Here is a 72089-nt window from a genome sequence, read left to right on the forward strand (position 1 = left end):
TATAAAATAAAAGCAGCAGAGGACAGGAGGATACAGTGGACTGGAGTCCACTGACAATAGTCAAGTACTGGACAATACTACACATATATACTTGTTACTACACTATCACAACACCAGAGTCAAGTACTGGACAATACTACACATATATACTTGTTACTACACTATCACAACACCAGAGTCAAGTACTGGACAATACTACACATATATACTTGTTACTAAACTATCACAACACCAGAGTCAAGTACTGGACAATAGTACACATATATACTTGTTACTACACTATCACAACACCAGAGTCAAGTACTGGAAAATACTACACATATATACTTGTTACTACACTACCACAACACCAGAGTCAAGTACTGGACAATAGTACACATATATACTTGTTACTACACTATCACAACACCAGAGTCAAGTACTGGACAATACTACACATATATACTTGTTACTACACTATCACAACACCAGAGTCAAGTACTGGACAATACTACACATATATAGTTGTTACTACACTATCACAACATCAGAGTCAAGTACTGGACAATACTACACATATGTACTTGTTACTACACTATCACAACACCAGAGTCAAGTACTGGACAATACTAGACATTATTATTATTATTATTATTATTATATATCCTTGATATGGTTGACGCTGTATCGCGATATGTATTGTTTTCTGAATTTTCTTTTCTCCTTTTCAAATTATATTTTACTTGTCATTATGGTTCTTTTATGGTTATATTGTCTATTATATTATTAATTGTGTAAACTATGAAATGATACAATTTTCTAATTTACAATTAAAGTGAATATATGATCAGCATTTGTTCATTTTTGTGGCCTCTAGATGGCAGCAATCATTACATCCAGGAAGAATAAGATCCCGGCCATGACTGAGGACGAGAGGATACAGTGAGTCCAGCAGCTTTTAAAGCTGATGTTTGGACATATTTTGGTTTGAAAACAAATGAAAGTAGTTACGACTTCGTCGAGAGTCATGTGGTCTGTAAATACTACAACAATACTAAACACATATTTTTGTATCGCGATACATATGGTAACACCAGACTCTCGCTGATACACACTATTGAATGATGAGTTTATTTGAGTTAAACAGTGTTTAATACTAATTAAATAACTAATACTCAGCTCTTACCTTCTTTATCAATAAATGTCTCCCGACATTTGTATCTCGGCACAGATGGTTGTTTTATGTTTATCTCAGCAGTGACTCAGAGATTCTCTGGTTCAGAAGAAAAGGTCAGTTCAAGGTTCACATGTTTGAAGAAAGTCTCATGAACCCCTCGTTGGACAAGATCAACTTTTATTTGGTGACTCTCAGTTCAGAACTGTCACGATTTCTCACATGAGGATGAATCTCTACCGTTAACAGAAGCTTCAGTTTATTATTGTTTATTCATTCACTTTTCAAACCAGATATCAAATCCAAGTCCAGGTCCTGGATTTCAAAGAAAGAACGTGAAAAAACATTTTAAAAAAAGGTTGAAATTTAATAAAATGACACTGTGAGACATTTAAAAACATTTTTTTTGGGAAAGAATGTTGGATTATTTTACAAAAATGTTTCCACACACACACCCGCACACACACACTCCTCAGACTCCTCAGGTTCCTCAGGCTCCTCAGTCTCCTCAGGGCTCCTCAGGCTCCTCAGACTCCTCAGACCCCTCAGGCTCCTCAGACTCCTCAGGTTCCTCAGGTTCCTCAGGCTCCTCAGACTCCTCAGACTCCTCAGACTCCTCAGGCTCCTCAGACTCCTCAGACTCCTCAGACTCCTCAGACTCCTCAGACCCCTCAGGCTCCTCAGGCTCCTCAGGCTCCTCAGGCTCCTCAGGCTCCTCAGACTCCTCAGACTCCTCAGACTCCTCAGGGCTCCTCAGACTCTTCAGACTCCTCAGGGCTCCTCAGACTCTTCAGACTCTTCAGACTCCTCAGACTCCTCAGACTCCTCAGGCTCCTCAGAGTCCTCAGGGCTCCTCAGACTCTTCCGACTCCTCAGGCTCCTCAGGCTCCCCAGACTCCTCAGACCCCTCAGAGGCCTCAGGCTCCTCAGACTCCTCAGGCTCCTCAGGCTCCTCAGGCTCCTCAGACCCCTCAGACCCCTCAGGCTCCTCAGACCCCTCAGACTCCTCAGACCCCTCAGAAGCCCTCAGGCTCCTCAGACTCCTCAGGGGTCTCTCCTCACAGAGAGTCGTCTCCATGCTGGTTGCTGAACTCCTGGAAGTCTTCAGGGATGGTGTCTGTGGAGAGAATGATTGACAGGTCGGGAGAGAAGCAGGTATTTCGGGAAGTTTTTAACAAAGTGCAAGAGTTCACCGTGAGAGTCTCGAGAACTTCAAGCCCAGTTTGTGTCAAACATCAAACATGGTATTGTGTCATGTGTCGTCATTTGACGTCAGTTTAAAAATATCAGGAGTGTAGTAACAGCAATGAACACTAGGGAGAAGCATTTAACAATAAATTCTATAAAAACAAATTTTTTTTGACAGAGGGAATATAAACAGGGACTCAGTTATTTTAGAATACTTTAAAAAAAACCATCATTATTCAAAACCGATTATTAATAAAGGCATAATTTAAAAATATGCTTCATACACGTCTAAAATCAACATAAAACTCTCTTTTACAAAATGGAATCCAAGACATTTTAAGGCCAGTTAAGTCCTTATTATTAGATGTATTTCGAGATATTTTAAGGATCTGCAGGACGCCTGTGTAGAAAACAAAATTAATATGTTTAACGTCAAAAGCAACAGGTTATTTCTGTGCTAAAATAAAGAGACAATATTGTGAACTAATGTCAGTTAATTCGTGCTAAAGATGCTAAACTAGACAAACATGTTTTTTTCATATCGTTTTCAAGTTTATCTTCGAGAAATGATGCCTTTTATCGCCGACACACTTCATGCCATGCAAACCAAATATGGTGTGGGTTGGTTCTGTTAATAACATCCATCCAGCCATCCATCCATCCATCCATCCATCCATCCATCCATCCATCCATCCATCCATCCATCCATCCATCCATCCATCCATCCATCCATCCATCCATCCATCCATCCATCCATCCATCCATCCATAATAATAATAATAATCTCTATTTATATAGCGCCTTTCTAGACCATCCATCCATCCATCCATCCATCCATCCATCCATCCATAGATCTCTTCATCCATGCATCCATTTATCTATCCATAGATCTATCAATCCATCCATCCATAATAATAATAATAATAATAATAATCTCTATTTATATAGCGCCTTTCTAGACCATCCATCCATCCATCCATCCATCCATCCATCCATCCATAATAATAATAATAATCTCTATTTATATAGCGCCTTTCTAGACCATCCATCCATCCATCCATCCATCCATCCATCCATCCATAGATCTCTTCATCCATGCATCCATTTATCTATCCATAGATCTATCAATCCATCCATCCATAATAATAATAATAATAATAATAATCTCTATTTATATAGCGCCTTTCTAGACCATCCATCCATCCATCCATCCATCCATCCATCCATCCATAATAATAATAATAATAATAATAATCTCTATTTATATAGCGCCTTTCTAGACCATCCATCCATCCATCCATCCATCCATCCATCCATGGAAACTATCAACTAGAAAATGTCAGACTATTGTGACGTAACCTTGTCAATGTTCAGTGCTAACATCTCCTCTCAAACGGTACTTACCATTGCAGCGATATCTTAAATTGGACCAGATAATGTTTTCTTGTGAGAAACAGAAGACGCCAAGTCGTCCTCCCCTCATGGTCGTGTCAATGGTGACTCCGGAGTCGGCCACCAGGTCCGTTCCTTCATAAAACCGGGCTCTGGAGCGAAGCAGGAAGGACATCATCAGCCTCTGACAGAAGAAACCAACGTTGTTGGTCACGTACCTGATGTATCCGACCTGTGGCCGATGCTGGAGGTACCAGCGGTAGGACACCTTGTCCTTCCATCCCACGTTCCTGGGGTCCTTCCACAGCAGACGGACTTGGTCCTGGGTGTCTCCGGTGTGCCACAGGGAGTTCCTTAAATGCTCGCCCGGACCAGACCTGGATTTCACCGCCTGGAGGAGTCAAAATGAAAATCAATCTTCAAGCTTCCTTAAACTCAAGGTTCATCCAAAATTCAAATAAAATGTTCTACTTCAGTTAAATCAATTCCTTTTTAGAGTCAATATACTATATAGACTCATACAATAGTGTCGACACTGGGAGCTCATGCAAGATGTTCCTGTCTCTGTAGCATGTTAGCATTTTAGCTTCTGCTACAAACAAACTTAAAATAAAGACTTATTCCATTTTTTTTCAGTACAATTTCTCATGTCGAGGCTTCGATACAAGAGTGACGTTACAGACGAGCAGTCTGGAGGTATTTGGATGTTTTTTTTTGGGACAAAGATGAAGACGAAGACAACTGTGCTCCAGTTGCTACATTACAATGAACAGAACATTTTGTCTATAACTCAAAAAACATGGGTAGAAAATGAGTGATTTTGGGTGTAATATCACTTTAAATAACATTTTCAAACATCTCTGAAGTGTAGACACGTGATAATAATGGAGGTATTTGGATGTTTTTGAGTGGATGAATGGATGTCTGATTGGACGAGGAGGACAAAAGAAATGAGGGCTATTCGTGGCCTTCTTACGTACATACTTTTCTTCACTCAAATAAGGCACTAATACCTCCGTAACGTCTCGTCTCTACTATAGTGTAGACAGTAGACACTGGGAGCTCATGCAAGATTTGCCTGTAAAGTTTCCTGTCTGTGTAGCATGTTAGCATTTTAGCTTCTGCTACAAACAAACTTAAAATATAGACTTTTCAAAAGAAAATTCGGAACAATTCAATTTCTCATGTCCAGGCTTCAATAAAAGAGGGACCTTACGGCCGAGCAGTATGAAGGTATTTGGATGTTTTTAAGTGTCTTTTTGGATGAAGATAAAGACGAGGGAAATGTAGCTCCAGTCGCTACATTAAAATGAACAAAACTTCTAAAACCGTGGTTAGAAAATGAGTGAATTCTGGGTGTAATATCACTTTAAATCTAATTTTCAAACGTCAGTATGGAGGTATTTGGATGTTTTTAAGTGTCTTTTTGGACGAAGATGAAGAGGAGGAAAAACGTAGCTCCAGTCGCTACATCAAAATAAACAAACATTTTTGTCTATAACTCTAAAAACGTGGTCAGAAATAAGTGATTTTGGGTGTAATATCACTTTAAATCACATTTTCAAGTGTCTCTTAAGTGTGACGGGGATAATGATGGAGGTATTTGGATGTTTTTAAGTGTATTTTTGGACGAAGATGAAGACGAAGACAACTGAGCTCCAGTCGCTACATTAAAATGAACAAAACTTCTAAAAACGGGGTAGAAAATGAGTGAACTTTGGGTGTCATCTCACTTTAAATCAAATTTTCAAATGTCTCTAAAGTGTGAACACATAATAATAATAATGGAGGTATTTGATGTTCTTAAGTGTCTTCTTGGACAAAGATGAAGACGAAAACAACTGAGCTCCAGTCGCTACATTAAAATGAACAAAATCTCTTAAAATGTGGGTAGAAAATGAGTGAATTCCAGGTGTAATATCGCTTTAAATCTAATTTTTAAAACGTCAGTATGGAGGTATTTGGATGTTTTTAAGCGTCTTTTTGGACAAAGATGAAAACGAGGAAAACGTAGCTCGTCGTTACATTAAAATGAACAACAATTTTTGTCTATAACTGTAAAAACGTGGGTAGAAAATAAGTGATTTGGGGTGTAATATCACTTTAAATCACATTTTCAAGTGTCTCTTAAGTGTGACGGGGATAATGATGGAGGTATTTGGATGTTTTTAAGTGTATTTTTGGACGAAGATGAAGACGAAGACAACTGAGCTCCAGTCGCTACATTAAAATGAACAAAACTTCTAAAAACGGGGTAGAAAATGAGTGAACTTTGGGTGTCATCTCACTTTAAATCAAATTTTCAAATGTCTCTAAAGTGTGAACACATAATAATAATAATGGAGGTATTTGATGTTCTTAAGTGTCTTCTTGGACAAAGATGAAGACGAAAACAACTGAGCTCCAGTCGCTACATTAAAATGAACAAAATCTCTTAAAATGTGGGTAGAAAATGAGTGAATTCCAGGTGTAATATCGCTTTAAATCTAATTTTTAAAACGTCAGTATGGAGGTATTTGGATGTTTTTAAGCGTCTTTTTGGACAAAGATGAAAACGAGGAAAACGTAGCTCGTCGTTACATTAAAATGAACAACAATTTTTGTCTATAACTGTAAAAACGTGGGTAGAAAATAAGTGATTTGGGGTGTAATATCACTTTAAATCACATTTTCAAGTGTCTCTTAAGTGTGACGGGGATAATGATGGAGGTATTTGGATGTTTTTAAGTGTATTTTTGGACGAAGATGAAGACGAAGACAACTGAGCTCCAGTCGCTACATTAAAATGAACAAAACTTCTAAAAACGGGGTAGAAAATGAGTGAACTTTGGGTGTAATCTCACTTTAAATCAAATTTTCAAATGTCTCTAAAGTGTGAACACATAATAATAATAATGGAGGTATTTGATGTTCTTAAGTGTCTTCTTGCACAAAGATGAAGACGAAAACAACTGAGCTCCAGTCGCTACATTAAAATGAACAAAACCTCTTAAAATGTGGGTAGAAAATGAGTGAATTCCAGGTGTAATATCGCTTTAAATCTAATTTTTAAAACGTCAGTATGGAGGTATTTGGATGTTTGAAAAGATGAAAACGAGGAAAAACGTAGCTCGTCGTTACATTAAAATGAACAACAATTTTTGTCTATAACTGTAAAAACGTGGGTAGAAAATAAGTGATTTGGGGTGTAATATCACTTTAAATCACATTTTCAAGTGTCTCTTAAGTGTGACGGGGATAATGATGGAGGTATTTGGATGTTTTTAAGTGTATTTTTGGACGAAGATGAAGACGAAGACCACTGAGCTCCAGTCGCTACATTAAAATGAACAAAACTTCTAAAAACGGGGTAGAAAATGAGTGAACTTTGGGTGTAATATCACTTTAAATCAAATTTTCAAATGTCTCTAAAGTGTGAACACATAATAATAATAATGGAGGTATTTGATGTTCTTAAGTGTCTTCTTGGACAAAGATGAAGACGAAGACAACTGAGCTCCAGTCGCTACATTAAAATGAACAAAACCTCTTAAAATGTGGGTAGAAATTGAGTGAATTCCAGGTGTAATATCGCTTTAAATCTAATTTTTAAAACGTCAGTATGGAGGTATTTGGATGTTTTTAAGCGTCTTTTTGGACAAAGATGAAAATGAGGGAAACGTAGCTCGTCGTTACATTAAAATGAACAACAATTTTTGTCTATAACTGTAAACACGTGGGTAGAAAATAAGTGATTTGGGGTGTAATATCACTTTAAATCACATTTTCAAGTGTCTCTTAAGTGTGACGGGGATAATGATGGAGATATTTGGATATTTTTAAGTGTCTTTTGGATGAAGATGAAGACGAAGACCACTGAGCTCCAGTCGCTACATTAAAATGAACAAAACTTCTAAAAACGGGGTAGAAAATGAGTGAACTTTGGGTGTCATCTCACTTTAAATCAAATTTTCAAATGTCTCTAAAGTGTGAACACATAATAATAATAATGGAGGTATTTGATGTTCTTAAGTGTCTTCTTGGACAAAGATGAAGACGAAAACAACTGAGCTCCAGTCGCTACATTAAAATGAACAAAACCTCTTAAAATGTGGGTAGAAAATGAGTGAATTCCAGGTGTAATATCGCTTTAAATCTAATTTTTAAAACGTCAGTATGGAGGTATTTGGATGTTTTTAAGCGTCTTTTTGGACAAAGATGAAAACGAGGAAAACGTAGCTCGTCGTTACATTAAAATGAACAACAATTTTTGTCTATAACTGTAAAAACGTGGGTAGAAAATAAGTGATTTGGGGTGTAATATCACTTTAAATCACATTTTCAAGTGTCTCTTAAGTGTGACGGGGATAATGATGGAGATATTTGGATATTTTTAAGTGTCTTTTGGACGAAGATGAAGACGAAGACCACTGAGCTCAGGTCGCTACATTAAAATGAACAAAACTTCTAAAAACGGGGTAGAAAATGAGTGAACTTTGGGTGTAATCTCACTTTAAATCAAATTTTCAAATGTCTCTAAAGTGTGAACACATAATAATAATAATGGAGGTATTTGATGTTCTTAAGTGTCTTCTTGGACAAAGATGAAGACGAAGACAACTGAGCTCCAGTCGCTACATTAAAATGAACAAAATCTCTTAAAATGTGGGTAGAAAATGAGTGAATTCCAGGTGTAATATCGCTTTAAATCGAATTTTTAAAACGTCAGTATGGAGGTATTTGGATGTTTTTAAGCGTCTTTTTGGACAAAGATGAAAACGAGGAAAACGTAGCTCGTCGTTACATTAAAATGAACAACAATTTTTGTCTATAACTGTAAAAACGTGGTCAGAAATAAGTGATTTTGGGTGTAATATCACTTTAAATCACATTTTCAAGTGTCTCTTAAGTGTGACGGGGATAATGATGGAGATATTTGGATATTTTTAAGTGTCTTTTGGACGAAGATGAAGACGAAGACCACTGAGCTCCAGTCGCTACATTGAAATGAACAAAACTTCTAAAAACGGGGTAGAAAATTAGTGAACTTTGGGTGTAATATCACTTTTAACCCAATCTTCAAATGTCTCTAATGATAATGGAGGTATTTGATGTTTTTAATGATGTCTTCACTTGAAGACGATACATTTGTTTTCCGTCCAGTAAACAGGGACGAGTCTGAAACTCTGTGACTGGTGTACCTTCAGCTGGATGCCGGGCTCGGCCACGGCTCTGAACGGCGTCGCCTGCCAGTACGTCTGCTCGGTCTGCTTCCACATCACCACGTAGAAGGACGAGGAGTCCTGGTAGCCGAAGATGAAGCCGGCGTAGTCGTCGTCCGTCACCGTGTTGACGTGGAACGTCCCTTCGAAGTCGACGCCGCTGAAGGCCGTGTAACCTTGAACCACAGACCATCACGACTGTATTCTCTGTCGGGTCAGAACATCTACGAAGAAGATGGAACCGGACTCACCCACTGCGAGTCCCGGGTCACTGTTCATGGTCTGAACTATTTCCATTCCCTGTTGAGAGAAGCGTCAAGAAGTTCACTCGCTTTAAGGGACGAGAACTTTCAGACGGCCTGGACGTTTGGTCTCACCTGGTTCAGAACCACCCAGTTGGGGTCGATCTGGGCGTCGCCCTCGGGGTCCAGAACCACCGTCTGATAGGCCCTGAAGTCGGTCAGCGTCACCTCAGCGTTCTCTGGACAGTTGTCGATCCTGTCGATCACTTTGTCCTGATCGAAGTCCGACTCGCACACATCTCCCACTCCGTCGTCTACGAAGAAGAAACAGAGTCAGAGACGCTTCAGTTTCTCTGGTGTTTCCAAGGTCAATATTTTGTACATTGAAAGGTTGTTTTTTTCAAATGATTGATTCAATCATTTAGAAATTACAGAATTTTTTTTAAATTTTACTACGAGATTAAAGTCATATAAAATACTTTATTAAGAGATTAAAGTCATATAAAATACTTAAGCGATTAAAGTCATATAAAATACTTTATTAAGAGATTAAAGTCATATAAAATACTTTATTAAGAGATTAAAGTCATATAAAACATTTTATTACAAGATTAAAGTCGTATGAAATACTCTATTACGAGATTAAAGTTGTTTGAAATACTTTATTACAAGATTAAAGTCGTATAAATTACATTTATTACAAGATTAAAGTTGTATAAAATTATCTTTTTACGAAATTAAAGTCAAAGGTGAAAGTGAATGGAAGATAATTTATTACGAGATAAAAGTCACAAATTAAAGTCAAACATACATCTATTAGGAGATAGTATTTTATAGTATTTAAAGGAGAGTATTTTGTGGGACTTTAATCTCGTAATAAAAGTGTTTTATACGACTCTAATCTAGTAGTAAAATAAAAATATATTTTGAGTGGCCCTAATATGTCGTATACATTATTATTTTTTTTATTTATTTTATTATTTAAGAAATAATTTTAAATACTTTAAAAATTAATAAATACATTTCATGATTAATTTGAATTAGAATATAAAACGCTTATTTTTTAATGTTTCATTTTTAAAATTAAATTATTTAAAAAAAAGAAATTCAAATGTATTTTTTTATTATACAAATGAGTTTATTTTCAATAATATAATTAATAATTGGAATATGTTTAAAAATACATTAATTTGTTTTGTAAATAATTGTTTTTTCCATTGAAATATTAAAAGAAAACAGTTTCAATATTTGAATCCAAAAAATAATGCTTTCATTATTCAATGAAAAAATGAATAGCTTAAAGAAATTAATTTGAATAAAAAATAAATAAAAGTTTCAACATTTAAAATGTTAAATTCAATATTATCAATATATATATATATTTTTTAGCCACCGATCAATTCAAAAGTGTTGTTTTATATAGAAAAAATTCTGTGGATTCATCAGGTTCGGGTTCATCAGCTCCAGCTATAAGTTTCCATCTCGTCACGTACCTTCCATCGTTGATAAACTTTATAATATGTATAGGAAGGACCAGGACCACGTTTAACCCCTTATCCTCCCACTCACTGTTGTCGTCGATCTGGTCCGGGTTCGGCACCAGGCGACAGTTGTCGGGTCCCGGCGGTATCAGATCTGGAATACCGTCGTTGTCGTCGTCGTCGTCGCACTCGTCGCCCTGACCGTCCTTGTCGGTGTCCAGCTGAGAGCTGTTGATCACGTACGGGCAGTTGTCCTTGGTGTCCTGGTGGCCGTCGCCATCACTGCGGGTGGAGACACAAACGGGCGGAGAACGTCAACCAAAGGTTCTTCTCAAAGGAAGGTGGTTTTGAAAGGAGCCCAAGAGGAGACACACCTGTCTTGGTTTGTGTCGCAGGAGTCGCCCACCAGGTCGTTGTCCACGTCGGACTGAAACCAAGAACAACCGTTAAAAAAGAGTTGACTTTTATATGTCGGATTCAAGTTCTGTTGGTGTCGTTCCAACGTGTGGTGTCACCGTAGCGTCGGTGGGTTCGACAGAAGTCTGACTCTCAGTCCGTCCTCGTCGTACCTCATGAATGTTTCCCCCGTTACGTGACTGACCTGGTTGGGGTTGGGGATGTCGGGGCAGCTGTCGCAAGCGTCTCCCACCCCGTCATCGTCTCGGTCCAGCTGGTCCCGGTTCTGGACCCGCTGGCAGTTGTCCAGGAAGTTCTTCAGGCCTGATGGTAGAGAGACGTTGTTCAGTAGAGCTTTTCCTACTTCCATGATATATCAACGTCTAATACTTGATGGTTGATTTTAAAGCAGTACTAGGTAACGTTTGATTTCAGCTCTGGTTGATTCAAATTGATTCATCATCACAATCATCATCATCATCATCATCATCATCATCATCATCATCATCTTCATCCTTCTGACATGTTTGAAATGTTGAAGTCTTCCTCTCCAAGACGCAGTAACTCCTCATCATGACCATGTTTTACACTTATTACTTTATAAAGTTGCTCGGAAATCTGGACGAACGAGAGGTTACAAGAGTCTATTATGATGATACAATAGAGTCACACATCACAAAAACAATACACACACTGATGATACAATAGAGTCACACATCACAACAACACACACTGATGATAGAATAGAGTCACACATCACAACACACACACACAAACACACACACATACTGATGATACAAAAGAGTCACACATCACAACAACACACATGCACTGATGATACAATAGAGTCACACATCACAACAACAACACACACACACTGATGATACAATAGAGTCACACATCACAACAACACACACATGCACTGATGATACAATAGAGTCACACATCACAACAACACACACACTGATGATACAATAGAGTCACACATCACAACAACACACACACACTGATGATACAATAGAGTCACACATCACAACAACACACACACACTGATGATACAATAGAGTCACACATCACAACAACAACACACACACACTGATGATACAATCGAGTCACACATCACAACAACACACACACACTTATGATACAATAGAGTCACACATCACAACAACACACACACACTGATGATACAATAGAGTCACACATCACAACAACACACACACACTTATGATACAATAGAGTCACACATCACAACAACACACACACACTGATGATACAATAGAGTCACACATCACAACAACAATACACACACACTGATGATACAATAGAGTCACACATGACAACAACAATACACACACACTGATGATACAATAGAGTCACACATCACAACAACAATACACACACACTGATGATACAATAGAGTCACACATCACAACAACACACACACACTGATGATACAATAGAGTCACACATCACAACAACACACATGCACTGATGATACAATAGAGTCACACATCACAACAACAAACACACACATTAGTTCAACCTTATTTAAAGAAAACATTTGATTCTTAATTTAGGTCCAAAAGCAAAGATGTAGAGACATTATTTATGAACTAGGTGTTACTGTTTCTCTGGCTGGTTAGCTGGTTACCATCATTCCTAGTTAAACCAAATTTATATCTGAGCTAAAACGTCCAGACGAGCTACAGTTTATACTTAAACTGATGAGAATGAAGTCTGTTTTTAAACACAGGTTTCATGTCTTTCATGTCATTCATCCTGCAGTTATCCTATTCACAGCTAGGGGGCACTGTTGCACTTGCATGGATCTTCTTCTGGCGTTTTTTTTCTTTCTTTCTCATTCTGACCACAGAGAAGCAGCATCACCTCGATGAAAGCGAAAAAAGGTCAAGTATCTTCACAGCAAAAAAAAAACGTCTGTCTCCTTCGGGGCCTTTTAGGTGGAATCACATTTCTCGATGATCAAAGCTCGGGATTTCTGAGGCCAAACGTTTTTTTTTTTTCTTTTTTGCAATCCGTCCACAAGATGCTGGAACATCCAGAACCGCTCAGAGTGATATTTCAACATCACATCTAAACGTGAACTTCCCCTGAAACCGTGGGTTGAGGAGCGAGGCTGTGAGTGGCTGTGAGATGCGAGGTTATGTAACGCGATGATGCAACTCGTACCGTCGCCGTCCATGTCGTCGTCGCACGAGTCTCCTCTGCCGTCGCCGTCCGTGTCCCTCTGGTCCGGGTTCTCCACCGACCGGCAGTTGTCGCAGGCGTCGCCGTGCGTGTCCTTGTCGCTGTTCCTCTGGTCCACGTTGGGCTTCAACCAGCAGTTGTCCTGCGGGAGGAAGAACAAATGTCACTTTCACGCCACACATCTGACCTGAATAGATGAGGATGAGGGACGCCAGCTTTAAATCCAGGTCCTTTCGGGAAGAAACCATTTTGAGATCAAGATCTTATGGATGCAGTGGATCCACAGAGTGAACGATGAAGTATTAACAGATAGTTCAATACAGGTATATAAACAAATATATTTGGAAATCATTTATATAATAAAACTCAATTAATGATGTAGCCATTAGTGCTATTGTGAGGAATCTGCTGCACAACCTCTTTGTTTTTTATTCTTGCGTTTTGGTTTTTCAACTTATTCAGATGCTCGATGCGCTGCTAGAAACACACGATCATCATTCGCTGCTCACTAGTGATGTGTTGATGAGGTTTCATGAAACAGTTGATGAGGTTTCATGAAACAGTTGATGAGGTTTCAAGATTCAGGATCAGAAGTTTGAGTAGGTGGCGCTCTCTGTCTCAAAATGATCAGAGGTTTCATTTAGTTAGTGTTTCTGAGTCAAAGATAGAAAAACGAGGACAATGTATCATGATGTATCGTGAAACCTCTTCAGCTGAAACAGCTGGTAATGTGATGAAGAGGCCTTGTGATACAGTCGTGTAGTGAAGACACTGTAACATGATAAAGTTGTGTAGTGAAGACACTGTATCATGATACAGCTCTGTAGTGAAGACACTGTATCATGATACAGTTGTATAGTGAAGACACTGTATCGTGATACAGTTGTGTAGTTCAGACACTGTATCATGATACAGTTGTGTAGTGAAGACACTGTATCATGATACAGTTTTGTAGTAAAGACACTGTATCATGATACAGTTGTGTAGTTCAGACACTGTATCATGATACAGTTGTGTAGTGAAGACACTGTATCATGATTCAGTTGTGTAGTGAAGACACTGTATCATGATACAGTTGTGTAGTGAAGACACTGTATCATGATACAGTTGTGTAGTGAAGACACTGTATCATGATACAGTTATGCAGTGAAGACACTGTATCATGATACAGTTGTGTAGTAAAGACACTGTATCATGATACAGTTGTGTAGTGAAGACACTGTATCATGATACAGTTGTTTAGTGAAGACACTGTATCGTGATACAGTTGTGTAGTTCAGACACTGTATCATGATACAGTTGTGTAGTGAAGACACTGTATCATGATACAGTTGTGTAGTAAAGACACTGTATCATGATACAGTTGTGTAGTTCAGACACTGTATCATGATACAGTTGTGTAGTGAAGACACTGTATCATGATTCAGTTGTGTAGTGAAGACACTGTATCATGATACAGTTGTGTAGTGAAGACACTGTATCATGATACAGTTGTGTATCGTAGACACTGTATCATGATACAGCTGTGTAGTGAAGACACTGTATATGATACAATTTTCTAGTAAAGACACTGTATCATGATACAGTTGTTTAGAAAAGACACTGTATCATGAGTCTGTTTATTCATTTTAAAGACCACTACATGTGTCTCTGTGTATCATGAGGCCTCATCAACACATTACTGGCAATGAAGCAGCTTTTCCCATCAACCATCTTTTAACCACCTTCAGAACTAGAGATCCAGGACAGAAACCATGTTGTTTCTGTTAAACACATGGAAACATGAAGCACATGTGAGACGACAGAAAAAGAAGACGCCTGATGAGTCCAGTTTCCCTGATTATATATAAATGTAAATAAACGTGTTTAGTATTCCAACATTTCAAGAGCAAAATAAACAAATCATTTCTTAAATGGTCTGAAATTAACCTTTTTTTTAATCTTACATTTCCTACATTTATTTAGTTATTTAATAATATTGTGTCAGTCTTGACTTCTTTCACAGATGGATCTCTATCAGAAGGTTTTTCTTTCACTGGGAAACTTCAAGGAGCTTCTTTTTTAACTCTGTCTCTTTGAGAAAAACACAAACCCAAAGAGTTAAGACATTGATTTAAAAAGCTCCTTCATCTCATCTCAGTGTATCTTTCAAAGAACCTGAAATCATCGTTTTACTACGAGTGTTTTCACAGACTTGGATCGGTCTGACTGTCTTTTGTTTCAGGAGATGTTCAAGTTGAATCAAGTGGTGACTCTGATACTCATGTAGCTTCTGTGGACACTGAACGCTTTTGCCAAAATCTTGGTCCTTTACCTTCTGGTTTGCTTAAGACCTCTACTGCCACCTGCTGTCCCGTTTAAGACCATTTGAATTCCCGCGTAATGGTTTTATCTATATTTTCTTTCCTTCTACACAAGCTTTACTCTTATCTTAAGTTTAATTTAGACGTACATTTTCTCTGTTCCTCATCTTAAGGCCGAGACACAACAACCCGATTATCGGTCGCCAGTCGGCGTTACTTTGGTCGGGTTCCATGAGTAGAATCAATGTCCGTCGGGCTCGATAGCTGCGATCTGATTGGTCCAGTTCTAGCTTTGACTAGCCAATCAGTGCACGATGATAAACCGGAAGCGACGATGGTAAACACTAGATAAGCAGTACAGACGACGGCACAACACTCGCCTAGAACTAGGATAACTTTGATAACCTGGGTAATACCTGGATCGCGACTCTCTGGACGGAGACCCTTTAGGAGGAGCTGATCAACATGATTGAAGAGAGGCCGCTACTAAAACTACTCTAACCGAATACCGAAGGCTGGCGCCAAATGAAATTATTTACATACCACCATTTTTTTGTAAATCAATTCTTCTCATGTGGAGCTTTAAACCAAGATGGACGTCACAGTCGAGCAGTATGGAGGTATTTCAATGTTTTTAAGTGTAAGTGTAAGTAAGTTTTAAGTGTTTTTAAGTTTGATCTATGTTCTTTATCTTTAGACTTAGATTGTATCATCTTGTTCTTTCTCTTTATTTCTCTTTGTTCTTGTTCTTATTTTATTTTTATTTATTTTTATGAATAATTGCTGTATTGCTGTGGCTAATTGGAAAAAACTATTTAGTTCTACCTAACCTAAGTGTCTTTTTGGACGAAGATGAAGACGAAGACAACTGAGCTCCAGTCGCTACATTAAAATGAACAAACATTTTTGTCTATAACTCTTAAAAAGAACAGATTACTCTGAAAATAATCCAACATGAGTCGACATGAGGGTCAGTAGAAAATGAGTAAAGTTTGAATTTTGGGTGAACTATGACTTTAAATCAGGTTTATAGGTCACAAAATTAACTTTGAGGTAACTAACCAAGGGGCCACATTAAAGGATTTGGCGGCCCCTGGACCTTGACACATGTGTTGTGATCATACAACGTTGGACTCGACTCTCAGTCGTTCTCTCGCTGCCGTGTTGTTCAGACGTGTCGCTGCAAACACACGTGTTACGACGGTTGCATCATCGGATCCGTGCATAAGGTGCTCAGTTCAGTCTTTTCAAAGAAGCGATCGCGCTTCATTCAGGAGGCCTGTTTGAACATGATTGGCTCTCAACGCCATGATTCACCCTCTTTGTGTCGGGCGAGGACTCGTTCTGAGCTAATCTGGCAGCTCAAGAGGAGGCTGCGAGCTAATCTTTACCTCTCAGCTCGTGCCACTGCTCTTTGTTGGGACGGAAATACTCCATTCAGGGACGACCACTGCCAGAGAATTGGTGATAGAGTGTGTTGCTAACTTGTGATCGTGTGTGTTTGCCGACCAAAGCGTAGCAGTCTGTGAATGTAGCCGTCTTCAACAAAGACACAGGAATCCATCCTGGTACATCTGACTTGAAGTACTACTCTTTTTAAAACCTCCTGTTTCCTCCCTTTATCCCCATTAACTTGCCGGACGACTCACAGCCATCAGATGCAGTAGATCTACAACCTGCTGCCAGATTAAATAGTATATAGTAACTATAGTATTCTGTGTGTTTCTTTGATTTTGTATTTTGCCTTCCTGCCCCGGTCCCTGAGTGTTTAAGTTGTTATTTGTTCCTTTTGCGACTGTTTTGACCTCAGAAGGATGTGTCTCGCCTGCAGTTCATACAAAACTCTGCAGCCAGAATTCTGAGCCGCTCTAGTAGAAGAACTCACATTTCTCCTTCAAACTCTTCACTGGCTGCCAGTTTCTTTCAGGATCATTTTAAAATTCTGGTTCTTACTTTCAGATCTATTCATGGTCAGACCTTCCATCAGTGATCTGATCCAGACTTACACCCCAGCTCGGGCTCTGAGGTCTGTGGATCAGAATCTACTGATGGTTCCTGAACTTGTTGCTCCTAAGCTTTGGAACCATCTCTGTGTTTGATGATCTACTGACTCTTTGAAGAAACATCTGTGTTTGATGATCTACTGACTCCTTGAAGAAACATCTGTGTTTGATGATCTACTGACTCCTTGAAGAAACATCTGTGTTTGATGATCTACTGACTCCTTGAAGAAACATCTGTGTTTGATGATCTACTGACTCCTTGAAGAAACATCTGTGTTTGATGATCTACTGACTCCTTGAAGAAACATCTGTGTTTGATGATCTACTGACTCCTTGAAGAAACATCTGTGTTTGATGATCTACTGACTCCTTGAAGAAACATCTGTGTTTGATGATCTACTGACTCCTTGAAGAAACATCTGTGTTTGATGATCTACTGACTCCTTCAAGAAACATCTGTGGTTGATGATCTACTGACTCCTTCAAGAAACATCTGTGTTTGATGATCTACTGACTCCTTCAAGAAACATCTGTGTTTGATGATCTACTGACTCCTTCAAGAAACATCTGTGTTTGATGATCTACTGACTCCTTCAAGAAACATCTGTGTTTGATGATCTACTGACTCCTTCAAGAAACATCTGTGTTTGATGATCTACTGACTCCTTCAAGAAACATCTGTGTTTGATGATCTACTGACTCCTTCAAGAAACATGTGTGTTTGATGATCTACTGACTCCTTCAAGAAACATGTGTGTTTGATGATCTACTGACTCCTTCAAGAAACATCTGTGTTTGATGATCTACTGACTCCTTCAAGAAACATCTGTGTTTGATGATCTACTGACTCCTTCAAGAAACATCTGTGTTTGATGATCTACTGACTCCTTCAAGAAACATCTGTGTTTGATGATCTACTGACTCCTTCAAGAAACATCTGTGTTTGATGATCTACTGACTCCTTCAAGAAACATCTGTGTTTGATGATCTACTGACTCCTTCAAGAAACATCTGTGTTTGATGATCTACTGACTCCTTCAAGAAACATCTGTGTTTGATGATCTACTGACTCCTTCAAGAAACATCTCAAGACACTTTTATTGGTGCAGGATTTTCCTTGATTCTCTGAGACTCTTGTGTTTGTCTCTGTATTATCTTGATCTTTTAAGTATTTTTTTTAGTGGGTATTGTTCTAATTGTTTAAGCGCTTTGTGACCCTGGTCTAGACAAGCGCACTTCAATCGCTCAGTTTGATTCCTATTTTGAAAGTTTTTAAAAAGACGTTTGCGTTTTCGGCGTGTGATGTCATCACGTTAATGACAAGGTGGACAAATAAGGTATTACATTGTCGTTCAATAGAGAAAAAAACATGTTGAACGTGAACAACTTTTTAAGCCATGATTTAACATTTCTTATTTCTTACATTTTATATGCTTGATTTAGAGTTCAAGGTTCAGGAAAACCCAGCAGGAAACAGTTTCAAAGCCTCTTGGTTTTCGTTGTGCTTAAATTTCACTTCTTCATGACATTTATCTGATTTGCTTTTACCATATTAGCTCTCGAAGAACCTTCTAATCAACATGAATAATTAATCCAATCTCTCAGAGCAACAAGTGTCTTTGAGTCTTTTTCAGCTCTATGGTCCTCACCCGACACACACCGTCGTTTGGTAATAATCTTCCTGGTGTGAAGCTCTTTGTGTTACATTTTGCTCGTACAAAAGATACAAAAACAGATAAAGATGAAAAATGGAATAATAATCACAGTCATAATTGAACCAGCATTTTCTAAATTAGATTTTAAATCACGGTCACAGAGCTCTCCGACCTTTAATTACTCCGAGCTAGAATTGGATCCATTCCAGAGTTTCTTATCACAGTTGCTCACCTGCTCGTTCGGGATTCCGTCGCCGTCGGCGTCGTCGTCACAAGCGTCTCCGTCTCCGTCGCGGTCGGCGTCCTCTTGCCCCGAGTTGGGAACGTACATGCAGTTGTCCTGAAAACAGACATTAAAAATGTATCATTAAAGAAATGTACCCCAAGTTTATCATCTGGTTTTACCTTTTTGCAGGACGAGTCCTTGCACTTGAGTTTCTCGTCCGGGTAGCCGTCGATGTCCGTGTCCTTCCCGCAGACATTACCGTTACCCGCCCAACCGATGCCACACTGACGCCGCCGAGAAAACACCATTTTAGATTGTTGCGCAACAGTTAAACCTCACCTACACTTCCAGTCTTTTATGACACGACTGCGATGTTTTTTGTCCGAGGTTCCCACCTGACAGGAGACTGATCCGTCCCTCTCGGTGCTACACTTGGCGTTGGCGTCGCAAGGGTTGGTCAGACTGTTGCCGCAGCTGATCTCCGGTTTACAGCCCTTGACCTGGTCTCCCGTGAAGCCGTGTTTACAAGTGCCGCAGTGGAAAGAACCCTGTGGAGGAACAGGGGCGGATGATCAAATGTGTCGTTCAAGAATTCCGATGAAGCGTCGAAGAAACGTACCACGGAGTTGTGACAGTTGGAGTTGGAAGTGCAGCCGCCGTTGTCTGGTCTTTTGCATTCGTCCACGTCGTCGCACACCTGAGTGAAGGAGGAAGATTGTATCAGCGACTCCGGGATGTTGTGCGTTTGTTACGATCTCATCTCGTCTTTTACGTCGGTTTCAGCTTCACAGCTACATTCACAATATTCTACACTAGTGATGAGTAGAAAGATTCTCAGTCATGTGATGACATTCTAATAACCTTGAGGATCCCTTCGTTGGATTGTGTATTAGATGTGTATTGATTAGTACATTGTAGGATACGCTACGACTTCTTAGATGAGCGCCGAGAGGCCACTGGTATGTATTTTGTTAAAACTAATAAAAAAACCTGAAAGTGAAGTAGTGGATTAAAAGAAATGGAGATGGTAAATTTAAACGTGTATTGGTTGCTTTGATTAATTCTCTGTTTGGTTTAAGATCTTGATCTTGATCTTTAAGATCTAATTTGGTGTTTCAATTGGATCTTGTTTGAAAAATGGTCTTAAGATGTAAAGTCTAAACTAACAGTCTAAAGGTGGGTAAGGTAAACTATCATCTTATATAATTCAAAATATTTTTATTCATTGTATTTTAATGTTTTATTTATTGTATTTTTCATGTTTTATTTATTATATTTTATTAATCTCATTTTATTTATTGTATTTGTATTTATTGTATTTGTATTTATTGTATTTTCAGTGTTTAATTTTTAAAATTTAAACTTTGTTTTGAAAGTCAGGTTTGAAAGCTGCTGGTGTTTCCTTTATTTTTCACTCATTGCTGCCATTTCACCGGTTTTGTTGTTACTTTGACACGGAGGAAATGGCGCACGTTGCCAACTAGTGGCCGGAGGTTTAATTGCAACACAAATTAATAAACACCCTGAATATTTGAGTGTCTTTTATATGCACACTATTGAAATTTTAACCTCAAAATTACTTTGAATAAAAATAAAATGTTATTTCAAAGGTTAAAAAAATAAATAAATACATTTATTATTTTATTTTCGATACAGTGCTATTTAATACTGATACAGTATCAGGAATAAAACAGTGGAACAGAAGAACTTCGTCTTCTAATGTTCGTGTGGCGAGTGTGACCACATATACTTGACAGAAGACATTGGCGTCGGTAGTAGGATTACTTCTTCTTGTATCTGTTACTATCGTAAAAGTCAATGTTGGGTTCTAAGAGTGGTAGGGTTGGAAATTCAATCACATAAGGATCAATATCTTTAATTGATAATCATTAAATCGATCTCAAGATAAAAAAGTTTGTGCTTCACTAGTTAAAAGGTTTATTTTTGGAGTAAACTTTAATAATACGAGACACGAAAAGAGTCACAGGCTGATGTTACTTCATAGAAAATACCTTCTTTATCAAAACAAAACACCTTAAGACTGAAGTAATCAATAGAAAATATTTCATATACTTTTTTCTTTTCCTTTGGTAACAAATGCCTTAACATTTAGTTTGAGTTTCATTGTGATGATAGTTAATTTAATTGGACGCTCTTCATTAATTAATTTGTTTTCTTGACAGTTTTACTCTTATCAGAAGAGTCGGGATATTTGTTTAGCTTCAACACTTTATACGTCGATATATAATCTCAGATGTCAATCAAACTTCAAGCCAGGCGACATAAAACAACTGGCCTTGAGTTTGACACGTTCTGCATAAAGAATTCCATGACGAGGAAATGACGCGAAAAGGAAAGAAAATCCTTCCCCGTTACCTGCTTGTTGGTCTGAGCGTAGACGATTCCGACGCCCTCTACTGGCAGACCCGTGTAGCCCAGCGGACAGGCGTCGCAGCGGAACCCGGGCGCCATGTTCACGCACTTGACTCCCGGGAAGCAAGGGTTGAAGCGACACTGCGGAGAAGAAAAGAAAGAAAGTTGAAGTCGGGAACATATATATACGTGGATCTACTCGAGGGAATCTATCCGTCAGCTTTCAGATCTGAAGACACTTTTGCTCAAGAAAAACAACCCTTGAAAGACGCTCGTCCTCAGAAGAACCAGGTCGACCTGAACGCACCTCGTGCTCCTCAGAAGCCTCACTTCCACCTGAACCTCTACCTTCCTCCACCAGCCTCGTTTTGCCTTCAAAACGGTTTCAAGTCGGTGTTTCCGCACAACAATCCAACATCTTCGTTCAGACTTGAACTCATTAAAAAGCTCTAAATCTTCCTCCCTGTCTGCTCGCGTTTGGTTTCAACTGCACTCTCGGTCTGATGCCTTCTCGGAACGCCGAGTTCCTGGAGAAACGGAGACGTTTCAAATGGGTCCGAATGTGATTTGCGATGAAAGAAAAAGCAACTAAAATACTTGACGTCATCGGGGCCGAGACTCATGTATGATGTGTTACCGAGAAAACCTTTTGATTCCACTCTTTTTATTGGATCAGGCTTGTTTACTTTTGACCCACTTGAAGCCGTTTTTAAGCAAAATAAAGTAGATCTAATCATGTAAAAGTTCTTTATCAAGCGCACAGATATGTGATGTCTTCCCTGACCGAGCAGAAAATGGAGCAGCCGACCTCGACTCTGACGGATCGTTCACAAGCTTCTGTTGATCTGTTAGTGAAATATCTGGAAAGATTGTTGAGGGAATTCAATGAAACATTCAAGGAACGGTGACAAATATTCACGTTTTCCATCTGTTTTTAGAGACTTTGAACTGACATTTGTAACAATACTGCCCCCTGCTGTCCCGTTGAGTTCCTTCAAAATCTGATTGTATATCAAATGTTTAAAGGTCAACTTAAGATCAACTCTGGTGTCATGTAGTAAATGTTCTTCAAGACGCAGTAACTCCTCATCATGACCATGTTTTACACTTTATTACTTTATAAAGTTGCTCTGAAATCTGGGCGAACAAGAGGTTACAAGAGTCCATTATGATGTAATAATGGCTTCACTCCTCCTCCAGCAGCTGTAATCACACCCGCTTTGATTATACAACGAGTCCCTTGGAGGTTGATATATATTTATGTTTTTTTGCTATTAAAGTGTATATTCTACTCATTTTTTCTCTTTAAAATATTTATTACCAGAATATTTGAATACAGCGTTAAATTTAATCTTCTATTTGGAGTGTTAGATATTTACTAGTGATTTGTTACTGAGGCCTCATGATACAGTTGTGAAGTAAAGACACTGTATCATGATACAGTTGTGTAGTAAAGACACTGTATCATGATACAGTTGTGTAGTAAAGACACTGTATCATGATTCAGTTGTGTAGTAAAGACACTGTATCATGATTCAGTTGTGTAGTAAAGACACTGTATCATGATACAGTTGTGTAGTAAAGACACTGTATCATGATTCAGTTGTGTAGTAAAGACATTGTATCATGATACAGTTGTGTAGTAAAGACACTGTATCATGATACAGTTGTGTAGTAAAGACACTGTATCATGATACAGTTGTGTAGTGAAGACATTGCATCATGATTCAGTTGTGAAGTAAGGACACTGTATCATGATACAGTTGTGAAGTAAAGACATTGCATCATGATTCAGTTGTGTAATGAAGACATTGTATCATGATTCAGTTGTGTAGAGAAGATAGTGTACCATGATACAGTTGTGTAGTGAATACACTGTATCATGATAAATATTTGTAGAGAAGATACTGTATCATGATACATTTGTGTTGTGAAGACACTGTTTCATGATAAAGTTGTGTAGAGAAGATACTGTATCATGATACATTTGTGTAGAGAAGATAGTGTATCATGATACAGTTGTGTTGTGAAGACACTGTTTCATGATAAAGTTGTATAGAGAAGATACTGTATCATGATACATGATATAGTCTTTACTACACAACAGTATCATGAAGCCTCATCAACACATCACTAGTAATTACCTTTATTTTATATATATATATATATATATATATATTATTTTATTTTGAAAGCCACTCACCAAAGCTTCCACACTAATGTGTTTTCAGTTTTCAACATATTTTTAGAAGCTGAACAAAGAACGTTTCGATCCACAGCCATGAACCGGATGAAGAAACAATCCTCATGAGCGTCACAAAGACGAGAACCAACCTCGTCCACGTCGTCGCAGTTGAAGCCGTCCCCGGTGTAGCCGTCAGGACACGGTCCACACTCCACCCCGTCTGTGGTGTCGCGGCACATGTCGTCACGGAAACACACTCCGGGGCTGCATGTTGGCTTCATCACTTCGGTTCCACCCAGACCTTTAAGCGACACAAGAACAGTCGTTCTACTGTTCATTGATGAAGCCATCGCTCGCCGCTCTTACCGCAGGCCTGACACTCGGAGATGGTGTTCCTCAGAAACGAGGTCTCTTTGACCTGCGGGGGGGGATATGAAGGTCAGCAGAAGTGAGGGGGGGATATGAAGGTCAGCAGAAGTGAGGGGGGGATATGAAGGTCAGCAGAAGTGAGGGGGGGGGATATGAAGGTCAGCAGAAGTGAGGGGGGGGGATATGAAGGTCAGCAGAAGTGAGGGGGGGATATGAAGGTCAGCAGAAGTGAGGGGGGGGGGGGATATGAAGGTCAGCAGAAGTGAGGGGGGGATATGAAGGTCAGCAGAAGTGAGGGGGGGGGATATGAAGGTCAGCAGAAGTGAGGGGGGGGATATGAAGGTCAGCAGAAGTGTGGGGGGGGGATATGAAGGTCAGCAGAAGTAAGGGGGGGTATGAAGGTCAGCAGAAGTGAGGGGGGGATATGAAGGTCAGCAGAAGTAAGGGGGGGTATGAAGGTCAGCAGAAGTGAGGGGGGGATATGAAGGTCAGCAGAAGTGAGGGGGGGATATGAAGGTGAGCAGAAGTGAGGGGGGGATATGAAGGTCAGCAGAAGTGAGGGGGGGATATGAAGGTCAGCAGAAGTGAGGGGGGGTATGAAGGTCAGCAGAAGTGAGGGGGGATATGAAGGTCAGCAGAAGTGAGGGGGGTATGAAGGTCAGCAGAAGTGAGGGGGGTATGAAGGTCAGCAGAAGTGAGGGGGGGATATGAAGGTCAGCAGAAGTGAGGGGGGATATGAAGGTCAGCAGAAGTGAGGGGGGGTATGAAGGTCAGCAGAAGTGAGGGGGGGGATATGGAGGTCAGCAGAAGTGAGGGGGGGGATATGAAGGTCAGCAGAAGTGAGGGGGGGATATGAAGGTCAGCAGAAGTAAGGGGGGGTATGAAGGTCAGCAGAAGTGAGGGGGGGGGGATATGAAGGTCAGCAGAAGTGAGGGGGGGATATGAAGGTCAGCAGAAGTGAGGGGGGATATGAAGGTCAGCAGAAGTGAGGGGGGGGGATTATGAAGGTCAGCAGAAGTGAGGGGGGGATATGAAGGTCAGCAGAAGTGAGGGGGGGGATATGAAGGTCAGCAGAAGTGTGGGGGGGGGATATGAAGGTCAGCAGAAGTAAGGGGGGGTATGAAGGTCAGCAGAAGTGAGGGGGGGATATGAAGGTCAGCAGAAGTGAGGGGGGGATATGAAGGTCAGCAGAAGTAAGGGGGGGTATGAAGGTCAGCAGAAGTGAGGGGGGGATATGAAGGTCAGCAGAAGTGAGGGGGGGATATGAAGGTCAGCAGAAGTGAGGGGGGATATGAAGGTCAGCAGAAGTGAGGGGGGGGGATTATGAAGGTCAGCAGAAGTGAGGGGGGGATATGAAGGTCAGCAGAAGTGAGGGGGGGGATATGAAGGTCAGCAGAAGTGTGGGGGGGGGATATGAAGGTCAGCAGAAGTAAGGGGGGGTATGAAGGTCAGCAGAAGTGAGGGGGGGATATGAAGGTCAGCAGAGGTGTGGGGGGGATATGAAGGTCAGCAGAGGTGTGGGGGGGAATATGAAGGTCAGCAGAAGTGAGGGGGGATATGAAGGTCAGCAGAGGTGTGGGGGGGGGATATGAAGGTCAGCAGAAGTGAGGGGGGGATATGAAGGTCAGCAGAAGTGAGGGGGGATATGAAGGTCAGCAGAGGTGTGGGGGGGGATATGAAGGTCAGCAGAAGTGAGGGGGGGATATGAAGGTCAGCAGAAGTGAGGGGGGGGTATGAAGGTCAGCAGAAGTGAGGGGGGATATGAAGGTCAGCAGAGGTGTGGGGGGGGGATATGAAGGTCAGCAGAAGTGAGGGGGGGATATGAAGGTCAGCAGAAGTGAGGGGGGATATGAAGGTCAGCAGAGGTGTGGGGGGGGGATATGAAGGTCAGCAGAAGTGAGGGGGGGGATATGAAGGTCAGCAGAAGTGAGGGGGGGGGATATGAAGGTCAGCAGAGGTGTGGGGGGTCACGTGACCGGACTGGTCCTCACCTGCTGGATCAGGACGTCCTTCAGCTCGTTTATGACTTTGGTCAACTCCAGCATTTGGTTGGACAGCTGCTTCGTGTTGACCCCTGAGCGACAGAAGGTCAAGTCACGTAAATTCCTCGGTTCAACAAACTCTTGTTTTTCTTGACAGCTGCGTTTGTTTGTTGTTTTTCTCTTTCTCTACCTAAAGTCTGCACCGAGTCTCTCTGCTGGAAGTTGCATCCTTGCAAGGAAGCGACGTTTTCGAACGAGTCTCCGACCACCAGCTTCAGCTCGTCCAGGACTTCCTGTCGGGACGGACAAGGTCAGGCTGGAGGTTAAAGTCACTTGGAAACAGACTGTCATGGAGTCTCCATAAAACTTAGGACTCACCATCAGAACCAAAATATTGATATATATTTATACTGACATTTAACACGATATACACTGGGATTCGAACCCTTGTTGACAACAACAAAGTTGTACGAATAAAAAGTAACAAACTATCAAAACAATCAGTTTGTTTTTTTAAAGGTCAAAGCTTCGCTAACCCTTCAAAATAAGAGCATTTTTCTTTAGAATCACTGCATGTTTAAACTAATTTTCTAATTATCTCTGATCACGAGTCGCCTCGACTTACGGCGGGCGTAAGAAACCTGTGTCGGATCAATTTAAGGAACGATCAAAAATGTTTAAAAATGTTGTTTTTTTAAGAATCAAAATGTAAATTGAATCAGTGAATCTCTGAATGCAAAATTGAATGTAAATCTTCACTCTTTTAATGTAATTCTTCACAAGAAAATGTAAATCTTTTCATGCACAGAAAGTGACGCATAGAAATAACTCATTATTTAAATTCACACTTTTAACAAAATTGTCTTTCATTTAATTTTTTTCAAGTAATACTCTTAACTAGCTGTTTTAGATAAATAAAAATATTTAAAATTGAATCGTATTTCTTGTTAAATTCATGTTACATGACCCTCAGTTTCACGTAATGTCCAGTATACTGGGGAAAAAGGGTTCCAGCTTAAATTGGTGTTGAACAAAAAATGGCTGAAAAAATATTGGATGTGACTTATTAATGTAGGAAAAAAAAAAGAATTTTTTGGGGGGATGTTCTTGATTTTTTTTTGTTTAACCAGCAGGGAATACATTTTTGAAAAAAATCTTTTTGACTTTGGGTCGGCCCTACACACTCGCTGTCACAAAAAATGTTCAATGATAATTTGCGGTGCAACTGTTCCAAGCCAAGTTACACTTGACGACTTCTTTTCATCTTATTACAAAGTCACTGTTTCTTTAGGTAACATCCCAGACAGCAGATAACGGCAATCATGTCTTCCCAGGTCTGAAGTAGGCAAGATCTAATTAAATTAAAATGATTTATTTTCCGTTAAACAAATCTTAAATTGAATGCTATCTTAGCTAGTGGCTAACACAGTAGTTTGTTAATTTTTTTCAAAACTTTTACTGTTTCATGAAGCTTCATCGACACATCACTACCATCTAGTGGACTCGGAAGATAATGACACTGTTTCATGAAGCTTCATCAACACATCACTACCATCTAGTGGACTCGGAAGATAATGACACTGTTTCATGAAGCTTCATCAACACATCTCTACCATCTAGTGGACTCTGAAGATAATGACACTGTTTCATGAAGCTTCATCAACACATCACTACCATCTAGTGGACTCTGAAGATAAAGACACTGTTTCATGAAGCTTCATCGACACATCACTACCATCTAGTGGACGCTGAAGATAATGAAACTGTTTCATGAAGCTTCATCAACACATCACTACCATCTAGTGGACGCTGAAGATAATGAAACTGTTTCATGAAGCTTCATCAACACATCACTACCATCTAGTGGACTCTGAAGATAATGACACTGTTTCATGAAGCTTCATCGACACATTACTACCATCTAGTGGACTCTGAAGATAAAGACACTGTTTCATGAAGCTTCATCGACACATCACTACCATCTAGTGGACGCTGAAGATAATGAAACTGTTTCATGAAGCTTCATCAACACATCACTACCATCTAGTGGACTCTGAAGATAATGACACTGTCTCATGAAGCTTCATCAACACATCACTACCACCTAGTGGACTCTGAAGATAATGACACTGTTTCATGAAGCTTCATCAACACATCTCTACCATCTAGTGGACTCTGAAGATAATGACACTGTTTCATGAAGCTTCATCAACACATCACTACCATCTAGTGGACTCGGAAGATAATGACACTGTTTCATGAAGCTTCATCAACACATCACTACCATCTAGTGGACTCGGAAGATAATGACACTGTTTCATGAAGCTTCATCAACACATCTCTACCATCTAGTGGACTCTGAAGATAATGACACTGTTTCATGAAGCTTCATCAACACATCACTACCATCTAGTGGACTCTGAAGATAATGACACTGTTTCATGAAGCTTCATCAACACATCACTACCATCTAGTGGACTCTGAAGATAATGACACTGTCTCATGAAGCTTCATCAACACATCACTACCATCTAGTGGACTCTGAAGATAATGACACTGTTTCATGAAGCTTCATCGACACATCACTAGTTAAAATGTTAAAAAATAGACGTATTAATATTAATTTTACATTTCAACATTTGAAATGTTTAACATTGACACTGATTCACTCCCATAATAACCACATGGTTTCTGAATCTATTTCATCTTCACTTGAAAGTTATTGAGAACAAAATGATTCTCCTGAAGTCGAGAAGCTCCTGAGCTTCTGTGAAGTTCTGTTCGTCCTCACCTGCTCTTTGGCTAGCATGGTCTTCAGCTCCACGGTGTTGTAGCCGGCCGGTAATCCCTGGAAGGCGGCGGGAAGATCCCTGACCGTCTCCACCAGCCTGCAGTCCAGATGCAGCTCCACCCCGCCGGGCCCCTGCTGCTGCAGGCCCCGCAGGTGGAACAGGACTTTGTGGACCTGGCCGTCGGCCAGAACCAGATTGTTGAAGGTGACAGAACTCATCCTCTTGTCGGTCCGCTGGTAGCGCAGCACAGCTGCAGAGGATTATCACGGCGGGGGAACAGGGGAGATAAGAAGAGTCTTAGCTCACCTGAGGAGCCCCTGAAAACCTGTTTACACTCTTGGCTGTTTTGAGGTAACAACACAAAATACACTCACACTGAACCTTCCATATCTGAGCAAGCACTTCCTGAAACTTCTGGGTCACCAGAGGTCAAACAAATGTGATTTATATTTAGTTATTTAAAGGTCAACTACTGTGAAACTCCAGACTGAAGATATGTTTGGTGTGAAATATAACAATAATTATCATTTTTTTTTGTTAATCAAACAGTCATTAATGAATATATAATACATAAAATATTGTCGCTGGAGTGAAAGAGAAAACATTTTGTTGTGAAATGTTGATCATTGAACAGAACGTTCTCTGCTAAAAAATTTACATTTTTATGTTTAAAACTTGGAATTATTATTATTTTTTTTAATATTGGTGTTTTTAGGAAAATTGTTGTTTACTTACTTACTTAATAATAGTTTAAATAAATAATTTCCTAGTTGAAAAGTTTTTTTTTACGTTTTTTACATTTTTAAATTTAAATTTAAATTTATTCATATTTTTTAATAAAATGTATTCAAATTTTTTAGTACAATTTATTCATATTTTTTTAATTTTAACCTACATTTTATTTTTTATTCTTTATTTTTATTTTCAATCATATTGCTGTCTGGTTGAATTGAGTTATTCAATAGAATTTAATAAAAACTCATTGAATCTTTCAATACGATGGAAAAATATTGAATTTGTTAAAAAAAAAATGCTTAAAAAGTAGATTGACATAAAATGATTTAAATTAATTATAAATGTATTAATTTATACATTCAAGCATTATAAATTAAATGTAAAAATGTTGGTTTGATCAATGATTGGCTGATCAAGTATCTCGGTGCTCTGTTGGTCATGTCTGACTATTATACCAACATTTATATTGAAATTAAAGGTTTTATTCAGTTCATGACAAAATGAAAATGAAAGGAATCTTCCAATATAAAGATCACTTGATTAAATTGTTCAAAAATAATAAAAACAAATATCAACATGAATAAATGTTGAATGAATAAATCTTCTGATCCTCTGGCGTCTGTCAATCACGGAGACTGGCGTCTGTCAATCACGGAGACTGGCGTCTGTCAATCACGGAGACGCTGCAGGTGACGGCGTACCTTTGTTGAGTTTCCCCATCACCGTGAACTCGAAGTACTTGCTGTTGTCCCGCGGGTTGTACAGGCCGAACACGGTGGTCCCGGTCTTGGGCTGCAGCTTGAAGGAGGCCAGGATGAAGGCCTCGTTGACCCCCTGCTCCGCCAGGCCCCCCTGCAGCAGGTCCGGCAGGCAGTCGGGCGAGGTCAGCAGGTCGTAGACCTCTGATGGACCAGAGAGAAGGTCAAGACCACGTGATGTGAAGGAAACAAATGATGACACAAGTACACGGAGAGACTTCAACGACATACAACTATCAAGCTCATGCTCAAGTACACAGAACCAGATATATATCTATATATTATTAATATAAATATTAGTTTGTTGCCATGAATTCTTTTTGACAGTAAAAGATAAAGAAAGAAATATAAATAAAATACGATGAGATTAATGAAATAAAATCGCCCTTGACACGACTTTTCAACCCTTGTGCTGTCTCTGGGTCAAGTTGACCCGAAAACAAATGTATTTGTGTTATCCCTTGTGTTGTCCCAGGGTCAAGGTGACCCGAAAATCGCCATAACAAATGTATTTGTGGTATGCCTTCTGTTGTCTCTAGGTCAACTTGACCTGTAAAGCCCAACATTTTTTTTTTAATTTGTGGTATGCCTTGTTTTGTCTCAGGGTCAAGGTGGCCCGAAGGCACGAAAACAAATGTATTTGTGGTATCCCTTGTGTTATCTCTGGGTCAAAGTGACCTGAAGGCCCAAAAGCATATGTGTTTGTGGTATCCATTGTGTTGTCTCTGGGTCAAGGTCAACGACCTCCACCACTGCATATGTATTTATGGTAACTTGGGAGGTCGTTGACCTTTGACCCAGAGACAACACAAAGGTCAAAGGGTTAGAATAAGGAGCCTTATGCTACTTAAAAGTAAAAAAAATTGAATGTAAATAAATGTCAGTGTTTCAAGTTGGATGTGATTATTATTTCATTCATTCAATTATTTAAAAAACAAAAGTCCGTAGGTATGAGTGTGTGTGTGAATGGTTGTCTGTCTTTGTGGCATCCTGTCCAGGGTGTCCCCTGCCTCTCGCCCTATGATACTGGGATAGACTCCAGTCTCCCCGCGACCCCCATGAGGGATAACCCGGCAGAAAATGAATGAATAAATTCTCATGAAAATGACAACATGAGGACGAAGATCCTCAAACAAACTTTAAAGACTAGAAGTGATTAAATGAAGGATAAAAAGACCCTCTTTATCACTCGTGGCCCCTTCAGCTGAGCCCACATTCTTCCTGTCGAAGATCCTCCATTTAAAATGTATCCAAACATCTGCTTGAAGCCACAATTACTGAGCCGCGACCAAAACAACAACTACATCGAGAAAAACAAGTTTCTTTGAGTACAAGTTTTTGAAGCAGATAAATCGAATCAACGCAGTTTTACGACTCAAGTATTTCTTCTTCTATTACATTTGATTTACTGAGTCGGTTCATGTCGGCTCTGACTGGATTTTCTAAGATTGTTTTTTAAAGGGAATGAAATTTTCTTCAGGGACCACATTATAACTGTTGTGAGTCACAAGTCAAAGAAGTATAAAGTAAATCAATCAAACTCAAGATAAAAAATATTATTTTATTGTGTTTTATATTGTATTCATTGTAAAATCGCTTTTTTCTATATTCACTTAACCGTTTATCTCTGGGTCAAGGTGACCCGAAGGCCCGAAAACAAACGTTTTTGTGGTATCCCTTGTGTTATATTAGGGTCAAAGTGACCCGAAGTCCAGAAACAAATGTGTTTGTGGTATCCTTTGTGTTGTCTCAGGGTCAAGGTGACCCGCATTTGTTTTCAGCCCTTTGGGTCACCTTGACCCAGAGACAACACAAGGGTTAAATTTTTTTTAGGGGAGGAAACACTCACAAAAAGAAGAAACTAAAACAAAAATCCTTAAGTTATATTAAAGACTAATAATGAATTAATGAAATACAACAACAACAACAACAACAACAACAACAATGAAAACAACACAAACGTGTAATGAAAGAAGATTTTAAGTCAATATTTGGGAATGAGGTCATTTTAGAATTTGACTCAAAATTATATTTATTCTTAGTCGTTTGAACAAAGTTGAGAAGAATATTATATATTTTTTGTTAATTTTCTTTAAGCTTTAAAAACGTGAACAAAACAACGATAAAAAATTTGAAACTTGAAACATTTTTTTTGTTACACGAAGCAAAACTTTTTTTTTTAAATACTGACTTTGTTCACAAATCAAAGTTACTCAAACTCTTCCTACTGCGACTCACGGAAACTCACAATCTCTTTTTTTTCCTGAAGTTGTTAAATGTCAACACTTTTAATACTGTTTTGGAAAAACAAGAAGTCTTGGTGAATCAGCAGCACTCTGTGGTTAAGGCAGAACTACTGAGACATCACTGACTCGTCTCATGCTTGCAAGTACATATATATATAATAATTGAGAATATGGCAATATATATAAAAACAGACTTTCAATATTAATTTCTATCACAGAATTTTACTTTGAAAAACCATACTGTTGTTTTTGTGCCAACTTTTTTTTAAATTTAATAAATGAATAAATCAAATGTAAAAACAAACATTTACATTGAAATGTTTTATGATTTTTTTTTTACAGTTTTTTTACACTGTATTTTGAAAAAGAAAAGACTCGTTTTGATGCTGTAAAAATTCAGTGTAAGAAATACAAATTCAAAGTTAGAAAACAAATGTACTTGTGGTATCCCTTGTGTTGTCTCTGGCACAAGGTCAACAACCTCCCTGGTTACCATAAATACATATGCAGTGGTGGAGGTCGTCGACCTCGACCCAGAGACAGCACAAGGGATACCACAAAAACGTTTGTTTTCTAGTTTTTCGGGTCTTGACCCGGAGACAGCGCAAGGCATACCACAAATACATTTGTTTTCGAGTTGAACATTTTCAAAACTCTTTCCTTCAAGCCATAACTTGCTAACAATAACCTATCATAACCTGATAACCATAACCTATCATAACTTAATAACCATAACCTATCATAACTTAATTACCATAACCTATCATAGCTTAATAACAATAACCTATCATAACTTCATAACCTGATAACCATAACCTATCATAACTTGATAACCTATCATAACTTGATAACCATAACCTATCATAGCTTAATAACAATAACCTATCATAACTTCATAACCTATCATAACTTTATAACCTATCATAACTTGATAACCATAACCTATCATAGCTTAATAACAATAACCTATCATAACTTCATAACCTATCATAACCTGATAACCATAACCTATCATAACTTGATAACCTATCATAACTTGATAACCATAACATATCATAACCTGATAGCCATAACATATCATAACCTGATAGCCATAACATATCATAACCTGATAACCATAACCTATCATAACCTGATAGCCATAACCTATCATAACCTGATAACCATAACATATCATAACCTGATAACCATAACATATCATAACCTGATAACCATAACATATCATAACCTGATAACCATAACCTATCATAACCTGATAGCCATAACCATATACAGCCACGACGAACCGAACGTTCTTGCCTGTTCCAGGATAGAATTTTAAAAAACGACTTCACATCCCAACGATCCGTCCAACATCAAGATTGAAAAATCCTGTTGTCTGGACTCACTGCAGACGACAAATGATCTCCCATCATGCACCAGGGCTGGACTCACACTCTCGTCCATACGTCTCCATGGAGGTCACGCTCGTTTACAACCAGGATCCTGAGAAAGTGGAACATTTCCTTCGGCGATTAACCTCCGATGTCAAGCTTCGTCAAACTGCTTCGAACCGAGGGTCGTAGAGTCACACGGCAGTTGTCCGACCTCTGACCCCGGCACATAAATCTGCCACGATCACGGCTCCTCGTAACGTCTGCTGTGGCCTTCACGGGTTTTTGTCCTTCTTTGAGGCGAAAAACGACTATGTTACGTAACGTCTGGTGAAGATTCAGTCGTTTACACGAACCATGTGTCGACCGCAGGTGAACTCTAGAGATTAAAAGTATATGTTTTTATATTTGGGAAATTAAAAGCTCACAAGATTTCGAGTCAAAAGAGTAAAAAGATTGAAAATCCAAAAGTTTTTACCATTTATTTTGTGTAGCGATTTTGTTAAATACTGAGAAAAAATCTCTAAAGTCAGGAAAATGTTGTCACAACACGATCTGGATCTTATAATCCATGTGTTTGTGTCGTTTACACTATTGTAACAGTTTATTTAGTGTCTAAACCAGAAGGATCGTCTCGCCTGCAGTTCATACTAAACTCTGAAGCCAGAATTCTGAGCCGCTCTAGTAGAATAACTCACATTTCTCCTTCAAACTCTTCACTGGCTGCTCTAGTAGAAGAACTCACATTTCTCCTTCAAACTCTTCACTGACTGCTCTAGTAGAAGAACTCACATTTCTCCTTCAAACTCTTCACTGGCTGCTCTAGTAGAAGAACTCACATTTCTCCTTCAAACTCTTCACTGGCTGCTCTAGTAGAAGAACTCACATTTCTCCTTCAAACTCTTCACTGGCTGCCAGTTTCTTTCAGGATCCTTTTGAAATTCTGGTTCTTACTTTCAGATCTATTCATGGTCAGACCTTCCATCAGTGATCTGATCCAGACTTACACCCCAGCTCAGGCTCTGAGGTCTGTGGATCAGAATCTACTGATGGTTCCTGAACTTCTGGACCAGAGGAGAGAAATCCTTCCAGACTGTTGCTCCTAAGCTTTGGAACCATCTCTGTGTTTGTCTTATGTTATCTTGATCTTTTAAAGTATATATTTTAACTGTGTATTGTTTTCGATTGTTAAAGCGCTTTGTGACCCTGGTCTAGAAAGATCTTTATTATTAACCTTTATTTACTGGAATGATGGATAGAAGAGAACCATGAGTCAAAATGAGTTCCTCAAGATTGATTGTTGATTCACTTCCTGTTGTATTACCACAGTATTGCATGTATTTCCTAATTAAGTTGACAATATTAATCTTCGCAAAATGAGATTTCCATAAACAGCAGATGATAGAAGATACAGAAGCACAAAGTGCAAATAAAAAGAACGTAGATCAAAGGAACATTAAAGGAATATGATGTCACTCTTTTGACCCATACTTCAGTCGTCACGTGAGAACGTTCAGACACAAGACGTGTGAATGTGAGTCACGCTACGTCATTATTAGAAATACATTATTAAATATTTAGTCTTTTAACATTCACAAGGAGTATTTTTGTTTTACTCCAAAAATATTTTTTATGAAATACCTCTCCGGTTTCCTCCCACAGAACAAAAACATACAGAGGTTCATTGAGAATTTGGGGAAATTGTCCGCAGGTATGAGTGTGTTATTTATTTGACTTGCTTTCAGTTAAAAGTGTAAAAGGAATCAGAAAATATGTGTTTTCATATAAATGTCAGGATTAATGTCAAGCACAAGTTTAACACATTTGGAAGAGATGTTGCTACAAATTGGGTCAAAATGACCCACAGGCCCAAAAACAAACGTGTTTGTGGTATCCCTTTTGTTGTCTCTGGGTCAAAGTGACCCACGGGCCCGAAAACAAACGTGTTTTTGGTATCCCTTTTGTTGTCTCTGGGTCAAAGTGACCCACGGGCCCGAAAACAAACGTGTTTTTGGTATCCCTTATGTTGTCTCTGGGTCAACGTGACCGGAAGGCCCGAAAAGAAATGTATCTGTGGTATCCCTTGTGTTGTCTCTGAGTCAAGGTGACTCTAAAACAAATGTGTTTGTGGTATCCCTTGTGTTGTGTCTGAGACAAAGTGACCCGGAGGCCCGAAAACAAATGTGTTTGTGGTATCCCTTGTGTTTTCTCTGGGTCAAAGTGACCCAAAGGCCTGACAACAAATGTGTTTGTGGTATCCCTTGGGTTGTCTCTGAGTCAAAGTCAACGACCTCAACCACTGCATATGTGAACACATTTGTTTTAGGGCCTTTGGGTCACTTTGACCCTGAGATAACAGAGGGGTTAACAAAATACTTGGTCGATAATTACAAATAACAGTTTTTCTAAATATGGTCTCAATAAATATCTTCTTGTACTCGAACAAATCAATACAAGGTCAACACTGACGAGGATCTTCGCAGCAGCTGCGTTGAGTTGTTCTCACATGTTTTCAATCCTGATGATTGCGATCGTTGACAGAACATCTCCCAGGAGTCCATACATCACGACCTGTTTCAACAACGCTTCGGAATCGTGCTCACGAAAGCGCTCAGGGATTAATGGAGCCAATGAAAAGTTTCCCGTCACTCATCGGTAAACATGTGTGTGTGTGTCTGTGTGTGTGTGTGTGTGTGTGTGTATGTGTGTGTGTGTGTGTGTGTGTGTGTGAGGGAATGATCTGAGGTCGACTATAAAGCCTGGATCATCACTGATCACTCCCATGTGTGAGAGCTGCCGGGGCCTCCAGCAAAAGTTAGGAAATGAAACCCAAAAAAACGACTTGAAGGAGTTCTTGGTCACGGAGAGTTAGAAGCTCTCGACTAGTTCGCTGTGATTTAGCTTTTTAATTTTTATTTTTTATTTGCACCACAGGGAGTATCAGGCAAACATGTGTTTGACATGAGTGTGTTCTTCTCACTCTCAGCATCTGCTTCATCCATTATGCAATGAAAGCAGGAAACATGTGCTGAACTGGCCGGCCGTTAAATCTTCCCGACAGGTCATAAAAGAGCGAACGATCAATTATTCACGGATTCTCCTAGAAGTCTCTTTTGAAATCAAATTAGCCGCGATGAAATCCCGATCACTCACCCAGGATCTGGGCGTCCGAGCGCCAGCAGAGGTAGAGCAGGATGAAGACGCTCCACACTCCCATCTTCGGCGTTTTGTTTCCCCCTTTTTTTTTCAAAAGTCTTGCCTCAGCTGTGCTGTCGGGCCGAGACGCTGCCTCGGTGTGAAGGGTGAGCAGAAGATCTCGGGGAGTCTGGGGCCTGTGGGGGAGGAGCGTCCGGAGCCAGAACCTGCTTTTAAAACTTCTCCTCAGACGACCACATGCGGAGAAGGAGTGACCTGCGAGCGCCTCTTGCATTGGCTCCTGCCGGAGTCGCATAAATAATCCCGTTTACAAACTCCTGCGCGAGTTACGTCGTCTCCAGACCAGAGTTTTATTGACGACGAGCTTCAACAATCTCTTGATTTATTCGCAGATGTGAAAATAATTTCTCACGACTTGATTTATTTGTTCCCTCGTTGACTTGTTGTTTTTCTGGCTTAAATGGACCAAAAATATCAGAGGGTTTAACGAATATTTGTTACTGAAACCACTTTTAAGGTTGTTTTTATTTACGGTAGCCATTAGCTCTGTATCTGTTCGCAGCACTACGTATCTTTTTGAACTTCCCACCGACAGTTTTGTTTGACTTTGTAGAAGGAAAACACATATTTGGAAGGTTTTTCTTTATTATGTATTTAAATAAAGATTCAATATTTCTTCAACAAAAGGTCGATTTAAATAAAAAAAACTTTTAAAATTCAATAAAACAAAGGGTTTGATATAATGATAAAAAAATATTTTTTTACAAAGTTGCTTCAATAAACAAACATTTTCAAAAGAACATACACCATTATAACAAAAATATATATTCAATTGAAGAAAACAACTTTTTTTTAAGCAAAAATGTGCAAAAATTGTAACACTTTTTAAAATTGAAACTGTAGAAATTAAATTAAAATACATTAAAAAAGCAAAGAGGTAAATGGATCCTCACTCTTCAATCCTACTTCACTTTGATTTACTAGTGATGTGTTGATGAAGCTTCACGAAACAGTGTCATTATCTTCAGTCAACTAGATGGTAGTGATGTGTTGATGAAGCTTCACGAAACAGTGTCATTATCTTCAGTCAACTAGATGGTAGTGATGTGTTGATGAAGCTTCACGAAACAGTGTCATTATCTTCAGAGTCCAATAGATGGTAGTGATGTGTTGATGAAGCTTCACGAAACAGTGTCCTTATCTTCAGAGTCCACTAGATGGTAGTGATGTGTTGATGAAGCTTCATGAAACAGTGTCATTATCTTCAGAGTCCACTAGATGGTAGTGATGTGTTGATGAAGCTTCATGAAACAGTGTCATTATCTTCAGAGTCCACTAGATGGTAGTGATGTGTTGATGAAGCTTCATGAAACAGTGTCATTATCTTCAGAGTCCACTAGATGGTAGTGATGTGTTGATGAAGCTTCATCAAACAGTGTCATTATCTTCAGAGTCCACTAGATGGTAGTGATGTGTTGATGAAGCTTCATGAAACAGTGTCATTATCTTCAGAGTCCACTAGATGGTAGTGATGTGTTGATAAAGCTTCATGAAACAGTGTCATTATCTTCCGAGTCCACTAGATGGTAGTGATGTGTCGATGAAGCTTCATGAAACAGTGTCATTATCTTCAGAGTCCACTAGATGGTAGTGATGTGTTGATGAAGCTTCATGAAACAGTGTCATTATCTTCAGAGTCCACTAGATGGTAGTGATGTGTCGATGAAGCTTCATGAAACAGTGTCATTATCTTCAGAGTCCACTAGATGGTAGTGATGTGTTGATGAAGCTTCATGAAACAGTGTCATTATCTTCAGAGTCCACTAGATGGTAATGATGTGTTGATGAAGCTTCATCAAACAGTGTCATTATCTTCAGAGTCCACTAGATGGTAGTGATGTGTTGATGAAGCTTCATGAAACAGTGTCATTATCTTCAGAGTACACTAGATGGTAGTGATGTGTTGATGAAGCTTCATGAAACAGTGTCATTATCTTCAGAGTCCACTAGATGGTAGTGATGTGTTGATGAAGCTTCATCAAACAGTGTCATTATCTTCAGAGTCCACTAGATGGTAGTGATGTGTTGATGAAGCTTCATGAAACAGTGTCATTATCTTCAGAGTCCACTAGATGGTAGTGATGTGTTGATGAAGCTTCATGAAACAGTGTCATTATCTTCAGAGTCCACTAGATGGTAGTGATGTGTTGATGAAGCTTCACGAAACAGTGTCATTATCTTCAGAGTCCACTAGATGGTAGTGATGTGTTGATGAAGCTTCATGAAACAGTGTCATTATCTTCAGAGTCCACTAGATGGTAGTGATGTGTTGATGAAGCTTCATGAAACAGTGTCATTATCTTCAGAGTCCACTAGATGGTAGTGATATGTTGATGAAGCTTCATGAAACAGTGTCATTATCTTCAGAGTCCACTAGATGGTAGTGATGTGTTGATGAAGCTTCATGAAACAGTGTCATTATCTTCAGAGTCCACTAGATGATAGTGATGTGTTGATGAAGCTTCATGAAACAGTGTCATTATCTTCAGAGTCCACTAGATGGTAGTGATGTGTTGATAAAGCTTCAAGAAACAGTGTCATTATCTTCAGAGTCCACTAGATGGTAGTGATGTGTTGATGAAGCTTCATGAAACAGTGTCATTATCTTCAGAGTCCACTATATGGTAGTGATGTGTTGATGAAGCTTCATGAAACAGTGTCATTATCTTCAGAGTCCACTAGATGGTAGTGATGTTTCGATGAAGCTTCATGAAACAGTGTCATTATCTTCAGAGTCCACTAAATGGTAGTGATGTGTTGATGAAGCTTCATGAAACACTGTCATTATCTTCAGAGTCCACTAGATGGTAGTGATGTGTTGATAAAGCTTCATGAAACAGTGTCATTATCTTCCAAGTCCACTAGATGGTAGTGATGTGTTGATGAAGCTTCATGAAACAGTGTCATTATCTTCAGAGTCCACTAGATGGTAGTGATGTGTTGATAAAGCTTCATGAAACAGTGTCATTATCTTCAGAGTCCACTAGATGGTAGTGATGTGTTGATAAAGCTTCATGAAACAGTGTCATTATCTTCCGAGTCCAATAGATGGTAGTGATGTGTCGATGAAGCTTCATGAAACAGTGTCATTATCTTCAGAGTCCACTAGATGGTAGTGATGTGTTGATAAAGCTTCATGAAACAGTGTCATTATCTTCCGAGTCCAATAGATGGTAGTGATGTGTCGATGAAGCTTCATCAAACAGTGTCATTATCTTCAGAGTCCACTAAATGGCGTCTCTGCACTATTTTCCTTAGTTTTGAACAACTTTTCTAATGATAAATCATTTTAAAACTGATGGCGCCACCTACTGACCTCTGAACAACATGACAATGTTTCATGAAGCTTCACCAACACATCACTAGTTGTTATACACATCCACAGTTACACAAACGCTGTATATTTCCTTTATTTTCAAACTATTCTTTAAAATAATTCAGATTCAAATGTTAACTTAACATAAACGTTGGTTTGATTGGACGACTCGTCTCATTATATCTTGTCCTTTTTCTTCTTCTGTTTCTGAGCAGAGCTGCGTGAGCGACACGGTGAGAGGCCATACAAGTCAATGACTCAAACTTCTCGCATCCAGCCGGTGACCCGGGTCACCTCCAACATCCTAACTCTTCAAAGTTGGTCCAGTTCTTAACAAGCCTCTCTTAAAATCCATTTGCAACTTAATACGTCAGAAAAAAGGGTGAAACGGAAGCTCCTTGGCAGAGGTAACAACACAAAAGTCGACCCTCGTGACCCGAACACATCAGACACCTCTTTGGCAACACAATCCCTTTAATTTGAGGGCAGAGTCAGGAAACGAGTGAGGCGGAGTCGGGTCTTAACAAGCCGCGTCCCGGCAGAGCTTCAGACTCACGGGCTGTTTGGACCTCCGGGTCGTCAGCGAGTCTGGCTCTGAGCGAGAACTGCCACGGTTTTGGCAGAAACCAGAACGACCCGAGTGCTAATGATGTTTGTTTTCCCTCTTGTTAACCCGGTACCATAACACCTAAATCATCGTAACTCAACCAAGATGGTGGCGTCAGAACTTCATTGGTCCTCGTCGGTGGATTGAAAAAGCAGTTGGTGATACTTTTAAAAGTTCTGCTAGAACCGCATGACTCACAGTTTCCATGAATGAACCTCAGGTGTTCCCGTGGTTTTGTCTGAAGCTCCAGACTTTTTTGGTTTGATATGAGCTTCCACGTCTGGACCCTACATGGTGTGCAGCTGTGGCGCAGTGTACCACATCTGTGTGCTGAAGACTCACATCAGCGTGTGGTGGATGATGTCAGGCAGCTGCTTCACATAATAAAAACCCAATCCCCGAATGTGTCTGACAACATTTCCTGAGAACTTTCATTTGTGGTCCTGATACGACAACATGATACTGATGATGTCATGACCGGACGGGATGTTGTTGCCATCATCGAGTTCATGAAACGTCCTCGCTCCATTACCATGCGGTACTCTGCTGCAGCTGATGCGTTTGAAGAGCAAATATTTATGATTTTAAAACTATATATATTCCACCCTGCTCAACTTCTCAAGATCTTTTTTAACTTCTCAAGAACTTTTTTAACTTCTCAAGAACTTTTTTAACTTCTCAAGATCTTTTTTAACTTCTCAAGAACTTTTTTAACTTCTCAAGATCTTTTTTAACTTCTCAAGAACTTTTTTAACTTCTTTAGATCTTTATAACTTCTCAAGATCTTTTTTAACTTCTCAAGAACTTTTTTAACTTCTTTAGATCTTTTTTAACTTCTCAAGATCTTTTTTAACTTCTCAAGATCTTTTTTAACTTCTCAAGATCTTTTTTAACTTCTTTAGATCTTTTTTAACTTCTTTAGATCTTTTTTAACTTCTCAGGATCTTTTTTAACTTCTCAAGATCTTCTTTAACTTCTTTAGATCTTTTTTAACTTCTCAAGATCTTTTTTATCTTCTCAAGATCTTTTTAACTTCTCAAGAACTTTTTTAACTTCTTTAGATCTTTTTTAACTTCTTTAGATCTTTTTTAACTTCTCAAGATCTTTTTTAACTTCTCAAGAACTTTTTTAACTTCTTTAGATCTTTTTTAACTTCTTTAGATCTTTTTTAACTTCTCAAGATCTTTTTTAACTTCTCAAGATCTTTTTTAACTTCTCAAGATCTTTTTTAACTTCTCAAGAACTTTTTTAACTTCTTTAGATCTTTTTTAACTTCTTTAGATCTTTTTTAACTTCTCAAGATCTTTTTTAACTTCTCAAGAACTTTTTTAACTTCTTTAGATCTTTTTTAACTTCTCAAGATCTTTTTTAACTTCTCAAGAACTTTTTTAACTTCTTTAGATCTTTTTTAACTTCTCAAGATCTTTTTTAACTTCTCAAGAACTTTTTTAACTTCTTTAGATCTTTTTTAACTTCTCAAGATCTTTTTTAACTTCTCAAGAACTTTTTTAACTTCTTTAGATCTTTTTTAACTTCTCAAGATCTTTTTTAACTTCTTTAGATCTTTTTTAACTTCTCAAGATCTTTTTTAACTTCTTTAGATCTTTTTTAACTTCTCAAGAACTTTTTTAACTTCTTTAGATCTTTTTTAACTTCTCAAGATCTTTTTTAACTTCTCAAGATATTTTTTAATTTCTTTAGATCTTTTTTAACTTCTTTAGATCTTTTTTAACTTCTCAAGATCTTTTTTAACTTCTCAAGAACTTTTTTAACTTCTTTAGATCTTTTTTAACTTCTCAAGATCTTTTTTAACTTCTTTAGATCTTTTTTAACTTCTCAAGAACTTTTTTAACTTCTTTAGATCTTTTTTAACTTCTCAAGATCTTTTTTAACTTCTCAAGATATTTTTTAATTTCTTTAGATCTTTTTTAACTTCTTTAGATCTTTTTTAACTTCTCAAGATCTTTTTTAACTTATCAAGATCTTTTTTAACTTCTCAAGATCTTTTTTAACTAATCAAGATCTTTTTTAACTACTCAAGATCTTTTTTAACTAATCAAGATCTTTTTTAACTTCTCAAGATCGTTTTTAACTTCTCAAGATCGTTTTTAACTTCTTTAGATCTTTTTTAACTTCTCAAGATATTTTTTAACTTCTTTAGATCTTTTTTAACTTCTCAAGATCTTTTTTAACTTCTCAAGATCTTTTTTAACTTCTCAAGAACTTTTTTAACTTCTTTAGATCTTTTTTAACTTCTTTAGATCTTTTTTAACTTCTCAAGATCTTTTTTAACTTCTCAAGAACTTTTTTAACTTCTTTAGATCTTTTTTAACTTCTTTAGATCTTTTTTAACTTCTCAAGATCTTTTTTAACTTCTCAAGAACTTTTTTAACTTCTTTAGATCTTTTTTAACTTCTCAAGAACTTTTTTAACTTCTTTAGATCTTTTTTAACTTCTCAAGATCTTTTTTAACTTCTCAAGATCTTTTTTAACTTCTCAAGAACTTTTTTAACTTCTTTAGATCTTTTTTAACTTCTTTAGATCTTTTTTAACTTCTCAAGATCTTTTTTAACTTCTCAAGAACTTTTTTAACTTCTTTAGATCTTTTTTAACTTCTCAGGATCTTTTTTAACTTCTCAAGATCTTTTTTAACTTCTCAAGAACTTTTTTAACTTCTTTAGATCTTTTTTAACTTCTCAAGATCTTTTTTAACTTCTCAAGAACTTTTTTTAACTTCTCAAGAACTTTTTTAACTTCTTTAGATCTTTTTTAACTTCTCAAGATCTTTTTTAACTTCTTTAGATCTTTTTTAACTTCTCAAGATCTTTTTTAACTTCTTTAGATCTTTTTTAACTTCTCAAGATCTTTTTTAACTTCTCAAGATCATTTTTAACTTCTCAAGAACTTTTTTAACTTCTTTAGATCTTTTTTAACTTCTCAAGATCTTTTTTAACTTCTCAAGAACTTTTTTAACTTCTTTAGATCTTTTTTAACTTCTCAAGATCTTTTTTAACTTCTTTAGATCTTTTTTAACTTCTCAAGATCTTTTTTAACTTCTCAAGATCATTTTTAACTTCTCAAGAACTTTTTTAACTTCTTTAGATCTTTTTTAACTTCTCAAGATCTTTTTTAACTTCTCAAGAACTTTTTTAACTTCTTTAGATCTTTTTTAACTTCTCAAGATCTTTTTTAACTTCTCAAGAACTTTTTAAACTTCTTTAGATCTTTTTTAACTTCTCAAGATCTTTTTTAACTTCTTTAGATCTTTTTTAACTTCTCAAGATCTTTATTAACTTCTCAAGATCTTTTTAAACTTCTCAAGATCTTTTTTAACTTCTCAAGATCTTTATTAACTTCTCAAGATATTTTTTAACTTCTGAAGAACTTTTTTAACTTCTCAAGATCTTTTTTAACTTCTCAAGATCTTTTTTAACTTCTCAAGATCTTTTTTAACTTCTCAAGATCTTTTTTAACTTCTCAAGATCTATATTAACTTCTCAAGATCTTTTTTAACTTCTCAAGATCTTTTTTAACTTCTCAAGATCTTTTTTAACTTCTGAAGAACTTTTTTAACTTCTCAAGTTCGTTTTTAACTTCTCAAGATCTTTTTTAACTTCTGAAGAACTTTTTAACTTCTCAAGATCTTTTTTAACTTCTCAAGATATTTTTTAACTTCTCAAGATCTTTTTTAACTTCTTTGGATCTTTTTTAACTTCTCAAGATCTTTTTTAACTTCTGAAGAACTTTTTTAACTTATCAAGAACTTTTTCAACTTCTCAAGATCTTTTTTAACTTCTGAAGAACTTTTTTAACTTCTCAAGATCTTTTTTAACTTCTCAAGATCTTTATTAACTTCTCTAGATCTGTTTTAACTTCTGAAGAACTCCAACTCTGGTGTTGTAGTATTTACAGACCACATGACTCTTGACGAACTACTTTCATTTGCTTTCAAACCAAAATATGTCCAAACATCAGCTTTCAAAGCTGCTGGACTCACTGTATCCTCTTGTCCTCAGTCATCACTATTATTGAAGTATAAACCTGTTTATACACATCACTAAACGTACAAGTAAAAACCTTTTAAAAAAAAAAGGTAGGGATTTAAGGAGATTTTAATGCTAGACATGGTACAAAACAGTTTCAGTTCCGGTGACAGATTGTTGTGGACTACTTGTTTGTTGTTTATTTGAGACTCCATCTTCGGCGTCTGAGTTCAACCAGGAAATGGATCAGTGACTTGAAATCCAGATCCACGTTGGTCTGGTTGAGAAGAAGTTGGAGGTGGAATATCAATATTAAGGCGTCAAGAATGTGTTCTTTCACAGATCGTTCCTCTTCATCCTGTTGCTGCTGGATTCCTCCCACGTTGGACGGACGCGATCGAGGATTCCGGCAAGTCACTCAAATTCCTACGACTTCCTGAATATCTTGGCTTCAGAGTACAATAGCGTTCTGTGTGTATTTGTGAGTGTAACCTGTAACTGGAGGGTAGATCAGAACATTTTCTGTGGTAAACAAACAAACGTACGCAATACTCCACTGAAATAAACTAACAAATCTTCTTATTTCTATATTTTCTTAACATAAAAAAACAAATATTGATGACTTACTACTACTTCTGTCCTTTGTTAGTATTCATGAGTCATTTGTTTTTTTCGACATCAATTGAAAGAACATCTTTTTCAAGATTAGTTTATTTTATAATTTTATAACATGACATTAGATTAGGAATACATATTTACTTAGATAGAATGATGGACAGATCTGTATTGATCCATTTGAAAATTCCTTTTGGAAACAATGAAATATATAATATTTATAGTAAATTGATGTTTTTTTTGTTGTTTGTGCCGCTGTATTTCCTGTGTTGTTGTCGAGAGTTTATTTATTATGATATTATTATTATCTGTTTGGTTCCTGATGTTATACAATATCTTTTTTAACTTCTCAGGATCTTTTTTAACTTCTCAAGATCTTTTTAACTTCTAAAGATCTTTTTAACTTCTAAAGATCTTTTTAACTTCTCAGGATCTTTTTAACTTCTCAAGATCTTTTTTAACTTCTCAGGATCTTTTTAAACTTCTCAAGATCTTTTTAACTTCTAAAGATCTTTTTAACTTCTAAAGATCTTTTTAACTTCTCAAGATCTTTATTAACTTCTCAAGATCTTTTTAACTTCTCAGGATCTTTTTTAACTTCTCAAGATCTTTTTTAACTTCTCAGGATCTTTTTTAACTTCTCAAGATCTTTTCAAACTTCTCAAGATCTTTATTAACTAATCAAGATCTTTTTAACTTCTAAAGATCTTTTTAACTTCTCAGGATCTTTTCAAACTTCTCAAGATCTTTATTAACTTCTCAAGATCTTTTTAACTTCTAAAGATCTTTTTAACTTCTCAAGATCTTTATTAACTTCTCAGGATCTTTTTTAACTTCTCAAGATCTTTTTAACTTCTAAAGATCTTTTTAACTTCTAAAGATTTTTTTAAACTTCTCTAGATCTTTATTAACTTCTTAAGATCTTCTTTAACTTCTCCAGATCATTTTAACTTCTCAAGAAATTTATTAACTTCTCAAGATCTTTTTTAACTTCTCAAGATCTTTTTTAACTTCTTTAGATCTTTTTTAACTTCTCAAGATCTTTTTTAACTTCTCAAGATCTTTTTAACTTCTCAAGATCTTTTTTAACTTCTCAAGATCTTTTTTAACTTCTCAAGATCTTTTTAACTTCTCAGGATCTTTTTTAACTTCTCAAGATCTTTTTAACTTCTTTAGATCTTTTTTAACTTCTCAAGATCTTTTTTAACTTCTCAAGATCTTTTTAACTTCTCAGGATCTTTTTTAACTTCTCAAGATCTTTTTAACTTCTCAAGATCTTTTTTTACTTCTCAAGATCTTTATTAACTTCTCAAGATCTTTTTTAACTTCTTAAGATCTTTTTTAACTTCTCAAGATCTTTTTTAACTTATCAAGAACTTTTAAACTTCTTTAGATCTTTTTTAACTTCTCAAGATCTTTTTTAACTTCTCAAAATCTTTTTTTAACTTCTCAAGATCTTTTTAACTTCTAAAGATCTTTTTAACTTCTCAAGATCTTTTTAACTTCTCAAGATCTTTTTTTACTTCTCAAGATCTTTTTTAACTTCTCAAGATCTTTTTTTACTTCTCAAGATCTCTCAAGATCTTTTTTAACTTCTCAAGATCTTTTTTTAACTTCTCAAGATCTTTTTTAACTTCTCAAGATCTTTTTTTACTTCTCAAGATCTTTTTAACTTCTCAAGATCTTTTTTTACTTCTCAAGATCTTTTTTAACTTCTCAAGATCTTTTTTTAACTTCTCAAGATCTTTTTGACTTCTAAAGATCTTTTTAACTTCTAAAGATCTTTTTAACTTCTCAAGATCTTTTTTAACTTCTCTAGATCTTTATTAACTTCTTAAGATCTTCTTTAACTTCTCTAGATCTTTTTTAACTTCTCAAGATCTTTTTTTAACTTCTCAAGATCATTTTTAACTTCTCAAGATCTTTTTTAACTTCTTTAGATCTTTTTTTAACTTCTTTAGATCTTTTTTTAACTGCTCAAGATAATTTTTAACTTCTCAAGATCTTTTTTAACTTCTCAAGATAATCTTTAACTTCTCAAGATCTTTTTTAACTTCTCAAGATAATCTTTAACTTCTCAAGATATTTTCAAACTTCTCAAGATCTTTTTTAACTTCTCAAGATCTTTTTTAACTTCTCTAGATCTTTATTAACTTCTTAAGATCTTCTTTAACTTCTCAAGATCTTTTTTAACTTCTCAAGATCTTTTTTTAACTTCTCAAGATAATTTTTAACTTCTCAAGATCTTTTTTAACTTCTCAAGATATTTTCAAACTTCTCAAGATCTTTTTGACTTTCTCAGGATCTTTGCAACTATTTTAATATCGTTTTTAACTTCTCAAGATCTTTTTTAACTTCTCAAGATCTTTTTAACTATTTTAAAATCTTTTTTAACTTCACAAGATCTTTTTTAACTTCTCAAGAGTAATTATCAGTTAATGGATTAAAAAAACATTTTCTCCTCCAACACTGAGTCATCTTCACATTAAGCCGAAGACAAAAAAATTCTCCAGCTAAAACAATATCAAAAGAATACAAAAGAAAAACCCTCTCCCTCGTTCATCACCTGTCGCCTCATCCCTCAGGAGACCACATCAGCAGCAGGGCCCCCTCACTGACAGGAGACCCCTGATCTCCTGCGACGGTTCTCAGCGGAGGTGAGTGAAGCAGCAGCTGGAGACTCTCAACAGTCCCACAGTGAACTCAGAGCGAACACATGGACAAGTCGTTACCGACGCCGCTCACTCAGTGGCGACGCATCAGGGCCGAGAACCGAAGCGAAACATTGAAGCCCTTGTTGTTGCTTCAGAAACCCGAGCTCGCTGATCCCAGTCAGCCGTACCTTCATCGCCGCATCATCAATCTGTACGACGTGTTGCTGCAGCAGGAAGGTTGTTCGGGGTGAGTCGTGTAGAAGTTCAGCACAGAAACACCACTTAATAATCATAATCGTAATAATATATTTTATTCAGGAGCCTCTTTCAAATACACCAGAGTCACGTTACAAATACCAATAAAATTAAACAATATAATAAAATAACATAATTAAAAAAACAACGCAATAAAAAAACACAATAACAGTAAACAAAACATTAGTAAATATTTATCTTGTTTATAGAGCATTTTCTTTTTCATTCTTTGTAGTAAAGCAGCTTCACAAGTCTCAAAAAAATATTATTATTATCACTACTGTTGTTAAATTAATAATAATATTTTATATTATATTTTATTGTGGTTGTTGTTGTTGTTATTATTATTATTGTTGTTATAATAATAATAATAATGCATATTATTATTATTCTTGTGGTTGTTGTTTTTATTGTTGTTCTTGTTGTTATAGTAATAATAATAATAATAATAATAATAAGACCTATTATTATTATTGTGGTTTTTGTTATTGTTGTTATAATAATAAGTCATTATTATTATTGTGGTTCTTGTTGTTATTATTGTTGTTGTTATAATAACAATAACAATAACAATAACAATAACAATAACAATAATACATCTTATTATTATTGTGGTTGTTATTGTTATTGTTATTATTTATAGATGAATCCTTCAGTTATGTAATTGAAATAAGAAGCAATTCCCAATTTTTTGGATACACAACATGAGATAAAATGTCAACATTCCAACAATAATATTTGCAACGAAAAAAAGACAACTTTTAAACAGTCATATTACTTATAAAATAAAATATACTCATAATAATATAACAATTGATTTAATAAAATAATAATCTAACAATTCATGAAATAATATAACGACCATTTCTATAGTAACCAATTAAGAGCAACATAATTACATATATTTCAAAAGTGAAAATGTTCTCACTCGATATAATGTCGTTCATTAAAAACTTTTAACAGAAGCTTTTTATTTAACAATTCAACGCATAGACGTCAAAAGTAATTGTCGCTGAAAAACGCTGCTTTCTTTTCTTTGACGTTGATGAGAAACGGCTCCATTTCGTCCATTTTTTCACCCACTCGACTTTAATTTCATTCATTTAAGCTTAAATCGAGCGGCTTCGAGTGGATTCCAGGAAAACCCGAGAGCTTCATGAACCATGACGCCGTGATCTGGGCGAAGCGTTGGACGTGTTGCCGTGTCGGTCGTCAGGATCAATCCAGAATTCAAGCCATGTGACGTGTTTATAATAACGGAGTCGGAGCCGCGAGAGTCTTGGACTCGAGCTGGTCTAGACGCAGCACATTTTTAAAAAGTCATTTCTCTGCGCGAGGCCTTCACGACTCGCTGACTCGCTTCTGTTGCGTAACATCACGTATGAAGATCTGCATCCAACGGTGACACAAGCAGAGTTCGGTCACCGCCGGCTGGAAAAGTCTGAAGATCTCATGCTCACGATTCTGTGGAAACTAGTTTCAGGGAAAAGAAAAAATATGTTTTTGTTCTACATCAGAAAAAAGGAATTTGTGGTCGATGTTTTAGAATCATGACACAGGAAAGTGATTCATCCAAACTTCACTATTGTTCTACTCTTATGTCGACTAATGTTACTAGTAATCTATGTATTTAACGTTCATTACCTGATTATTTATTACGAGATTTAGGTCGATTATTAAAGGTTTGCTATGAGATTAAACTTGTTAAATTATGTTTATTATGATATTTAAGTCGATTATATAACGTCTACAATGACATTAAAGTCCTAAATATTAAGTTTAATACGAGGTATAAGTCTACTGTGAGATTAAACTTGTATATTTATTCATTTATTGAACTCTTTGAATTATTATTATGTTACAATTTCTTTATTTTTAAAACAGTTTATTTTGGTTTATATTTCAATAAAGTTTGTATAAAATTAAGTCATGACATTTTTTATTTACAATATGCAAATCTTCAAAGGTTGATTTTGGTGTTGGAATTAAACATCCGGCCACTAGATGGCAGCAGTCATTGTGTTCTCCACATCTAAAGAAAGCGTGAAATCAGTCAAGATCCAGCAAGGACTGAGGACGAGAGGATACAGTGAGTCCAGCAGCTAAAGCTGATGTTTGGACATATTTTGGTTTGAAAACAAATGAAAGCAGTTACAACTTCGTCAAGAGTCATGTGGTCTGTAAATACTACAACACCAAAGTCAAGTACTGGACAATACTACACATATATACTTGTCACTACACTATCACAACACCAGAGTCAAGTACTGGACAATACTACACATATATCCTTGTTACTACACTATCACAACACCAGAGTCAAGTACTGGACAATACTACACATATGTACTTGTTACTACACTATCACAACACCAGAGTCATGTACTGGACAATACTACACATATATACTTGTTACTACACTATCACAACACCAGAGTCAAGTACTGGACAATACTACACATATGTACTTGTTACTACACTATCACAACACCAGAGTCAAGTACTGGACAATACTACACATATATCCTTGTTACTACAGTATCACAACACCGGAGTCAAGTACTGGACAATACTTCACATATATACTTGTTACTACACTATCACAACACCAGAGTCATGTACTGGACAATACTACACATATACATACTTGTTACTACACTATCACAACACCAGAGTCAAGTACTGGACAATACTACACATATGTACTTGTTACTACACTATCACAACACCAGAGTCAAGTACTGGACAATACTTCACATATATACATGTTACTACACTATCACAACACCAGAGTCATGTACTGGACAATACTACACATATATACTTGTTACTACACTATCACAACACCAGAGTCAAGTACTGGACAATACTACACATATGTACTTGTTACTACACTATCACAACACCAGAGTCAAGTACTGGACAATACTACACATATATCCTTGTTACTACAGTATCACTATATATAATATCGTTGACCCTGTATTGTGATAAGTACTTTAGTACCAGATTCTGGACAAAACACACAGTGTATAAGAGAGTACCACAAAAACAGGTTGTTGCTCAACATGCAATCACAACATGAGCTTCCGTCAGAATATAAACGTGTTGTAAAAGTAATACTTAATTGAGCTTAACATAATTACTGCTAACAATGGCTTCAGGGTGTGGACGCACAATAGGCCGAGTGTGGATGTGTTTGCTCAACACTGTGCTGCAGTGAGTCCAGGTGCTCATTAATCCTTCATACTTCTGGCGTGTTACGACCGAGCCAGGATTGAAAGAGATCCTCAGAACACACTGGCTTGTTTGTTCTGATCCGATCGTCTCCGCTGGAGACCAGGAGGAGGAATTGAACCAGCAGCGTCCGAGCACATGGAAGCCATTATTGTGATGCAACATTTATTGGTACAGCAGAGATAATAAGTGTCGACACCAGTGTCGGCTTCTTTTGAGCAAGTTTGATCTTGAATGTTCATACATGCACTTTTACTTTTGAATTATCTGTATCCATCTGTCCGTCCGTCCGTCCGTCTGTCCGGCATATCAAGTTCATTACGATATTTAAGTCAAATATAGAACATTTACGATGAGATTAAAGTCATACATATCAAGTTCATTACGAGACTTAATGGGATTAAAGTCATATTTATCAAGTTTATTATGAGATTAAAGTAATTCATATCAAGTTTATTATGAGATTTAATGAGATTAAAGTCATAAATATCAAGTTCATTACAAGATTTAAGTAAAATATACATTTACAATGAGATTAAAGTCATGTATATCAAGTTTATTATGAGATTAAAGTAATTCATATCAAGTTTATTATGAGATTTAATGAGATTAAAGTCATAAATTACAAGTTCATTACAAGATTTAAGTCAAATATACGTTTACAATGAGATTAAAGTCATATATTTCAAGTTCATTAAGAGATTTAAGTAAGTAAGTAAGTAATTTTTAATTGTATAGCGCTTTTCCAGACCAGGGTCACAAAGTGCTTAAAAAATCAAAACAATATTCAATAAAGTATATACTTTAAAGGTCAAGATAAAACTGATAACACAACAGGAGTTCCAGAAAATCAAGGAAAAGCCTGAACAAATAGAAACGTGTTTCTTAAAGGAGTCAGTAGATCATCAAACACAGATGTTTCTTGAAGGAGTCAGTAGATCATCAAACACAGATGTTTCTTGAAGGAGTCAGTAGATCATCAAACACAGATATATCTTGAAGGAGTCAGTAGATCATCAAACACAGATGTTTCTTGAAGGAGTCAGTAGATCATCAAACACAGATGTTTCTTGAAGGAGTCAGTAGATCATCAAACACAGATGTTTCTTGAAGGAGTCAGTAGATCATCAAACACAGAGATGTTTCTTGAAGGAGTCAGTAGATCATCAAACACAGATGTTTCTTGAAGGAGTCAGTAGATCATCAAACACAGATGTTTCTTGAAGGAGTCAGTAGATCATCAAACACAGATGTTTCTTGAAGGAGTCAGTAGATCATCAAACACAGATGTTTCTTGAAGGAGTCAGTAGATCATCAAACACATAGATGTTTCTTGAAGGAGTCAGTAGATCATCAAACACAGATGTTTCTTGAAGGAGTCAGTAGATCATCAAACACAGATGTTTCTTGAAGGAGTCAGTAGATCATCAAACACAGATGTTTCTTGAAGGAGTCAGTAGATCATCAAACACAGATGTTTCTTGAAGGAGTCAGTAGATCATCAAACACAGATGTTTCTTGAAGGAGGATGTTCTTCCAAAGCTTAGGAGTAACAGTCTGGAAGGATTTCTCTCCTCTGGTCCGGAAGTTCAGGAACCAAGTAGATTCTGATCCACAGACCTCAGAGCCCGAGCTGGGGTGTAAGTCTGGATCAGATCACTGATGGAAGGTCTGACCATGAATAGATCTGAAAGTAAAAAACAGAATTTGATCCTGAACAATGATCCAGCCAGTGAAGAGTTTGAAGGAGAAATGTGAGTTCTTCTACTAGAGCGGCTCAGAATTCTCGCTGCAGAGTTCTGAATCAACTGCAGACGAGACACATCCTTCTGGTTAAGACATGAAAACAAACTGTTACAATAGTCCAGACGAGAAGAAACAAACTCATGGATTATAAGATCCAGATCATGTTGTGGCAACATTTTCCTAAACTTAGAGATTTTTCTCAGTTGAAGGAAACAGTTTGTGGTCAGTTTTCTTCAGTGTCGAACAAGAGACATGTCTTTATCAAATACAACACCCAGGTTTCTCAGGCTCAGTTTGACAGACTGACTTAAGTCACCCAAGTACTGACTTAACCCTGGAACCTTATCATCAGGAGCAATCACCAGAGTTTCAGTTTTGTCCACATTTAGCTTCAAAGTGTTTTCACTCATTGTTTGATTTCTAGCAAACAATTGACTAAGCTGTTCAGCCTCTGGGGCTCAGTTGGATCAAAAGAGCAGTAGAGCTGGATGTCATCAGCAAAAATGTGATAAGAAACATCAGGACATCTCTGAATGATTTTACCAAGGGGAATCAAGTACAGCAAAAACAATAAAGGACCCAGAACAGAACCTTGAGGGACTCCACACAACAGATCTGCCGATTCAGACCTCATTTGATTGGCAGATACACTAAAACTGCGCCCAGAAAGGTAAGATGAGAACCATTCTGAGGACAGATCCAAGAGAACCAGAACAGTGGATTTACCCGAGTCAGCCGACATCATGATGTCACTGGACACTTTCAGTAAAGCTGTCTCTGTAGAGTGATGTTTACGGAAGCCAGACTGAAACTTCTCATGGATGTCACTCTGATCCAGGAACAGCTGCTCAGACACCACCTTCTCCAAGATCTTGGACAAGAAAGGGAGCTTAGAAATAGGCCTGAAATTACTGAGGTCAGTCTGGCTTTAAGTCAAAAATAAGTTTACAATGAGATTAAAGTCATATCTATCAAGTTCATTATGAGATTTAAGTCAAATATACATTTACAATGAGATTAAAGTCATACATATGAAGTTCATTACGAGAGTTAAGTCAAATATAGGTTTACAATGAGATTAAAGTCATATCTATCAAGTTCATTATGAGATTTAAGTCAAATATACGTTTACAATGAGATTAAAGTCATACATATCAAGTTCATTACGAGATTTAAGTCAAATATACGTTTACAATGAGATTAAAGTCATGTCCATCAAGTTCATTACGAGATTTAAGTCAAATATACGTTTACAATGAGATTAAAGTCATGTCTATCAAGTTCATTACGAGATTTAAGTCAAATATACGTTTACAATGAGATTAAAGTCATGTCTATCAAGTTCATTACGAGATTTAAGTCAAATATACGTTTACAATGAGATTAAAGTCATGTCTATCAAGTTCATTACGAGATTTAAGTCAAATATACGTTTACAATGAGATTAAAGTCATATCTATCAAGTTCATTATGAGAGTTAAGTCAAATATACGTTTACAATGAGATTAAAGTCATATCTATCAAGTTCATTATGAGATTTAAGTCAAATATACGTTTACAATGAGATTAAAGTCATACATATCAAGTTCATTACGAGATTTAATGAGATTAAAGTCATACATATCAAGTTCATTACGAGATTTAATGAGATTAAAGTCATACATATCAAGTTCATTACGAGATTTAAGTCAAATATACGTTTACAATGAGATTAAAGTCATACATATCAAGTTCATTACGAGATTTAACGAGATTAAAGTCATATATATGTTATATTAGGAGATAAAAGTCGTAGATTAAAGTAATAAATTGTGCAGGATTTTTGGATAACAGTTTGACTTCAAATCTCAGAGGTAAACTACGCTACGACGTTGCTATTATGAATTTCCCATCACCGAAAATCCCCCGAAAACCTCACGGCTCGGCGGGTTTCTGAGCTTCGTATAGACGTCCGTGCACGTCTGGTGTGCACGTCATGTCTGTCATGCGCTGTGATCCTGGTAATTATGTCTTCAGAAGCAGGAAGTGGGCGGCGTGCGGCGAGGAGCAGATACCGGAGACGATACCGGAGCCGAGGCAGGAATTAGCGACTGTTTGGATGTAAGCTGAGTGCTGGCTCAGCACAATTCCTTTGTGTCGCTCAAAGACTTTGAAACTGGAGCGTCTGCCGTCTGGCGGCGCAGCAGCGGCGGCAGATAATGGATTTCCCAGCAGATGTTCAGATCTTCAGGAAATGAACAGACGTCTCCTCACATGATCTCGCGCTGACCCTGGAGCAGCAACGTTCAGAATCACACTCACTCCAGCAGCTCATTGAGAAAACTCTGCTGTCGCATGACAGGGATTGAATTTTCGAAGTAAGAATATGGAAGTAGATCAGTGGCATCAGAAAAGTGAATGGTTTAATTTTACAAATGTTTTTAATTTAGATTTCGTTTTTTCAAAATTTAAAAGAATAATAATTTAAAACAATTATTTGTAAATTTAAATTTGCATTTTATTTCATTTTAAAATCGGATTAATTGGTTGAAAATATTTTCTAAATAAACGTACATTAAATAAACAAACATTTAATTTGATATTCTAATTCAAATGATTCAAAAATACATTTTCTAAATTCAATACTTTTACATTTGTTACCTTTTAAATTCAATATAGAAATGTTGGTATAACAGTCTCACCAGACATTACTAGAAGAGTACCTCGCGTTTTCACAAGGTCAACGTGACCCCGAAAGGGATACCACAAACTCATTTGTTTTCAGGCCTTTGGGTCACTTTGACCCAGAGAAAAGACAACGGATACTAAAAACACATTTGTTTTCCAGCCTTTGGGTCACATTGACCCTGAGATAACGCAAGGGATACTACAAACACATTTGTTTTCCGGCCTTTGGGTCACATTGACCCTGAGATAACGCAAGGGATACCACAAACACATTTGTTTTCAGGCCTTCGGATCACTTTGACCCAGAGAAAAGACAACGGATACTAAAAACACATGTGTTTTCCGGCCTTTGGGTCACATTGACCCTGAGATAACGCAAGGGATACTACAAACACATTTGTTTTCCGGCCTTTGGGTCACATTGACCCTGAGATAACGCAAGGGATACCACAAACACATTTTTTTTCAGGCCTTCGGATCACTTTGACCCAGAGAAAAGACAACGGATACTAAAAACACATGTGTTTTCCGGCCTTTGGGTCACATTGACCCTGAGATAACGCAAGGGATACTACAAACACATTTGTTTTCCGGCCTTCGGGTCACATTGACCCTGAGACAACACAAGGGATGCCACAAACACATTTGCTATCAGGCCTTTGGGTCACCTTGACACAGAGACAAGACAAGGGATACTAAAAACACATTTGTTTTCAGGCCTTCGGGTCACCTTGACCCAGACACAACACAGTGGTTAATGAAACCTTCTGCCAATCATAGTGAGACTATTATAACAATTTTCTAATACTGAATTTAAAAGGCTAGAAATAAAAAAATAAATTTAATTAAGAAAATGTATTTTTTGTATTATTGGAATTATATCAATTATATAAATATATAATAACTCTGTATACAAATATTTCCCCCTAAAAGATTCAATTTATTTTATTGCATTATTACTTAAAACCCCAATGAAACCTCTCAATATACACATTATAGAATAAAATAATTAAAAACATGAATTAAATCTTCTAGTATTAAATTGTCGAATTAAATGATTAAATAATAATAATAAAAAAACAACAGTCGGTCAATACAGACATTTTTTGATTAAATTCAATTATTTAAAAAAATGTTAAACACTTGAAATGATATATATTAAAAATATGAAAAAAAAAATCAACATTTCAATTAGATAATTCAAAGACACTGATGTACTTCAATAAATATCACGTGTATATAAATACAACGGAAGTAAAAACACACATGTGGTGTTTGAGTGTTTTTCCTCCGCGGTGTCAGGGTTGACAGGGTTGACAGGGTTGTCAGGGTTGAGGGTCTTTTACAAACAGCCCCCTGCCAAGAAGACGCCACAGAGGTTCACAGCCTCGGCTCCACCTGTGTCCGCCTGTTCGCCCCGAGCTGTCGATAAAGTTGAAGTCTGACATGTTCAAGCACAAATAAAGCGTGGAGTCACGCGTGTTGAGTCATGTGACGCCTCCCTGCGGCGTGTTCGCACCTCGTTGTTGAAGTTTGAGGTTCCAGCCGTGAAGGTGTGGAGAAGGAGGTCGACTCCTGAGGCTTTATCTGCAGATCAAATGTTTACGACGTGATGGAAACATGTCAAATAGTGATGATTGACAGCTGCCTCGTCAACTGACAGTCAATGTGAGTCACTAAATAATAGGTTTACATTACTTTATTATTCTAATTTTTTCAATGAATGGTTGTATTGACTTTAAACCGGTAATTTAAAACATTTTATTTTCGTAATAAACATAATAAATAATGACTTAATCGTACTATAAATATTGTTTATATGACTTTAATCTGGTTATATTAATATTAATATTAATAAATTGATAACATAAACCAATTTAATCTCATAATATATGTAATAAATACGACTTTAATCTTGGAATAAATGTTATATGTATGACTTTAATCTGTTTATAAATGTAATTTACAGCATTTACAACTTTAATCTTGCAATAAATTGATTATATAGGACTTTAACCTTGTTATAAATATTATAAATATGTAATGAATCTTGTAATAAATGTTATATATACGACTTTAATCTTGTAATAAATATTATAAATATGTAATGAATCTTGTAATAAATGTTATATATACGACTTTAATCTTGTAATAAATATTATAAATATGTAATGAATCTTGTAATAAATGTTATATATACAACTTTAATCTTGTAATAAATGTTATAAATATGACATAAATCTTGTAATAAATGTAATATATGACTTTAATCTTTTAATAAATGCTATAAATATGACGTACATCTTGTAATAAATGTAATATATGACTTTAATCTTTTAATAAATGCTATAAATATGACATACATCTTGTAATAAATGTAATATATGACTTTAATCTTTTAATAAATGCTATAAATATGACGTACATCTTGTAATAAATGTAATATATGACTTTAATCTTTTAATAAATGTTATAAATATGACATAAATCTTGTAATAAATGTAATATATGACTTTAATCTTTTAATAAATGCTATAAATATGACGTACATCTTGTAATAAATGTAATATATGACTTTAATCTTTTAATAAATGTTATAAATATGACGTAAATCTTGTAATAAATGTAATATATGACTTTAATCATAATAAACATAATATAACTAATTTTATTCTCGTTATTAACAATATTTACGACTATACTCTTGTACTAAATGTTATATACAACTTTAATTTGTTCATAAACATAAATAATATAGTTAACTTTTATCTTGTTTTAAAGGTAATTTTATACAACATTAATAATGGAAATAGTGTCATTTATTTTACCTTAATCTCATAAAAATAAAAACATATGCGACTTTAATCTCATGATAAATGTAATTAAGCTGTAGTCAAAAATACGACTTTATAAATGTTATATTTACAACCTTAATCATGTAATGAACACGTGTGACTTGATTCTTGTTATAAACATTAATACGACTTTAATCTGGTAATTAATGGAATATATACATCTTTAGTCTCTGGAGATGAAATCTTGTTTCACCATAACCACACCCACTCTGCTGCGATCGGTCAGGTTTTGGTCGGAGATTTGTCACCGCTTGTCATCCATCCCAGTCTCCACCTCCAAGGGACTCGTTGTATAAACAAAGCTGGGCGTGATTACAGCTGGAGGAGGAGTGAAGCCATTATCACGTCATAATGGACTCTCGTAACCTCTCGTTCGCCCAGATTTCAGAGCAACTTTATAAAGTAATAAGTGTAAAAAAATGTGTCTGAAATTCAGAATTGGAAACAGCGCCATCTGTTGGCGGGAGGTACTAACTTCGACAGTAAATTGACGTAAATTCCAGGATCTGTAGTCCTGTAGTTACTTGTGAATTTTCACTAATAACCAGTGAATGAACTTTGGTAATAGTTTCAAATAGATGTGAAAGTATTAAATATTATTTAACAATATACCTGAAAAACTAAAACTAAATAAACAACTGTTTAAAATAATGTTCTTAAATATATTAAAAGTAATTCATGTAAAAAATATCCAAAGCAAAGATGGATCGTTGTGAAAACAGAGAGTTTCTATTTTGGTGCTGGTTGTGTAGAAGTGTTGTCGTGCTCACACACCTCATCACACGTGTGTGTGCGTCTGTGAATAGAAACCAGGTGGTTGTGCGTCGCTGCCAAGACAACATTTGTTGTTGCACCGTCAGTCTTTCACAAGCTCGCCAGGACGCCGCACATCAAACACGTCTGAGGACGAGGAAAAACAAACTTGGTTTCAGGAGCTCTTGCACGTTATCACGAGGAGACGGAGAACGACTCAAAGGTCACGACCTTCACGAGCCGCGAAGGAACTCGGAGCGTCGCCATTCCTGAATAAATAAAAACGCGTTTGTTCACTTGTTAACGACGCGCCGGCTTGTAAAACCTTTTCCTGCTTGTTTCCCAATGGTTCCCGTGAAAGATTCCAGACAGAAAAACGCCCGAACAGCTCCTGACATTGTTCGCAGCAGCATGAAGTCAGTGTCGAGGCCACGACTTCTGCCAGAATTCATTTGGAATTAAGAAGCCAGCGGATGTTTCCAGGTGTTTTTAATGACATCATCATTGTCTTTGTTGAAGGTCAAACTTGAAAATTGCATCATGGGAAAAAAAAAAGTATGGAAGTTTATTAGTGACATCAGAAGATTAGATCATTTAGTATTTAATAATATATATATATATATATATATATATATATATATATATATATATATATGTTTTGTTGTTCTTTAAAGGAAAACAAACGTGTGTCATATCCATCCATCAATCCATCCATCCATCCATCCATCCATCCATCCATCCATCCATCCATCAAAATAAATAATTAAATATATATATATATATATATAAATATATACAGTATATATATTTTTACTTATTGAAAGTTTTCACTTTTTCTAATAATTTAGTTAAATCATTTCTATATTTCAAAATTAGTTTATGTTTTAAATAAATAAATATCTTTATTATTTTCTTTTTTTTTTACACAAACAGTTTGATATTCTAATTCCAATAATTCAATAATTTACTTTTTTAATTCAATATGTTTTCATTTGTAGTCTTTTTGATACAATATTGATACAGCGTCACCAGACATGACCAACAGAGCACCGAGCTAATTGATCTAACTTTCGGTCGATCATGGTGTTACTATTATTATTACTATAAACCAATATTTTGAATTATAAAAATAGAATATCAAACTCAATGTGTAAAGAAAACAACTTTTTTTAAATGAAATTATTAAAAAAAAAAAAAAAATCAAACTTTCAATGTATAAAAATGACTGAATTTCATAAATCAACCCTTTAATAACGAAATAATCAATTAAATAATTTAAAATATATAATTAATACTTAAATAACATTGAGTAACATTTAAATTACATTTTAAAAATCAGCTTCTAAATTGAACTTGAATCAGTCAATCATAGTAAATCAATTATACCAACATTTTTATATTGAAATTTAAAAGACGACAAATATAGAAATATATATATATATATATATATATATATATATATATATGTTTGAAATATTGGAAATTAAATATCAAACTATAGGTTTAAGAAAATTCATTCATATTTAATTAATTTAATTAAAAAAAATCCAGCCTTTAATAGACACAATATACAAATAATTGAATTAAATGATTGAAAACACAAAAACATGAGATGCTTAAGAATGAATCAAGATTTTGACGTCACTGATAAACTTCCATAGAAAAGACTCTCGTCTACGTTCACAGAAACGTTCAAAACACTTTCATTAATAAATAAATAAATAACATTAACATTATTTCTCAGCTCGACTCATGTTCTCTGATCACAGTTTTCTAGTCGTTCTACTGAAAGATTCTATTTTCTATTTTTCCTTGTTCTTCTCGGGATGGAAGCCACAACCCTACGACCCCCACAGACTCACTAACACAGACTGTAGAAATATTAGAGAATACATAGTACTGCGGTCCAGGAGTACCTCACAGAGTACTGGTCGTTGAAGCAGCCAAACGTTTTCCTATGTAGATCCTGAGGATGAAGGAGAAGAAAGAGATGAACGAGACACTCATGATCAGTTATAGAAGCTGAGGCATCCATCCACCCATCCATCATCCATCATCCATCCATCCATCCATCCATCCATCCATCCATCCATCCATCCATCCATCCATCCATCCATCCATCCACCCATCCATCATCCATCCATCCATCCATCCATCCATCCATCCATCCATCCATCCATCCATCCATCCATCCATCCATCCATCCATCCATCCATCCATCCATCATCCATCATCCATCCATCATCCATCATCCATCCATCCATCCATCCATCATCCATCATCCATCATCCATCCATCAACCATCCATCCATCCATCCATCCATCCATCCATCCATCCATCCATCCATCCATCCATCCATCCATCCATCCATCCATCCATCCATCCATCCACCCATCCATCCATCCATCCATCCATCCATCCATCCATCCATCCATCCATCCATCCATCCATCCATCCATCATCCATCATCCATCCATCATCCATCATCCATCCATCCATCCATCCATCATCCATCATCCATCATCCATCCATCAACCATCCATCCATCCATCCATCCATCCATCCATCCATCCATCCATCCATCCATCCATCATCCATCATCCATCATCCATCATCCATCCATCCATCATCCATCCATCCATCCATCCATCCATCCATCCATCCATCCATCCATCCATCCATCCATCCATCCATCCATCCATCCATCCATCCATCCATCATCCATCCATCATCCATCCATCCATCCATCCATCCATCCATCCATCCATCCATCCATCCATCCATCATCCATCATCCATCATCCATCATCCATCATCCATCCATCCATCATCCATCCATCCATCCATCCATCCATCCATCCATCCATCCATCATCCATCCATCCATCCATCCATCCATCCATCCATCCATCCATCCATCCATCCATCCATCCATCCATCCATCCATCCATCCATCCATCCATCCATCATCCATCAACCATCCATCCATCTTTAAAGTTTTTAAACAATTTCAAAACAAATACATCTTTTTTCACCCTTTAATAAAAAGACACATAAAGTGATAGAAAGTATAGTTTATTTGGATTAAAGTAACTTTTTGGTGATGTATTAATTAATACACAGATGTTCTTCCAATAATACACTGAGAACACAAACTTATCATTTATTAGAAGAATTTAGTTTCAAAACTCAAAAAGTGTTCGGATGATTTCTTTGTAATTCTTTATGTTTTTTAATTGTAAATATGTTATAATTATGTAATTAACTTCTCTTTGATTGACACCTTCCTACAGAGCTGTTGATCTGATGTCACCAGTGAATAACTAGTCTTTATTAAAGTCTGCAAAGTTTGAAGAACTCTGATCTCACGCGACCTCTGACCTCTGCCGTAGCAACCGTCTCCGCTAAAACTGTTGAAAGGCTGGATTTTAAAAACGACGAAAAAAAGCGTCTCATGTTTCTCTTACCCGACGCCGAGCGTGAGGAGATGCGACGCCAGCAGCGAGGGAACGAGGACGAGCAGCACATCTGAGGAGAAGATCCCTCTCTTCATCACCTCCGTCTTCCTGACGCTCAGCGAGCTCTGCTTCGGGTGCTGGAACACAAACTCTCTGCGGAGCCCAGGGTGAAAGAGCAGGAATCCGGAGATGAGAAAATAAACAGACTTAATGAGAGCAGAAAATAGGAAGCGCGCCGTGAAGACGAAGCCTGTCAAACAAACCCCAGATTAAAACGCTCAAATATTGATTCAGTCGCGAGAAACACTGGATGATTCACGTTCGGCTTCGCACAGAAGATACTTTTGCAGCCAAAGCGTTGGTTCTTCCACCAGTTTATGCCTTGATATCGATCCACGAGGATAAATGTAGAAGTACTAGCGTATTGTTGAACAAAGAACTCAGTGTGTATCACTGCCAACTCACAGTTTAAAAAACATTCACTCACAATATTTGTTTTAATAATTAGATCTAAAATAATAACTGTAGTCGATAATAATTGGGTCAACGATACGATATTGATAGTGATAGTGATAGTGAAGTAACAAGGATATATATATATAGTACATACTGTGTATATATATATATATATATATATATATATATATGTAGTATCGTCGAGTACTTGACTCTGGTGTTGTGATAGTGTAGTAACAAGGCTTTATGTGTAGTATTGTCGAGTACTTGACTCTGGTGTTGTGATAGTGTAGTAACAAGTATATATGTGTAGTATTGTCCAGTACTTGACTCTGGTGTTGTGATACTGTAGTAACAAATAAATATGTGTAGTATTGTTGAGTACTTGACTCTGGTGAAGTGATAGTGTAGTAACAAGCATATATTTGTAGTATTGTCCAGTACTTGACTCTGGTGCTGTGATAGTGTAGTAACAAGGATATATGTGTAGTATTGTTGAGTACTAGACTCTGGTGTTGTGATAGTGTAGTAACAAGGATATATGTGTAGTATTGTTGAGTACTAGACTCTGGTGTTGTGATAGTGTAGTAACAAGGATATATGTGTAGTATTGTTGAGTACTAGACTCCGGTGTTGTGATAGTGTAGTAACAAGGATATATGTGTAGTATTGTTGAGTACTAGACTCTGGTGTTGTGATAGTGTAGTAACAAGGATATATGTGTAGTATTGTTGAGTACTAGACTCTGGTGTTGTGATAGTGTAGTAACAAGGATATATGTGTAGTATTGTTGAGTACTAGACTCTGGTGTTGTGGTAGTGTAGTAACAAGTATATATGTGTAGTATTGTCCAGTACTTGACTCTGGTGTTACGATAGTGTAGTAACAAGTATATAGGTGTAGTATTGTCCAGTACTTGACTCTGGTGTTGTGATAGTGTAGTAACAAGTATATATGCGTAGTATTGTCCAAAACTTGACTCTGGTGTTGTGATAGTTTAGTAACAAGTATATATGTGTAGTATTGTCGAGTACTTGACTCTGGTGTTGTGATAGTGTAGTAACAAGTATATATGCGTAGTATTGTCCAAAACTTGACTCTGGTGTTGTGATAGTTTAGTAACAAGTATATAGGTGTAGTATTGTCCAGTACTTGACTCTGGTGTTGTGATAGTGTAGTAGCAAGTATATATGTGTAGTGTTGTCCAGTACTTGACTCTGGTGTTGTGATAATGTAGTAACAAGTATATATGTGTAGTAAAAACTTGTAGTAACAAGTTTTTGCGTGTAGTATTGTCCAGTACTTGACTCTGGTGTTGTGATGATGTAGTAACAAGTATATATGTGTAGTATTGTCCAGTACTTGACTCTGGTGTTGTGATAATGTAGTAACAAGTATATATGTGTAGTAAAAACTTGTAGTAACAAGTTTTTACGTGTAGGATTGTCCAGTACTTGACTCTGGTGTTGTGATGATGTAGTAACAAGTATATATGTGTAGTGTTGTCCAGTACTTGACTCTGGTGTTGTGATGATGTAGTAACAAGTATATATGTGTAGTATTGTCCAGTACTTGACTCTGGTGTTGTAGTATTTACAGACCACATGACTCTTGACGAAGTCGTAACTGCTTTCATTTGTTTTCAAATTAAAATATGTCCAAACATCATTAAAAGCTACTGTAGAGTCACTGTATCCTCTCGTCCTCAGTCAATGACATGATCTCGCTGGATTTAACTGTTACTGTAGCTGATGAGGACGTAATCCAGTGGCCGGAAGTTTAATTGCAATACTAAAATGAACAAACGCAGCAAATATTTGTATGTTAATTGTATTTAAGAAAATGTAATAATTTTATTAAAAAAAACATTTTATAGGAAAATAAACCATAAAAACAATGATAAAAACTTATTTTTTTCAACAAAAAAAATAAATAATACAGTATTGTTAAAATAAATATTGCATTGTGTGAGTGTATCAATATTTTCTTAAACCTCAACAATGAACCTGTTATTTAAGGAAATATATAAATGAAAAATCTTGTCTCCACAGAAACAAGTCTTACTTCGGAGGCATGTTTTCAGGTCGACTGGACCAGTCCCAGACCCAGTCCGTGTCCACTCGTCGCTCAGTGTCTTCCTGAGCAGAATACACTTGTGAGTAGATATTACTACAATCATAGTATCCTTGATAGTAAAACTACTCTATATTTTAGTTCAGTATTTATGTTTAATACATGTCAAAAAATATCCAACTTTAAATATATACAGAACTTTAATTTTGTTATAAATGTAATATATATACACAACTTTAAATGTATACACAACTTTAAATATATACAAAACTTTAATTTTGTAATAAATGTAATATATATATAAAACTTTAAATACATACACCACTTTAAATATATACACAACTTTACGTTTAGAATACATTTTATATATATATATATATATATATATATATACAACTTTAAATATATACACAACGTTAAATATATACACATCTTTAATTTTCTAATAAATGTAATATATATACACAACTTTAAATATATAAACAACTTTAAATATATACACAACTTTAAGTTTATAATACATTTTATATATATATATATATAACTTTAAATATATACACATCTTTAATTTTCTAATAAATGTAATATATATACACAACTTTAAGTTTATAATACATTAAATATATACACACAACTTTATTCTAATTATAAATGTAAAATATATACACAACTTCAATCTTGTCACAACTTCATTCATCCATTACTGCCACTAATTCTCCTATGGGGGTCCCAGGGGGGGCTGGAGTCTAACCCAGTGTCTTCACAAGAGGCAGGGGACACACTGGACAGGAGGCCAGTCTCTGGCAGGACACACAACGACACACATCACGACAACATTGGTGCTAACATAAAGTTGTGTACCTGGATGGTGATGCAGTCGCTGTCATGTTCACTGGAGCCTCTCGGGGACCCAGCAGACTTGGGGGTGACCACGACTGGAGGGCTGGAGAACACGAGTGTGAGTCCGCACACACACTCACGCACAAACAACACAAACAACACAAACCTCTCTCGGATCCTCTCACACTCCACCTGAGCCTCCAGCAGGATTCTCTCCAGCTCCCCCTGCAGGGCAGTCGAGAGAGTGTCGGGAGCGTTTAGACTCTCTCTGCGACTCACGGCTGCGATCAGGTCCTCCAGCTCCACCCAGGAACCTGAATAACACATCTTTACATTATGACCAGCTCCACCCAGGAACCTGAATAACACAACTTTACATTATGACCAGCTCCACCCAGGAACCTGAATAACACATCTTTACATTATGACCAGCTCCACCCAGCAACCTGAATGAAACATCTTTACATTATGACCAGCTCCACCCAGGAACCTGAATAACACAACTTTACATTATGACCAGCTCCACCCAGGAACCTGAATAACACATCTTTACATTATGACCAGCTCCACCCAGGAACCTGAATAACATTTCTTTACATTATGACCAGCTCCACCCAGGAACCTGAATAACACATCTTTACATTATGACCAGCTCCACCCAGGAACCTGAATAACATTTCTTTACATTATGACCAGCTTCACCCAGGAACCTGAATAACACATCTTTACATTATGACCAGCTCCACCCAGGAACCTGAAGTAGTTGTAGTATTATCAAGTACTTGTCTCTGGTGTTGTGATACTGTAGTAACAAGTATATATGTGTAGTATTGTCCAGTACTTGACTCTGGTGTTGTGATAGTGTAGTAACAAGTATATATGTGAAGTATTGTCCAGTACTTGACTCTGGTGTTGTGATACTGTAGTAACACGTATATATGTGTAGTATTGTCCAGTACTTGACTCTGGTGTTGTGATAGTGTAGTAACAAGTATATATGTGTAGTATTGTCCAGTACTTGACTCTGGTGTTGTGATAGTGTAGTAACAAGTATATATGTGTAGTATTGTCAAGTACTTGACTCTGGTGTTGTGATAGTGTAGTAACAAGTATATATGTGTAGTATTCTCCAGTACTTGACTCTGGTGTTGTGATAGTGTAGTAACAAGTATATATGTGTAGTATTGTCCAGTACTTGACTCTGGTGTTGTGATAGTGTAGTAACAAGTATATATGTAGTATTGTTGAGTATTTGACTCTGGTGTTGTGATAGTGTAGTAACACGTATACTTGTAGTATTGTTGAGTACTTGACTCTGGTGTTGTGATAGTGTAGTAACAAGTATATATGTGTAGTATTGTCCAGTACTTGACTCTGGTGTTGTGATAGTGTAGTAACACGTATATATGTAGTATTGTTGAGTACTTGACTCTGGTGTTGTGATAGTGTAGTAACAAGTATATATGTGTAGTATTGTCCAGTACTTGACTCTGGTGTTGTGATAGTGTAGTAACAAGTATATATGTAGTATTGTTGAGTACTTGACTCTGGTGTTGTGATAGTGTAGTAACAAGTATATATGTGTAGTATTGTCCAGTACTTGACTCTGGTGTTATGATAGTGTAGTAACAAGGATATATGTGTAGTATTGTCCAGTACTTGACTCTGGTGTTGTGATAGTGTAGTAACAAGTATATATGTGTAGTATTGTCCAGTACTTGACTGGTGTTGTGATAGTGTAGTAACAAGTATATATGTGTAGTATTGTCCAGTACTTGACTCTGGTGTTGTGATAGTGTAGTAACAAGTATATATGTGTAGTATTGTCAAGTACTTGACTCTGGTGTTGTGATAGTGTAGTAACAAGTATATATGTGTAGTATTCTCCAGTACTTGACTCTGGTGTTGTGATAGTGTAGTAACAAGTATATATGTGTAGTATTGTCCAGTACTTGACTCTGGTGTTGTGATAGTGTAGTAACAAGTATATATGTAGTATTGTTGAGTATTTGACTCTGGTGTTGTGATAGTGTAGTAACAAGTATACTTGTAGTATTGTTGAGTACTTGACTCTGGTGTTGTGATAGTGTAGTAACAAGTATATATGTGTAGTATTGTCCAGTACTTGACTCTGGTGTTGTGATAGTGTAGTAACAAGTATATATGTAGTATTGTTGAGTACTTGACTCTGGTGTTGTGATAGTGTAGTAACAAGTATATATGTGTAGTATTGTCCAGTACTTGACTCTGGTGTTGTGATAGTGTAGTAACAAGTATATATGTAGTATTGTTGAGTACTTGACTCTGGTGTTGTGATAGTGTAGTAACAAGTATATATGTGTAGTATTGTCCAGTACTTGACTCTGGTGTTATGATAGTGTAGTAACAAGGATATATGTGTAGTATTGTCCAGTACTTGACTCTGGTGTTGTGATAGTGTAGTAACAAGTATATATGTGTAGTATTGTCCAGTACTTGACTGGTGTTGTGATAGTGTAGTAACAAGTATATATGTGTAGTATTGTCCAGTACTTGACTCTGGTGTTGTGATAGTGTAGTAACAAGTATATATGTGTAGTATTGTCCAGTACTTGACTCTGGTGTTGTGATAGTGTAGTAACAAGTATATATGTGTAGTATTGTCCAGTACTTGACTCTGGTGTTGTGATTTAGCTGTGGAGGATTAAATGACTGCTGACATTTGTATATTAATTGTAAAATACCTAATACCATCTAGCAGCCAGAGGTTCAATTGCAATCAAAAAAGAAAAAAAAACAAACTGTGATTATTTGAATTTTAATTGTAAAATATAAATAAATAAAAATTTGACAATGTACAAACAATGTATTCAAATATAAAAAACAATAAAAGTTAATTAAAATACATGTGATTTACAAAATGTAAACCAAAAAAACCCTGATGAACCGAATATCAAGAATGAAAAAAAATGTCAGGATATTAAAGTATATCAATATTTTCCTAGACTTCAATAAACATGTTTTTTATAGAAAAGTTTTTATTATTTTTTTTATTTTAATGCAACTTTAGATTTCCTGGTTCTGGCGTCAGCTTCAATCGCTCATGATCGCTCTGGTCACACACACACACACACACACACACACACACACACACACACACACACACATACACACACACACACACACACACACTTCATCAATGAGCTGTGAACACATACAGCATCAATGAGGTTCATCAGGTCCACGAACATGACAACAACGCCAGTCAGGACTCGTGCTCACAGCTTATGTAACGTCTTATTTCTGTCAGAGATTAACCTCACGTCCTCCTATCGTGTTCCTCTGACCACAGGCAGCATCATGAGTGGAGACCAGGTGATAAACACAGGTGAGCGACACAGGTGATAAACACAGGTGAGCGACACAGGTGATAAACACAGGTGAGGAACACAGGTGATAAACACAGGTGAGCGACACAGGTGATAAACACAGGTGAGCGACACAGGTGATAAACACAGGTGAACGACACAGGTGATAAACACAGGTGAGCGACACAGGTGATAAACACAGGTGAACGACACAGGTGATAAACACAGGTGATAAACACAGGTGAGCGACACAGGTGAAAAACACAGGTGATAAACACAGGTGAGCGACACAGGTGAGCGGCATAGGTGATAAACACAGGTGAGCGACACAGGTGAGCGGCATAGGTGATAAACACAGGTGAGCGACACAGGTGAGCGGCATAGGTGATAAACACAGGTGAGCGACACAGGTAATAAACACAGGTGAGTGACACAGGTGATAAACACAGGTGATAAACACAGGTGATAAACACAGGTGAACGACACAGGTGATAAACACAGGTGATAAACACAGGTGAGCGACACAGGTGAAAAACACAGGTGATAAACACAGGTAAGCGACACAGGTGAGCGGCATAGGTGATAAACACAGGTGAGCGACACAGGTGAGCGGCATAGGTGATAAACACAGGTGAGCAACACAGGTGAGTGACACAGGTTAGCAACACAGCTGAGCGACACAAGTGATAAACACAGGTGAGTGACACAGGTGAGCGACACAGGTGAGCGACACAGGTGATAAACACAGGTGTACGACACAGGTGAGCGACACAGGTGATAAACACAGGTGAGCGACACAAGTGAGCGACACAGGTGATAAACACAGGTGAGCGACACAAGTGAGCGACACAGGTGAGCGACACAGGTGAGGAACAGAGGTGAACGACACAGGTGAGCGACAGAGGTTAGGAACACAGGTGAGCAACACAGTTGAGGAACACGAGTGAGCGACACAGGTGTATGACACAGGTGAGCAGCACAGATGAGCAGCAGAGGTTAGCAACACAGCTGAGCGACACAGGTGATAAACACAGCTGAGCGACACAGGTAATAAACACAGCTGAGCGACACAGGTGATAAACACAGCTGAGCGACACAGGTAATAAACACAGCTGAGCGACACAGGTGATAAACACAGGTGAGCGACACAAGTGAGCGACACAGGTGATAAACACAGCTGAGCGACACAGGTAATAAACACAGCTGAGCGACAAAGGTGATAAACACAGGTGAGCGACACAAGTGAGCGACACAGGTGATAAACACAGGTTAGCGACACAGATGAGCAGCACAGATGATAAACACAGGTGAACGACACAGGTGAGCGACAGAGGTTAGGAACACAGGTGAGCAACACAGTTGAGGAACACGTGTGAGCGACACAGATGAGCAGCAGAGGTTAGCAACACAGCTGAGCGACACAGGTGATAAACACAGGTGAGCGACACAGGTGATAAGCACAGGTGAGCGACACAAGTGAGCGACACAGGTGAGCGACACAGGTGAGGAACACGAGTGAGCGACACGGGTGAGCTGCACAGATGAGCAGCAGAGGTTAGCAACACAGCTGATAAACACAGGTGAGCGACACAGGTGAGGAACAGAGGTGAACGACACAGGTGAGCAGCATGGTTGAGCGACACGGGTGAGCGACACAGGTGAGCAACAGGTGAGGAACAGAGGTGAATGACACAGGTGAGCGACACAGGTGAGCAGCACAGATGAGCAGCACAGATGAGCAGCAGAGG

At 37.1% G+C, this 72089-nt stretch overlaps 2 protein-coding genes across 3 annotated transcripts in view; both read right to left on the bottom strand.

Annotated features, from left to right (window-relative positions):
• Positions 1-2031: 2031 nt before the first annotated feature.
• Positions 2032-37595, bottom strand: thbs4b (thrombospondin 4b). Of its 2 annotated transcripts, XM_087790568.1 has the most exons (23): positions 37418-37595; positions 30589-30789; positions 29152-29402; positions 26551-26653; positions 26370-26452; positions 24376-24427; positions 24159-24310; positions 21828-21965; positions 20071-20148; positions 19847-19999; positions 19631-19735; positions 19458-19565; positions 13247-13406; positions 11259-11377; positions 11032-11084; positions 10746-10939; positions 9312-9490; positions 9186-9234; positions 8914-9110; positions 3952-4124; positions 3746-3885; positions 2167-2270; positions 2032-2048 (listed from the first exon to the last, which is right to left on the bottom strand). In XM_087790568.1, exons 1-22 carry the CDS (start codon positions 37479-37481, stop codon positions 2212-2214), a joined length of 2811 nt encoding a protein of 936 aa, XP_087646694.1. In that variant the 5' UTR covers positions 37482-37595; the 3' UTR covers positions 2032-2048; positions 2167-2211. The 2 variants fall into 2 exon arrangements, with proteins under 2 accessions (XP_087646694.1, XP_087646693.1); XM_087790567.1 differs by lacking the exon at positions 2032-2048 and having other exon boundaries at positions 2080-2270.
• A 24254-nt stretch (positions 37596-61849) lies between these two features.
• The window catches only part of LOC148079102 (BCL2/adenovirus E1B 19 kDa protein-interacting protein 3), a 12710-nt gene continuing 2470 nt past the window's right edge, over positions 61850-72089 (bottom strand). Inside the window, exons 2-6 of the mRNA XM_087792354.1 lie at positions 67161-67308; positions 67016-67097; positions 66146-66219; positions 63635-63778; positions 61850-62134 (exon numbers count right to left, since the gene is read on the bottom strand). Of these exons, the coding sequence (XP_087648480.1) occupies positions 62086-62134; positions 63635-63778; positions 66146-66219; positions 67016-67097; positions 67161-67308 (497 nt within the window). The 3' untranslated portion in view covers positions 61850-62085. The remainder of the gene's footprint in view (positions 62135-63634; positions 63779-66145; positions 66220-67015; positions 67098-67160; positions 67309-72089) is intronic.

Source organism: Callionymus lyra, chromosome 5, assembly GCF_982586985.1.
Source record: "Callionymus lyra chromosome 5, fCalLyr1.hap1.1, whole genome shotgun sequence".
Lineage (NCBI taxonomy): Eukaryota > Metazoa > Chordata > Actinopteri > Syngnathiformes > Callionymidae > Callionymus > Callionymus lyra.

Bases quoted from the DNA above. Each gene is read 5' to 3' on its own strand.
- thbs4b (XM_087790568.1), bottom strand. From the start codon at position 37,481: ATGGGAGTGTGGAGCGTCTTCATCCTGCTCTACCTCTGCTGGCGCTCG. The intron at 11,378-13,246 runs GTACGAGTTGCA...CTCTACCATCAG, and splicing joins CGACGACATGGACGGCGACG to GCCTGAAGAACTTCCTGGAC. The intron at 4,125-8,913 runs GTACACCAGTCA...TGACTCCTCCAG, and splicing joins AGCCCGGCATCCAGCTGAAG to GCGGTGAAATCCAGGTCTGG.